At 36.4% G+C, this 72,089-nt stretch overlaps 1 protein-coding gene across 5 annotated transcripts; it reads left to right on the forward strand.

Annotated features, from left to right (window-relative positions):
- The first annotated feature begins 953 nt into the window (after positions 1-953).
- Positions 954-27,253, forward strand: LOC145804325 (uncharacterized). 5 transcript variants are annotated; one of them, XM_082898016.1, is made up of 2 exons: positions 954-1,252; positions 26,623-27,253. In XM_082898016.1, the coding sequence occupies exons 1-2, from the start codon at positions 971-973 to the stop codon at positions 26,635-26,637; spliced, it is 297 nt and encodes a 98-aa protein (XP_082754142.1). In that variant the 5' UTR covers positions 954-970; the 3' UTR covers positions 26,638-27,253. The 5 variants fall into 5 exon arrangements, with proteins under 5 accessions (XP_082754142.1, XP_082754145.1, XP_082754144.1 ...); XM_082898019.1 differs by having other exon boundaries at positions 26,660-27,253; XM_082898018.1 differs by lacking the exon at positions 26,623-27,253 and adding an exon at positions 26,421-26,614.
- Positions 27,254-72,089: the final 44,836 nt, after the last annotated feature.

The raw sequence follows: 72,089 nt of genomic DNA on the forward strand, positions 1-72,089 counted from the left end.
TAGGTATGTTTTCTATTCTTCAATAGTTTTATAAAAAGTTACAATTAAATATGAAACGTTTTAAATGTATATAAATTGAGTTGATATAAAACTAAAAAAGAAGTATTAAAATTTTAAACATTCATAAAATTAAAAAAAAATAGAGTGAAACTTTACCCTATAAATTATATTAGACGCATGTAATGAAACAGAGTAAAACTTTGCCCTAAAAATAGAGCGACACTAATTTCAAAACAAAATGAAACACGTAAGAAGCTTTTTTGTTTTTTTGGGTTCTAATTTGTCCAAATATTTTTGTGTTAAAGTTATGTACGTAAAACAAAGAAAAAAGGTATTTGATTTTAAAAAAATTAATCACCTTATTTGGTTTGAGAATTTTAAATCCACTTTTAAAAATTTGAATTTTTTATTTTCTATACAATTTTTTTAATATTCTATTTATTTATTTTTAGATACACGTAACATAAATAAACCTAAAAAATATAATATTTGTAAAAAAAATCTTTACAAAATTCATTAAATACCAAAAATATAAAAATTCAATACATTTTTTTAATCTTATATATATTTTAAAATATTTTTAATAAATATTTTACTTTTTTAAGTATATCTAATAAAAAAAATTTACTTAAAATATTTTAAAAAACTAACTAAAAAAAAATTGGTCAAAAATTGCAACGAAAACATGAATATTATTGGCAACAATTGATTCATGCAACAACTGATGCCTACATCATTTTTGAATCTTAATTATTGATATGCATGGATTTCATACCTACATCAATGAAATGAAAAAAAAAAAAAAAAAGTTATGGACCTATCCGGCATCTAAAAGAAAGAGGATTAGTGTCTGTCTAGGGTTTTTGGTGCGGCGTCTCTTCTTCGCAAAAGATCTCTCTCAGGCATTGCCGAATCTGCAACAACTGATGCCTCCGAAACCCGTATACAAGCAGAGCCCTCCGCCCAAGACATGGACCTTGAAACCCCAATCGCCGCCACCGAAGAACAACTCCCCGCCGCCGACTCGAAACGTTTCGGGGAAGATTCCGGCGAGGATAGCGGCGGCGCCAAGAAGCTGAAAGTTGAGAAGTCCGCCAAGGAAGACCGATTGGATCAACTGGAAGGAACTGAGGGAGATAAGGAGTCGGATCGGGTCAGCGTTGGACCCAAGAATGTCGGATCCTCTGTGGAGATGTTCGATTACTTCTACAAGTTCCTTCATTATTGGCCCCCCAATGTCAATGTCAACAAGGTAATATACTTCAAATGTACCTATTTTGTTTTTTCTTCATCATATATATGTACTTTTTGTTGTGATTTGCTTTTTTATTTTATTTTTATGAATTGATTATTTACTTTGTGATCTAAATATGATTGATTATCTGCAAGTAATTTGATTTAACCACTGTTTATATGTCTGTCTTGGTGAATTGAAGATATGATAGTGTAGTGAAACCTCTTTTATGAATTTAGTATTGATGATGCGGTCATATATCAGCCGATATAAGACATGATATATTGGTGAATATGTGTATCTGAATTCCAAAATCCCGATACGGATAGGCGAATATTTATTTAAATTTTCTTATATTCTTCTGCTAAGAGATAGTGTAGTGATGTCCCTTGAGTGCTTCTTATGTAAGCTGTTGGTCAGTGGGCTTTAGCAATTCAGGCTTTGTGTCTCATGAGATTGAAGACGGGAGTTGGAATCACCTAATTGATCAGGATGAGATTTGCTTGAAGCAAGTTGGAGATTAGAGGCCTTAGAATTTCATGAATAACCCTTTTGGGAAACTTATTTTGGAATTTAGGGAAGAGTAATATTCTTGTCTGTATTTAACTAAGGCTGTGGTGGGTTTTCATGGACAAAAAGAATATAGAAAATGATTCTTTCGGTTAACTAGGATTTTTATGGATTCAGTGGGATTATGTAACTTTGACATTCTGATGTGGACCTCGTGCGCCTGCGTCTTTTTTTTTCAAAAGAAATTCTTCCCTTTTTTTTTCAAGCTTATTAAGCCAATTTGACCCATCTTTTTGATGCAACACACGGTGTCCTTTACATCAATAACTGAAAGTATGATTACATGATTCTGCGAAGCTGCTATACCCTGCACTATGGTCATCTAGCTTTGGCATGTTAAGTGGTTTATCACCTCAATTTGGTTGTGAAGAAGACATCCTTTTAACCCTTGTATGGTACACGGGGAGAACCCCATAATTATCTATAATTTTCCTCTAATTCTGCCTCCGGTGCTGTCCAGGGATGTAGCCACACTATGGCCAAAGGTGGCCATGGCCCCCCCTGTGTTTGCCATAACCTATGCATATATAGTATATATGTTTAATAAAATATTATTTATTTTGACCAAATAAATATAAAATAAGACATAAGACTAGAATGCAATAACTAATTCCGTAAATTGAAAAGAAAATTGCTAAATAATTAGTACAAATTCAATCATAGATGAATTCTGTTATAAAAAAGAACGCTAAGTTCAATTTTGATAGATGTAATTGAAGGGGAAAAAAAAACTATTTAGTTTTGATTTGTTGATTTTTGCCTTTTTTTTTTTTTAAAAGTATCTTTGTTTATATTAACTATTTGATATATTTTGATACGTTGTTATTTTCAAACTAGAATCTATGAAAACGTAAATGTAGCTGGAGTTGGATATACATATTGTTTGGCCCCCCCTATCTTGAAATCCTGGCTCCGTCCCTCGTGCCGTCATTTATCTTCCTTGTAATATCCTAAGGTTTCCTCTTCTATGTATTTTGCTGATTTTTGTATATATTAGTTTGGTGTAATCCTTTCGCTCCCTGTCCTCTTTTTGGAAGTGTAAACTAAAAGTAGAGTATTAGATTTACAATCATTCCCTCCTCATATCTTTCTTGGAGTGTGGGAGGTCTATGAAATGATACAGGTTCGTTTACATTTGTATGCTGTGGAGGGACCACTGGAGTTATGAATTGTGCTTTATTTACTTGAGTCTCCTCCCCAACCCTTCTTGTTGTCGTTGTTGTTGTTGTCGTCATTGGATCCGTTTGCCCTAGTTCTTCCTGCCATTTTCTGTATGAAGGATATTGTGGTTACACCCTCTGTTTATTTATTTATTTATTTATTATTATTGGTATTGTTATTGTTATTGTTATCGTTATTTATTTATTGATAAAATGCATATAAAACAGTCCTAGTTGAATACAGAAAAAGTACTAGGATTTCATTAATAATAATAAATCATAAAAAGAAAAACAAAAACAAAAACAAGAAAAATTCATTCTAACCCTTCCTATCTCGTTGTGGTACTTTTGCCAACAACCGTAAGTTAGAAACTAGGACTATTACAATTAAGTGCTACAAAATTTGTTGTTGTCCTAGCTTCCACACTTGCCATTTCCTATCCAAGCAAATGGACACAACGTTGACGCACTGTCTCCTCCAACTCCCATGCTTCATCGGGTAGGCCATAACACTCCCAGCGGACAAGGACCATCCACACCCCATTCTGACCCACCATTCGTCTAATCACGTAGGTAGGGATCTCGTGATATGTGGAAGCTCTATAAAAATTTACCAATGGGTCTAGGGTTCGGACAACATGACCGAAAGGAGGTCGGGTACTCCGGATATCCTGGAGTAGAAACGCATCACCCTTGTTGGCGACGTATTGCGGTGGTAAGTTCCATACTCGATAGAAATTGTTGTCCAGATATTCTCTTATTTGAACAGGCCCGATAAACATGTCTCTCCTAGGCGAGCTCCTCCAATAGCACGGCCTAGTTGGGGTAACCCTCACAAATACTGCCTTTCCATATGGCAGGACAGGTGGCACAATCATGTGTCTCAAAGCCGCCTCAGGGCCGTCCTCTATCGAGGATTCTGGATCAGACTCTTCCATTTCTTGATCAAAGTCAGGTTCACCCTCAGCTCCCACTCCGAATTCCTCTTCCAAATCCTCTTCTGGCTCTTCCTCTGGATCCTCTTCCCAGTCAATAGGTTCTTCTAACATCTCGGGTTCTTCCTCCAACCATCCATTTTGATTTTCGTTTGCCATCTACAAAAATCAAAATTCTACTTAGTAACTAAAAATGATTACTATAACCATTAATAAGTTATTTAACAAGCAGGCTTACGGTCCCTCTATGTCACAAGGGTTTTTCAACTAAGGCTCTGATACCATGTTGTGACGTCCCAAAATTTAAGGACATCATATTAAGATTTACAACTTAAAATCAATAATGCCACCAATATTACCAACATCCATTAATTAACAACCCGGAAATTGTAAGTTCTTAAATTACAACTTAGTCGTAGTACATAAAATAACACCAATATATAAAAAAATAAAAATAAAAACTAGAAAATAACACCAAATTGATTAAGATTATGTTTGGTTTATGAATTTGAGGACCGATTTGGATAGATTTTATACACATTTTTTTTTTTTCAAATCTTTTTTCAAATTCATGAACCAAATACAATCTGAAAATAATAACTAAAAAAAAACTATACTGTTTCAGTTTTTTTTTTTTATTTTATTTTTATACTGCTTCAATTTTTTTTTCTTTTCTTTAGATCAAGTAATGCTTCAGTTTAATAAAAACAAACAAGCAAAATTAAGAAGGAAAGCAAGAGAGAAAGGAAAAATCAATTAAAAGAAAGAAATAACTTTCAAATTATTGAAAGAATCTCACACCATGAAAAATATTAATTAAAATTAACTAAAAAATTATGTAGATCCTATTCGATGATTTTCTACTTTTACACCAAGAATAAGTTGATTTAGGTTCCATTTGTTTTGATACAAAATATTTTTCATATAAATCGATTTTACACACAAAAAAATATTTTGTATTTGTTTTTCGACGTTTGGTTCATAATTGAAACGAAAAATTTATATTGCATGAAAAAGTTAGGATACCTATTTGAAAAGTCAAATGCGGTGAAAGAGTTTGATTACATAATTTTTAATGTCAAGAAGTTTTTGAAACTATAATGAAAAACATTTTTACTTATATTTTGTTCACCAAACAATAAAAAATGAATAGAATATTTTTTTTAAAAAGATGTTTTACATCAAAAAAAAAACTTTAATAAAAATAGTTCGTAGTAGTAATGATAATAATAAAAAGTTATATTAAAATTTTCTATTCTTCAATAATTTTATAAAAAGTTACATTTAAATTTGAAACGTTTTAAATGTATATAAATTGAGTTGATATAAAACTAAAAAAGAAGTATTAAAATTTTTAAAACATTCATAAAAAATTTAAACAATAGAGTGATACTTTGCCCTATAAATTATATTAGATGCATGAAATGAAACAGAGTGAAACTTTGCCCCAAAAATAGAGCGAAACTAATTTCAAAACAAAATAAACACATAATTTTTTTTTTTTTTTGGGGGTTGTATTTTGTCCAAATATTTTTGTGTTAAAGTTATGCTGCGTACTGTGCATAAAACAAAGAAAAAAAAAGTTATTTGATTTAAAAAAAATTAATCACCTTATTTGATTTGAGACTTTTGAATCCACTTTTAAAAATTTGAATTTTTTATTTTCTATATTTTTTGTGTTTACAATTTTTTTAATATTCTATTTATTTATTTTTAGATACACCTAACATAAATAAACCTAAAAAATATAATATTTGTAAAAAAAATCTTTACAAAATTCATTAAATACCAAAAATATAAAAATTCAATACATTTTTTTAATCTTATGTATTTTTTAAAATATTTTTTTATAAATATTTTACCTTTTTAAGTATATCTAATAAAAAAAATTTACTTAAAATATTAAAATAACTCACTAAAAATAAAATTGGTCAAAAATTGCAACCAAACCATGAATATTATTTGCAACCATTGGTTCATGCAGGTCATATAAAACCCCAACAATGATTGAGATTTTTTGTTTTTTTTACTCTTCGCAATCATTTTTGAATCTTAATTATTGAAGTAAATTGAAAACGATATATGTATCGAAATATGCATATATCTCCATCAAGGACTTATGAAAAAACATCAAAAAAAAATTGAAAATGATAGTTTCAGAGAGAGAGAGAGAGAGAGAGAGAGGAGCTTACTGGATGAAATTGCTTCTCTATTTCTGTTCGTAGTTAAGTTTCAAATTGTGTAATATATATATATATATATATATATAGAGAGAGAGAGAGAGAGAGAGAGGGAGGATGTTGGTTGGTTGGAGAGGATGTTTGGTTCTATACATGTGACGCCCCAATTTTTTTTTTTTTGGACATCATAATAAGATTTAGGACTTAAAATCAATGTTGCCATCAAACATCACTAATATCCATTAATTAACAACCCAAAAATTTTAAAGTTTTCAAATTACAATTCTAATAAAACTTAAAACTTGGTCTCGGTACACAAAAAGAAATTTAAAACAGCCGCGAAAGAAAAGATAGAGAAATATAGGAAATGGTTTGTGGAATTTGGGGACTCTTCAAGCTAACCAAGGCTGAATGTCACCTTGCACGGCCTCGGTGTTTCCTTCGTTTTCTTCGGTACCTGGCATAAAACGCCAGGGTAACGAGAATGCCAATGAGCGACGAGCTCAGTAATATACCACAACCCGAAAATACCCACCCCGATAATAATACTCATAAATAATAAATATCGTATAATAACAAAATAATAAGCAGCATTTAATAAGCATAACAGAAATGCTAATAGTTAAAATAATAACAATAGATAAATAAATAAAAATGACAAATGGAAATAGTGATTTATCATAAGGAAAATGCATGCTTTTCTTTCTAATTTCTCATAGATTCAGTTTATCAGATAAATTTAAGTAACTCCCCGCGGAGCACTATTTTCACTCAACCGCTAAGCAATGGCCACGGGCAATTCTGACTCCCCCTTGGTCAAATATTCAAATGTTACTTACTGTAACTACCAATGATGCCCACGCACCAGGGTTATGTACCCGAGTCGTGACATCACGGTCTGACCCAAGGGAACGGTCTATGTTGTGACACCCGCACCACCAACCTTATATTGCCTACACCGATAAAAGCCGAAATACCTTCTCGTGCCATGTTAGGGTTCGCAACTCACTTGCGCAAGATTCTAAACCGGGCTCACCCCATCACTCGTAAACTTTAATGCATCTATTCAATTTCGTGTTTCTTTACTTCATCGAATTCACATTTTAATGCATGTGTGAGTTTTAGTTTGAGAACCATAGTGACATAAGGTTTATATAGCACAACACGATCACATATGGCAACCAAAATAAATGTGATAGAGTGTCTTAGGAGTCATCGCAAGATTTCTTACGAATTCGCATACTTCTCCTTTCAGCACTGTATGGTTAAACAAAAAAAATATGAAACCCATACCATACGATGTTCGACCATTATAATATTTAAACTGGTGCTAGTTCATCGAGTTAGGAAAATATTTCGAGAAGAACATCAGGGCTAAAAACGATTTTAAAATGGAGAATATTTTTTTTGAAGAAAATTGGTTTTCTGGACAGTGAGTTTCATTCACTTCCAGCACAGATGTTCTGTGTTTGAAAAATAAAAAGGGTCCTCAAACGGTGTCGAAAAGAGGAATGATCAGAAAGGTTTGCTAAATTTTTGAGTTTAGAACATATTTACAGAAGAGTGTGAAGACTGAAAACCAGTCGAAGATGGTTAAATAATTTTTATAAGAAAACTGGACAGATTCTGTCACATTTTAGAAAAATTGGTGTTTCTCTCTCAATACTTAATAAAAAATTATGAAACCAGCGGCGTTTGAAATATAACTTAAAAATATAACTTTTCCAAGTGGTTGTGCAGAAAAATACTATTTGTAGAGAAAATGGGACCTGTTTGAAGTCGCTGCTTCTGCTGTGTTGTAAGTGATGTTTAGGGAAAATATTTGTTTTGGTAAGAAAATGGTGTCCGATGATTTTATAAAAATTTTACACAGTGTATAACATCTAAATATACTTCCAGTGTACACAGATTTTTAACATCCATCATTTTCAATTTATTAGAGCCCCCTTTTCACCCGATAAAGTGTGAAACAGTGAGAAGAATCTAAGCTTCAAGTAAAGGGAAGCCATTCTCATCTCATTTTACTCTCTTGCAAGATTATTTCAACAATGGAGAATATTGAACACACAAAAACAGTAACTAAGCCATATATCTATGTTTGTAAGTAGGAATATGAAATTATAACATAATGAAACCCTCATCCTATCAGAGTTTTAAACATGCATGGACTATTTTGCTATATATGACTTAACCATGCTTAGTCTTGCATATATAAATTATATAAATTCAGTTAGAGGTATCTAAGGGAGGATAGAGGTGATGTATTCTTACCTTAGTGAAGTAAAAAAAACCCAAGTGTTAGGCCCTTCTTTCCTTCTCTTCTCTCTTGCTTTCTCTCCCTCTCTTCTCTCTTTGTTTTGCTCTTACAAGTGTGTGTAATAAGGCTGAATAGTGCTCCTAATATAGGAGTTTGAGGGCCTAATTTGTTATTATTATTATTTTATTTATTATTATTATTATTATTATTATTTTTATTTTTTATTTTTTACTTTATTTCTCCTTTTTGCTTAGGAACTCTCATCTAATGCTTAGATGGTAGCTTACAGACTGTGCCTGCCGTGGCTGTCTTAGTCAAGGCTTGGAATGCCATTGCATGCTTACTTCTCTTAGGGAGGTTGAGTGTGGACTTGGGAAAAAAATATGCATGCAAGCCAGGTAACCTAGATAAAAAGAAAAGGAAGTGGCAGTCAGCCACTTTCCTTGCAACTTGATCACATTTTTTTTATAGAATTGAATTGAAATTGGTGTCAATACAATATTAATATGTATATATAATTTATTTATTTGTTTACTTATTTAATATTATTATTTTCAACTGGATGGTTTTCTTCCTACTAAATTCTAACTAGCTTATTTACTATCAATTTAATCCATTTAGTTTTTTTTTACAACTGTATTTTGATACAGAATTTTAATCACATCAAGATAAATAATTTGTTTAAAAGAATTTAATATTGATATTAATTATGGTCCTATTAATATTATAATTTAATGGTTTAACAATCACTATTGATTGGCTTAATATTATTATTAATAAACTAATTAGTTGTCTAAAAATTTAGGTTCTTACAACCTATCCCCCTTAAGTAATTTCGTCCTCAAAATTTTAACACGTACCTTTATCTTCAAACAACTGAGGGTAATTGGCTCGTATTGCATCCTCTCTTTCCCAAGTAGACTCCTCCACTCCTCGATGCTGCCACAACACTCGCACCAAGTAGATGACCTTGCCTCTTAAGTTCTTTTCTCGTCGGTCCACAATCCTTATGGGTTTTTCCTCAAAGCTTGCATCTTCATTGAGATCAATTTCCCCCCAATTGATAACATGTGAAGGGTGTGGCTCATATTTCCGTAACATCGAGATGTGAAAAACATTGTGCACTGTTGCGAGCTGTGGTGGTAGTGCTAGACGGTATGCTACCTCTCCTACCTTGCTCAGAATTTCAAAGGGTCCCACATAACAAGGTGCCAGCTTTCCTTTCTTTCCGAATCGCGTAATACCTCGACGAGGTCGAACTTTGAGAAAAACATGATTGCCTACCTCAAAGGTTAAGGGCCGCCTCCTTTTATCCGCATAACTCTTTTGGCGACTTTGGGCTGTGATTAGTCGTTGTTTGATCAGTTATATCTTCTCAGTGGTCTCCTGAACCAGGTCGAGTCCTAGCAAGGTTTCTTCCCCTACTTCTGTCCAACAGACTGGTGATTGACAAGGTCGCCCATAAAGTGCTTCATACGGTGCCATTCCAATACTGGCCTGGAAACTATTGTTGTAAGCGAACTCAACGAGAGGTAAGTGTTTCTCCCAACTTCCATTAAAATCCATAACGCAAGCTCGAAGCATATCCTCCAAGGTTTGTATTGTCCTTTCAGACTGTCCATCTGTTTGTGGGTGAAATGCCGTGCTAAAACATAAGTTCGTTCCCATTGCCTTCTGCAAGCTCTGCCAAAATTGGGAAGTGAATCGAGGGTCACGATCAGACCCGATACTCACTGGTACTCCGTGTAATCTGATCATTTCTTTGATGAACAATCTACTGAGTGAGTCTAACGTATCTGATGACCCGACAGGTAAGAATTGGGCTGTCTTAGTTAGTCGATCTACCACTACCCATACGCCGTCGTGTCTCTGTGGTGATCGAGGCAAACCCGTCACAAAATCCATGGTTATGTGTTCCCATTTCCACTCTGGGATTGGTAAAGGTTGAAGGGTTCCTGCCGGTCTTTGGTGTTCAGCCTTTACTTGTTGACATGTCAGGCACTAAGACACAAACTTGGCTACATCCTTTTTCATTCCGCCTCACCAATATTGGCGTTTTAAGTCTTGATACATCTTAGTACCTCCTGGATGTACTGCGAATACTGAATAGTGAAATTTCTTAAGTACCTTTTCTCTTAGTGAGTCGTCACTCAGCACGAACACTCGACCTTGATATTTCAAACTCCCATCTGTGTGAATTTCCCAACCAGGCATGGTTTCACTAGATTCCATTCGTGCCTTGATGAATGCCACCTCCTGATCGTACTGTTGTGATTCTAATACATCGCTCAAAATTTTAGGCATAGCAATTTGAGCACCAAGGTAAGCCTTTTCATCTTGGACCTCCATTTGTACCCCAAATTCATTGAGCGTTCCAATCATATTCCATTCTCTAAGGGCTAAACTAGCAACAATCCCTCTATTTTTGCGGCTTAAGGCATCTGCTACAACGTTAGCCTTGCCGGGATGATAAGAAAGGGTAAATTGGTAATCCTCGAGGTACTCCATCCAACGTCTTTGACGCATGTTCAGGTCCTTTTGGGTGAACAGATATTTCAAGCTTTTGTGGTCGGTGAATATCTCAAACTTTTCACCATATAAGTAGTGTCTCCAAATTTTAAGTGCATGAACTATGGCTGCTAACTCAAAGTCATGAGTGGGATAATTCTTCTCATGGTTCTTTAATTGCCTTGATCCATATGCCACCAACTTGCCTTTTTGCATCAACACGCACCCTAAACCTTCTTTGGAAGCATCACAATACACATTGTACCCAACGTCACGCTCTGGTACTATGAGAATAGGGGCACTCGTCAATCTTTTCTTAAGTTCTTGGAATGAATTTTCACTAGACTCGTTCCATTCAAACTTAACTCCTTTTTGAGTCAAGCGTGTCATTAGTTTGGCCAATCTTGAGAAGTCCTGAATGAATCTTTGATAGTAACCGGCCAACCCTAAGAAACTACGAATCTCGAATGTGTTCTTAGGTTGCTTCCATTCTGTCACTGCCTCTACTTTAGTTGGGTCCACCGATACTCCCTTTTCAGACACCACGTGACCCAAAAACTTTACTTCCTTCATCCAGAATTCACACTTACTAGCTTTAGCATACAATTGGTTCTCCCTCAAGGTTTGAAGTATTATTCTCAAATGTTGTTCATGGTCTCCTTCAGACTGGGAATACACCAAAATATCATCAATGAAAACTACCACAAATTGATCTAAGTAAGGCGTGAATGTTTTGTTCATTAAGCTCATGAACACACCTGGTGCATTGGTTAGGCCGAACGGCATCACTACGAACTCATAGTGGCCGTAACGGGTTCGAAATGCTGTCTTAGGAATATCTTCTTCCTGAATACGCAACTGGTGATACTCAGATCTGAGGTCTATCTTTGAGAAACACTTTGCCCCTCTAAGCTGATTGAAGAGGTCATCAATCCTAGGTATTGGATACCGATTCTTAATGGTGACTCTATTGGGTTGGCGGTAATCAATGCATAACCTAAGCGTCCCATCTTTCTTCTTAGCGAATAAGGCTGGTGCTCCCCATGGGGACGTGCTTGGCCTTATAAATTCCTTGTCCAACAATTCTTGCAACTGTGTCTTTAGCTCTCTCAGTTTAGCTGGTGCCATACGATGTGGTGCCATTGAGATCGGTGATGTGCCAGGTTGTAGTTCGATGGTAAAGTGTACTTCTCGCTTTGGAGGTAGTCCTTGTAATTCCTCCGGAAATACATCAGTATACTCGCGTATCACACGAGGTAACCCTAGTTCCATACGGTCCTTGTCTTCCAGAACTAAGCTAGCTAACCATCTAGCTAGGTGGTCGTGCCACTTTGATTTCCGAAGTGTCGGTGATAGGGAATCTTGTCTATCCCCCTTAAATTGGAATCGCGTTCCGTCCTGAGAGTAAGCAGTCACCGTCTTTTGATAGCAATCAATGGTGGCTCTATGGGCTGATAACCAGTCCATTCCTAGGATAACGTCAAAGTCTGACATTTCCATAACCCGTAGGTCGCAAGTCAAACGCAAACTGGAGACTCCTAGTTCACATGATTTGCATACAAGATCTACTCGAGTTTGACCTCCTAGCGGTGAGGCTACACTCATAGGCATTTCTAATCGTTCAGGTTCTAATCCCAAAGTTGTAACACATTTAGCAGATATGAAAGAGTGTGATGCTCCAGAATGAAACAAGACTTGTTCACACGAGTTCATAAGGATGAGTATACCTTGGATCACTGAAGGATTTCCAGTGTCTTCTCCTTCTTGGAGTGCAAAGACTCTCCCAGGGGCACCCTGATTTGGCACCCAAGGTTTCCTTGCATTGGCATCTCCTGGCTGTTGAGTTCTCGATTGTCCCACATTCCGATTAGTTGGCGGTTGACCTCTTCTGGATTGGGAATTTTGCACATTTCGTGTTCCCTGGGTTGGAGCGCATTTGTTCCGTTGAACAGCCCCTCCTTGATTGATATAGCCGCCTGACCTTAGAGGGCAGTTGTTCCTGAAGTGACCTTCTTGGCCACACTCATAGCACCTTCTAGTCCTTTCCCCATTACGTTGCTCGGTATTGTACCCTTGCTGTTGTTGTGGCCCCCTAGTATAAGGTACCGAAGTGGCAAGGGTCCTATTGTTCCTTGAGGGTCCTCCGCTTCTTTGCTGATTGGCTGTAGACTGCTGACCTTGAGTCTTTGCAGTGTCCATCTTCTCTCTTTCTAGAGCAAGAGCCCTATCTACTACTTGTGCATAAGTAGATAGCTGCACTGCGACCAGCTTGTCTCGGAGTCCCGAGTTGAGTCCCCACTCAAAGCGCCTTACCTTATCTATTTCATTTGCCACTATAGCTTTGGCATGGCGAGAAAGGGCCTCAAACCGATTGGCATACTGTGTCACAATCATGCCCCCTTGTTTCAATTGGAGGAATTCTTGGATCATCTCTTGCCTCACCGAGTTTGGGAAGTACTTTTCCATAAACAATTCCTCGAACTGTCTCCAAGACAGTTCTGCCACTCGACGACTTTCCTTGATCATCGCCCACCAGAAATCGGCCTCCCCCTCGAAGAGAAATGAGGCGAGGGACACTTGGTCTTGCTCATTCTGAATTTCTAGCGTCTCCAATATTTTCTTTACTTGCCTTATCCATGCCTCCGCCGCGTAGGGATTGGGTTCTCCGTAAAATTTCTGGGGCTTGAGTTTTTGAAATTTCGCTATTAGTTCTGCCTTGTTGTTTTCACGCCTGGGTTGGTTTCTTAGTTCATTAGTAATTGCTCGAACGAAATTCATGACGTCACTGTTGGTGTTGTTGTCGTTGTTGTTGTCATTGAATCCATTTCCCCTAGTTCTTCCTGCCATTTTCTGCATGAAGGATATTAATTGTTTATTATCGGCACGATGTAAGTACTTATTTAATTATTTAATTTATGCGAACAAGTATTCACTAAGTTTAACTAGAACTAAAGCTTTTCATTGCAACAAGGATCGGTTACATGACCAAAAATTACATTTATTACCAAACCAAGGGGATTATTTCACCCCATTCCATAACCACTATTAGACTAGGCTTTTACAATGAAATTCCAACAAAATTGTTTATCCGCCTAGTCTACCCTCTTCAGTCTCTCCTCCCCTCAAACAAAAAGCCATGGGTAGTGCTGATGCATTTGCCAGGCATACTCCCAACTCTCATCATACAGCCCGTAGCACTTCCAACGAACTAGCAGCTTGAGCCCTCCCATTCCCGCATGTTGGCCCAAGATCCTTATAGGGACTTCTTCGTAGGTGAGTGGGTCGAAGAAGTCGACTGTCCCATTCGTGGGTACGAGCTTTTCAGCTGGTGGGGCTGCCAGGAAGATGTCTCGTTGGTGGAAGAAATTAGTGTAATTGTCTTCCAGGGCTGGTGGTAGCGGTCCTACCTCATACATGGCCATTGTCAACTCCCGGATAACTTGCACAGGCCCCAGATATTTGTCATCCCCCCTTCGGTGCTTCCACTCGCAAGGTATTAGGGGTTCTAGCTTAACATACGCCTCTAGCCCTATCGGAAATGCCCCCATCTGCACTACGTCCCCCAAGTCCGCTTCACCTTCCTCGAAGGCATATTCAATTGAGGAGATGGGGTCAGACTCAGTGTCACTTCCTGCCCAACCAAACTCTTCTGGTGGAACGGCGGCCAAGGGTTCCACGACTTCCACTTCCGCGTCTACCTCTGCATCTTCTTCGTCTAGCGGTTCTTCTTCTGGATATTCCTCCGGACCTTCCTCCTCAGGCTCGGACTCCTCTTCATCCATCATCTCCTCTTCCGGATCCTCATCCGGGTCCTCCTCCTCAGTTTCTGCCCCTACTTCTGGGTCTGTTAATAAGGGTTCTTCTTCAGGTTCGGGATCCGAGAGCCAGTCCTCGTTATAAGATGGGCTTGACATCCTACAAGGAGAATACAACGTTGTTACACTCTCAGTATAGTCTTAGGTCATTAAAATATTTAAACTGCTGCTAGTTCATCGAGTTAGGAAAATATTTCGAGAAGAACATCAGGGCTAAAAACGATTTTAAAATGGAGAATATTTTTTTTGAAGAAAATTGGTTTTCTGGACAGTGAGTTTCATTCACTTCCAGCACAGATGTTCTGTGTTTGAAAAATAAAAAGGGTCCTCAAACGGTGTCGAAAAGAGGAATGATCAGAAAGGTTTGCTAAATTTTTGAGTTTAGAACATATTTACAGAAGAGTGTGAAGACTGAAAACCAGTCGAAGATGGTTAAATAATTTTTATAAGAAAACTGGACAGATTCTGTCACATTTTGGAAAAATTGGTGTTTCTCTCTCAATACTTAATAAAAAATTATGAAACCAGCGGCGTTTGAAATATAACTTAAAAATATAACTTTTCCAAGTGGTTGTGCAGAAAAATACTATTTGTAGAGAAAATGGGACCTGTTTGAAGTCGCTGCTTCTGCTGTGTTGTAAGTGATGTTTAGGGAAAATATTTGTTTTGGTAAGAAAATGGTGTCCGATGATTTTATAAAAATTTTACAGTGTATAACATCTAAATATACTTCCAGTATACACAGATTTTTAACATCCATTATTTTCAATTTATTAGAGCCCCCTTTTCACCCGATAAAGTGTGAAACAGTGAGAAGAATCTAAGCTTCAAGTAAAGGGAAGCCATTCTCATCTCATTTTACTCTCTTGCAAGATTATTTCAACAATGGAGAATATTGAACACACAAAAACAGTAACTAAGCCATATATCTATGTTTGTAAGTAGGAATATGAAATTATAACATAATGAAACCCTCATCCTATCAGAGTTTTAAACATGCATGGACTATTTTGCTATATATGACTTAACCATGCTTAGTCTTGCATATATAAATTATATAAATTCAGTTAGAGGTATCTAAGGGAGGATAGAGGTGATGTATTCTTACCTTAGTGAAGTAAAAAAAACCCAAGTGTTAGGCCCTTCTTTCCTTCTCTTCTCTCTTGCTTTCTCTCCCTCTCTTCTCTCTTTGTTTTGCTCTTACAAGTGTGTGTAATAAGGCTGAATAGTGCTCCTAATATAGGAGTTTGAGGGCCTAATTTGTTATTATTATTATTTTATTTATTATTATTATTATTATTATTATTTTTTTTTTTATTTTTTATTTTTTACTTTATTTCTCCTTTTTGCTTAGGAACTCTCATCTAATGCTTAGATGGTAGCTTACAGACTGTGCCTGCCGTGGCTGTCTTAGTCAAGGCTTGGAATGCCATTGCATGCTTACTTCTCTTAGGGAGGTTGAGTGTGGACTTGGGAAAAAAATATGCATGCAAGCCAGGTAACCTAGATAAAAAGAAAAGGAAGTGGCAGTCAGCCACTTTCCTTGCAACTTGATCACATTTTTTTTATAGAATTGAATTGAAATTGGTGTCAATACAATATTAATATGTATATATAATTTATTTATTTGTTTACTTATTTAATATTATTATTTTCAACTGGATGGTTTTCTTCCTACTAAATTCTAACTAGCTTATTTACTATCAATTTAATCCATTTAGTTTTTTTTTTACAACTGTATTTTGATACAGAATTTTAATCACATCAAGATAAATAATTTTGTTTAAAAGAATTTAATATTGATATTAATTATGGTCCTATTAATATTATAATTTAATGGTTTAACAATCACTATTGATTGGCTTAATATTATTATTAATAAACTAATTAGTTGTCTAAACATTTAGGTTCTTACAATATATATAGAACCAAATCATCATCAGGAAAATCTCCAACCTTTTTATGGAAAGCAAGTATTGATTGTGATCTTGCCCAATTAGTGGAGTATTGAAAATTACTATAGAATTAATGACCACGATTGAAAAAAAACTTTAATAAAAATAGTTCTTAGTAGTAATGATAATAATAAAAAGTTATATTAAAATTTTCTATTCTTCAATAATTTTATAAAAAGTTACATTTAAATTTGAAACGTTTTAATTGTATATAAATTGAGTTGATATAAAACTAAAAAAGAAGTATTAAAATTTTTAAAACATTCATAAAAAATTTTAAAAATAGAGTGATACTTTGCCCTATAAATTATATTAGATGCATGAAATGAAATAGAGTGAAACTTTGCCCCAAAAATAGAGCGAAACTAATTTCAAAACAAAATAAACACATAATTTTTTTTTTTTTTTTTGGTGTTGTAATTGGTCCAAATATTTTTGTGTTAAAGTTATGCTGTGTACTGTGCATAAAACAAAGAAAAAGAAAGTTATTTGATTTAAAAAAAATTAATCACCTTATTTGATTTGAGACTTTTGAATCCACTTTTAAAAATTTGAATTTTTTATTTTCTATATTTTTTGTGTTTACAATTTTTTTAATATTCTATTTATTTATTTTTAGATACACCTAACATAAATAAACCTAAAAAATATAATATTTGTAAAAAAAATCTTTACAAAATTCATTAAATACCAAAATATAAAAATTCAACACAATTTTTTAATCTTATGTATTTTTTAAAATATTTTTTTATAAATATTTTACTTTTTAAGTATATCTAATAAAAAAAATTTACTTAAAATATTAAAAAAAACTCACTAAAAAAAAAATTGGTCAAAAATTGCAACCAAACCATGAATATTATTTGCAACAATTGGTTCATGCAGGTCATATAAAACCCCAACAATGATTGAGATTTTTTGTTTTTTTTACTCTTCGCAATCATTTTTGAATCTTAATTATTGAAGGAAATTGAAAACGATATATGAATCGAAATATGCATATATCTCCATCAAGGACTTATGAAAAAACATCAAAAAAAAATTGAAAATGATAGTTTCAGAGAGAGAGAGAGAGAGAGAGAGAGAGAGAGAGAGGAGCTTACTGGATGAAATTGCTTCTCTAGTTCTGTTCGTAGTTAAGTTTCAAATTGTGTAATATATATATATATATATATAGAGAGAGAGAGAGAGAGAGAGAGAGGGAGGATGTTGGTTGGTTGGAGAGGATGTTTGGTTCTATATATATAGAACCAAATCATCATAGGAAAATCTCCAACCTTTTTATGGAAAGCAAGTATTGATTGTGATCTTGCCCAATTAGTGGAGTATTGAAAATTACTATAGAATTAATGACCACGATTGTTTTATGTGATTGATTTTTTGTCTATATTTTTGCTCATTTCTATATTAATAAAACTATGCATACAAAATTGGCAAAATAATTAATCACATAAAATAGTTTTGACCACACATACTCTATGATGGAATTTATCACGAGAGATACAATTTTACATTTTACTTATATTTTATGGGATTGATTATGTGTTTTATGTGATTAAGTTGCTACTTTTACTTTCTAAAATTGACAATCATCAAAAAGGCAGGAAAGAAAGACAAAGATGGAATGGGATTTTGTAAATTGTAGTGATTGTTTTTGATTCCTTTAGAGCTTCTTCAGTTATTGGCTGCAAATGGTGGTCTACATAACATAATATTAAGGGACAATTAGATATCAGAGGATTTCAACAAAAAATATATAAAAAATAATAAATATTATCAATATTAATATTTAAAATTATAATTTTATTATTATTACTATTTTTTTATAATTTTTGAAAATACTCTCTGAATAGTAATTTCACATAATAATAAGAGTTATACTAAGGACTCCAAATTATCTACCAAACTTTTTACTAAATCTCTCACATGGGTATGAGATCCACACACGTGGGTTTGTGTGGGTCCCACACTCATGTGAGAAGTTTGGTAAAAAAATTGATAGATTATTTAGAGTTGATAACATTTTCCTAATATTAATACCCCATTGTTGCAAGATATAATATGTATTTTGTATTAAATTGTACTAGCTTCAAATAAATAATTAATAATCAATTTTAAAATTAAAATTAAACAGTAAAAAACATAAAATTACTTAAATTTTAACTATGTTTATCACAATTTTGCTTTTTTTTTTTTTTTCTTTTTTCTTTTCCCCAACCATTAATGCTATGTTTTAAGTTCTAAATAACAATAACATGAATCATAATGTAATTTGTAAAAATTAAATAAAAATTATGATACATTATAAATTTGCTTTGAGAATTTTGAGGCTTCAGTTTTTGAATTAATCATCCTCCACAATTAACTTGTTTGTCTATATGGTTGTGAAGATCATTATTGAGTGTATGAATCAATTCTTCAATTCTTTGAGAATCCTGAGGCTTCAGTTTTAGGTGCTTAAAGAAATCATAATCCTAAACTTTGTATCTACAACTATGGAAAATCTCTAACCTTTTTATGGAAAGCAAGTATTGATTGTGATCTTGCCCAATTAGTGGAGTATTGAAAATTACTATAGAATTAATGACCACGATTGTTTTATGTGATTGATTTTTTGTCTATATTTTTGCTCATTTCTATATTAATAAAACTATGCATACAAAATTGGCAAAATAATTAATCACATAAAATAGTTATGACCACACATACTCTATGGTGGAATCTATCACGAGAGATACAATTTTACATTTTACTTATATTTTATGGGATTGATTATGTGTTTTATGTGATTAAGTTGCTACTTTTACTTTCTAAAATTGACAATCATCAAAAAGGCAGGAAAGAAAGACAAAGATGGAATGGGATTTTGTAAATTGTAGTGATTGTTTTTGATTCCTTTAGAGCTTCTTCAGTAATTGGCTGCAAATGGTGGTCTACATAACATAACATTAAGGGACAATTAGATATCAGAGGATTTCAACAAAAAATATATAAAAAATAGTAAATATTATCAATATTAATATTTAAAATTATAATTTTATTATTATTACTATTTTTTTATAATTTTTGAAAATACTCTCTGAATAGTAATTTCACATAATAATAAGAGTTATACTAAGGACTTCAAATTATCTACCAACTTTTTTACTAAATCTTTCACATGGGTATGAGATCCACACATGTGGGTTTGTGTGGGTCCCACACCCATGTGAGAAGTTTGGTAAAAAAATTGATAGATTATTTAGAGTTTATAACATTTTCCTAATATTAATACCCCACTGTTGCAAGATATAATATGTATTTTGTATTAAATTGTACTAGCTTCAAATAAATAATTAATAATCAATTTTAAAATTAAAATTAAACAGTAAAAAACATAAAATTACTTAAATTTTAACTATGTTTATCACAATTTTGCTTTTTTTTTTTTTTTTTTCTTTTTTCTTTTCCCCAACCATTAATGCTATGTTTTAAGTTCTAAATAACAATAACATGAATCATAATGTAATTTGTAAAAATTAAATAAAAATTATGATAAATTATAAATTTGCTTTGAGAATCCTGAGACTTCAGTTTTTGAATTAATCATCCTCCACAATTAACTGGTTTGTCTATATGGTTGTGAAGATCATCATTGAGTGTATGAATCAATTCTTCAATTCTTTGAGAATCCTGAGGCTTTAATATTTTATTTTATTTTAATATTTTAATCACCTTGATATTTTTTTGTAATTTATTTATTTTTTTAATATTTTCACTTTTGATTTCCACTTTTATTTATTTATTTTGTATCCAGGGATGTAGCCACACTATGGCCAAAGGTGGCCATGGCCCTCCCGTGTTTGCCATAACCTATGCATATATAGCATATATGTTTAATAAAATATTATTTATTTTGACCAAATAAATATAAAATAAGACATAAGACTAGAAGGCAATAACTAATTCCGTAAATTGAAAAGAAAATTGCTAAATAATTAGTACAAATTCAATCATAGATGAATTCTGTTATAGAAAAGAACGCTAAGTTCAATTTTGATAGATGTAATTGAAGAAAAAAAAAAAAAACTATTTAGTTTTGATTTGTCGATTTTTTGCCCTTTTTTTTTTTTTTAAAGTATCTTTGTTTATATTAACTATTTGATATATTTTGATACGTTGTTATTTTCAAACTAGAATCTATGAAAACGTAAATGTAGCTGGAGTTGGATATACATATTGTTTGGCGCCCCCCCCCCCCCCCCCCCCCCATCTTGAAATCTTGGCTTCGTCCCTCGTGCTGTCATTTATCTCCCTTGTAATCTCCTAAGGTTTCCTCTTCTATGTATTTTGCTGATTTCTGTATATACTATATTGGTGTAATCCTTTTGCTCCCTGTCCTCTTTTTGGAAGGGTAAACTAAAAGTAGAGTCTTGGATTTACAGTCATTCCCTCCTCATATCTTTCTTGGAGTGTGGGAGGTCTATGAAATGATACATGCTCATTTACATTTGTATGTTGTGGAGGGACCACTGGAGTTATGAATTGTGCTTTATTTACCTGAGTCTCCTCCCCAACCCTTCTTGATTGGCTGGGCTTGACGTTAGCCTTCTCAAACAAAGCCAGCAAGTCATCTACCATCACTTGGTTCTCATATGCAGATACGGAGCCAATTGCTTACTGAGTATGCAGTAGAAGAGCCCTTCTTGGATCAGCAGGAGGGCAACTGGATTGGCTAGCTTTGGCTACATTTTGGCTATTTCCTGTCTGGTCACTGAATGGCCATCACCTAGGTTGTCTTGCATTCCCTCAACCTCACCATCCAACTCTTCTCCATCTTCAACCCTTTTCTCAGGGTCTTCAAAAACTTCGTGTTGTTTCTTCCTAGCCATCACTCCAAATTAGACAGGTCCCCACTGGGCGTGCCAAAATATGTTTGCAAAAATCTGGTTTGGGTCAAATCGATAGAGAAACCAAACTTCCACAAACAACAACAGATCAAACAATTGTGGTTGGTGTTCTATGCCTTGACAGTTTCAAGGACTTCTTTGGAGGTTGTAATGTGAAGAAACAAGTGTAAATAAACTGAAATTTGGTTGGAGAACAAGTAAACTTGCCACTTAATTACAAGAATTAAGTTACAAGTTCAAAATGCATAACAATCGACAGAGAAAAACTTGGCCACAGAGGCTGAATTACAAACAAACTACTCCTAAGTACAAAAGCTACTTCTAATTAAGTTATGTTACGCCTAATTCCACATGGGTTGTGAATTTTGTTGAAGGTCCTTTTCTCTTTGAACTTCCACCTTTTATATGACTTTCAATGGCCATGCTGTGCTGCCACATGCCTATTTACCATGCTCCTATAACTACCCATGAACTGCAACTGCTGCAACTGCCTCTGAATTCTCTTTTTTCCTACTGCTGCCATGTACTGCCTCCGCATTCCTCTTTCTTGGGCCACTAACTTTACCTCATTTATTCTTGACCCTCTTCTGAACGTGTTCGACCCTTTGTCGACAGAAAATTTTAAACTTTTGGTGTCAACCCCTCCTTAACAGCTTGCTTACGTATGCGTTGGCAACAAAGATTCTTTGTTTCTTGTCATTTTCTCCTATACTTCTTGCAAATGTTGCCTAAGCTTTTGTCATGCTGATTGTGGATTTCAGTAGTTTGCAGGGCAAACTTTTTACATTCTTCTCTTTTAGTTCATTCCTATTGGAATGAGTATTAGATAATCACCACATAATGAGTTACAGATACCCATGTTTCAAAGGTACTTCAATCCTGCACTTGCCACATTTTTGTGTGCCACTAGAATCCTGTCTCGAGGTCTGGTATGGACAGAAAGTAGAATGAAATTCCTACCCCGAACCTTCCACACCAGCAAAACAAACGTGCCACTAAGGCATCAAATAAGGGGAGAAGATAATGGTAACGACTAAACAATTTTATAGATGCGTCAGATTCCATAATCTATGTAATATAGAATTTACTATTTCCTCTCGGTTCGCTTTCTCACCAAACTACTAATGTCGAATGCAAAGAAGTGATTAATTCAAGCTATTTTTTCTATCCTCAAATGTATTAGATAAACTTTGCACTGCAACTAACTTAGTAATAGTATTGTCCTAAGACAAAGAAAAAAAAAAAAAAAAAAAAAAACTTAGTAATAGTAGGTATAACCTAGATAGCTAATACGCATAAAAGTTAGCCTAGTAAATCATATAGAAGACTTGAATATGGCCATTTAGCATAAATACATACATACATATATTTACACACATAAAACTCATCAAAACCATAACCAAAAAGATTAAATTCACTAAACAAAACATGTTCCACAAACACAGTAAGTACCATTTAAAATTAAATTTTGGAATCTCTTGTCAAATTAAAAAAGAAAAAAAAATCAGTACCAAAGAAGAACATCCAACACTAGAAATCTAATCAATGTTCTTTTATATTTGTGAAGGAACTATAGGTAGAAACCATCATACTTAGAAGCTTGCTCGTAGCTGAAGCACTTGACTGCTGAATTTGGAACAATACGTGCACAATTAGTACCATTGCCTTTAAATAATCCTCTGAAGGCCTCAGTTCTCCATATATATTTCAGGCCTAATGGAATCCATTTTTTAACTAAAATTTGAAGGGGAAAAAAAATCCTGAAAGTAGTTTTAGGAGCAAGTCATCAAACAAGATTACATGTTTCTTAAAAAATAAAAACAAAAAACAAAAATGTTGCCAAACAAGAAATTTAAGGGACACAAAATATTTCTTTGAAGCCGAATCCAATGGATTGGGATGTTGACAAACTTGTCGAGTTGAGTTAGATTGAGATCTGAGTTTATAAAACCTAATTACAATCTAATTGCATAAAACCCGGTTCCTAGCACAAATTGGTTGCAACAAAACCTTTTGAGTTAGGAGAAAATTTACAGTGAATGAGAGAAAGATCACCTAGAGATAGTCTGTCAACAAAACAACAACAGCAAAGAAAAGTTATGGACTTGGAATCAAGGATCATCATCATCAACATCATCACCAACATTATCTTCTTCTTCTTCATCATCATCTTCTTCTTCTTCTTCTTGAAGTAGCATCATCATCATCATCATCATTCTTGAAGTATGCATGCGCAAGCGCATCAAGAGCTGATATTCTTCTAGCTGGATTCAGGCAGAGTATTTCCTGCATGAAACTAGATGGTCTAAGAGAGTGAGAGAAAAAAAAAACAAGAAGAAGAAGAAAGAAGGATCTTTTTAATAGATAGAGATCAGCACATACTCAAGTTACAAATAGAAACATCATTTCATCAACATTAGCAAGATCAGGAGCCATGAAGTGCAATAGAGAATCAAATCAAGTACAACTAATATAATGTAACATTTTTATGGATGCAAAAGTTGGCACATCACCACATAGGGGGGAAGAGGGATAGAAGTTCGAGTATTGACCTCCATAGGCAAACAATTTGGCCTCTGTTGGTACCCAACTTCTAGATGAGGACATTGAGTGTGTTGGATGACAAACCCATAAATCTCTGCAAAGTACTCGACAACATACTTCATTGTGCCTCTTTCATTAACTGGGAATCTAATAAACATGAACAATAAACCAGTCAGACAAGGAACATGCAAAAAGAATCTCAAGACATGTTTGAAGTTGCATAATACAAAGGTAATTTCTTCCATTAAGAATCATAAACTAGACCCTTACCACTTCTATAAATGTAGCTTTTTGCGTCTATTTTTTTTGCGACTAATTGTTTGGCCCTTAAAAAAAAAAAAAAAAAAAAAAATTTATTGCCACAACAAATCAGCCGAAGCAAATTAGGAATAGGAAAAAAGATCACTTCCTTTTACTTGTCATTCATGTGCGCAATTTATTTTTCTTATTTTCTTTTATTTATTTTCCATTTTATTTAAACCCCCGATTATGTAAAACTTGCCTAGACTCTCGTTTCCCAAATCTGATTTCGCTCGATTGTGATTTGGAGAATCCAAGAGAGAGAAGGACAATTGTCTAGACACAGAGGAGAATCCAAGAGATCGTGATCGATCGTGGTTTCTCTGGCTCGCTCTCCTCTCTCTTCACTTCTTATATACAAAGCACATATGAGAATCGAAGAGAGAGAGAAGGAGATCGAGGCCGTATGATTTGGATCTCTTTTGATTTGAATCGATTTTAGGCCTTAGTGATCTGGATAGTCTGATGCAATTGCTTTGCCCTAGTTCGTTAGATGATCTGATTTAATCTAATGTGATGCTATTGTTCTGTTCGCGATTAGAGCTTTGATTTCTGAAATGGAGCAATGACCAAGGGCAATGAATAGGTATGGAGTTCTCTCTCACTTTCTCTGTAATCTCATCTTCTCTCCATTTTTATGGCTTGGGCATTTTTTTTTAATGGATTTTACTAGTTTTTAGGTTTTATTGTTGATTTGAATTCAGTTACTCTATTACATCGAATATTCATTTGAACCTACTCCAAATTGGAAAATTGAATTGCTCTGTATGTATATTGTTCATGTTTGTGAAATCAACTAGTTCCTATTGTCACCATTCAGTCTTCAATTATTGCTGCATTTGGGGAATTTTGTTGTTTTGTGAGTTCAATATATAGCATCTGTGAATTTGCTATTTCATTGATTATCAACAAGTTTGAATTCGTTGAGGCAAGAACTGGCAAATTTGAAATTGGAAGATAAAATGTCTAGTGTTGAAATAAAATAGGACAAATATGAGAAATATATATATATATATATATGTATATGCTCAGTTTCACTAACAAATAACTCTTGCTTCCTGATTACATTGTAAAATAAGATCAAAATCTTGCTGTTACCAATTAATTTTACAAGAAATTTACAAATTTGTGGAAAGGTTAGCAATGATATATAAAAGAAACTAAATAAATGGTAAACAACAGCAAAAAGCCAAATGACAATCAAACTACTTAATGTTTTTATTTATTTTTACTTGCATTTCATTTATCTAGGAACACAACAAGTTAACTCTATTCATTTTTAATTTTTTTTTTTTTTTTACTATAAATAATTAGTCAAACAGTAACTTAGTTTCATTCAGTTGAAGAATAAAAAGAAAATAAACAACGGATTTCTAAGCTCAGACAGGTTGGTCTGATAAGATCTTTTTTTGGAGGATAGGAAAATGTACCCTGCATAGTTTTTATCTGATTTTAAACCCTTTCTGTATGTTTCACAGGAAGTACCTGTAATGTATTATATTATTGTGTAGTGCAGGTTTATGTCCCTTGAAAATACTGCTAGTTATGAGGAGTTCTCATATATGTAGACACAATTTTATTACATGGAATTCTTCATATGTAGACACAATCGTATGTGTAGGCAAGCTTGTCGTCATGTGGTCTTGATAACTTTAACAGTCCATTTGGTAACCTAGGTGAGAAAGAGAAGAATGAAAAGATTATAGGTGCTGGATGCATCTAGTGGGCAACAAGCTTCAAAAGAAGATGAACAGTATGCCACTATTCGAAACAAACATTGAGCAGTCCATAATCTGAATAGTGAGCTTATTGATTCTTTTTTTTTTTTTGAACAGTGAGTTTATTGATTATGTTCTTGATGTTGTGAGGAAAGAGGCTAAGAATTATGATTATGTTAATAATTGCTTGTTGCTTGTAGTGTTTCTTTTTCTTTTCCTTCAAATGGTGTGTATTGAGATCATGAATTAGATATTTAAGTATTAATTCTTATTTTCATTGATATTGCCAACTTACGAAAATCATGTTCAGACGTTAGTGAATATATTGTTAATTCCTTTTTCTTTGGCTTTGCAGGTATGATCAGACGTTAGTGAATATATTGTGCAATATTTGTGTTCTATTAAAAAGGGATGGTGCTATTGTGTTGTTAATATTGTCTGCCTTCCCATTTTACCATGTGTGACACTTCCAGAATATGAATAGCAATTTACTTATCTAGCTTTACATATTCTATCTATGATTTTGGATTATTTATGATCTCTCTGTGCATCCTTAGGTTTGCAGACTTTGAGTTAAAGTTCTAAGTTTTGCAGTAAACATTCAATCGAAATTCAAGCTGAAACCCTAGCATCTTTTGCACACTCATTTGGCCAAACTAGTGTTGCCACCATTTCTTCTACAAGGTAAACTTTACTGCTAAAGTTCAATTTATGTTTATAATCGTGTATAGATGATGAAATATTAAATTCTAGGTTAGTTGTTTGGTGCTTTGGATAGATGATTGATAATAAGGGATTTATGTTACTTGAGCCTCGATTTGTTAAAATTCATACAAAAAACTTTACAAGAATGATGTGGCAATGCTCAGAGAAGAAATTTAAATTTAGTACTATTGGAATTGATCATATAATTCTACATAACTTTCAATTGTAGCTGCTTGCATTATTATTTTCCTATTTCCTTTCCACGAGATTGTGATGCATTCACAGAATATTCCAGCATGCTGATTGATTAATTATATAAAAACCAGAGCCCAACTAGTAGTCACTAACTCACTATGAAACCCAAATGGACTAAGAACTTGTTTGTATGCTCTGTTTGTATGCTCCATGAAAATGGAAATCTGTAGACTAGAATAATCAAGAAAATATAGCCATCATGATGAAGAATGATTAAAATTTGAAACAATGCCTTCAAATAATTTTCTTATGTCTGTAATAATTAGATAATGTTTCAATTTTGTGATTCACTTAAGTGAAAAAAATCTAATTCTGTTATGTTATCTACATTCTGCATGCATTGAGGCCTCGTTTGGGGACTTACTTTTTTAGTCAATTAGCTAAAAAGTTACTAAATTAGCCAAAAAGCCAACAACTCATATCAAAAAGTCAAAGATTCTCTTTTCTCTCTACTTTTTGCACATCTTTTCGTAATTAGCCAAAAAGTCATCCCAAACATACAAGTTTTTTTTACCTACCTTTTTAGCCAAATAGTCAAAAAGTTACTAAATTAGTCTGTTCCCAAACGAGGCCTGAATTGAACACACAATACATTATGTGTGAGATTTGAACATGTTCTAATTGATTGAATTAGAAAAGGCTGCCTTTCTTTAGACCACAACTTGAATTTTTAAGTAATCATCTTAATAGAACCTGAAACTTAAATGAATGTGATCAACCAATGGTGTTAGAGAGTTTAGTCATAAAGTGACACCTATATTTATGAGAAAAAGTTGTGTTTCCAATTTGAGTGTTGATGCCTAATGAATCTTTTAGCCAAAAAAAAAAAAAAAATGGTTTTGTTTGTGGAAGGCTAATGGGTTTAGGATTTAAAATTCAAAAAGGGTGGAAGCAGGTTGTAGGATCAGTTCTATTTTCAAATTGATTAGCTGCTGGATTTTAGATAAAATGTTGCAATAGTTATCTATTTTCAAAACAACCCCTGCTGCTGCGAAATTTTGTCTTTCCGCTTTCCCTCTATTGGTTTGCTTCATTTTCCCTATGGAAATGTTAACTTAAAGCTCCCTCTTCTTAGCCATTCTTGAAGGGTTGCAAAGTGCTGTGGGTTCACTTCTCCATAGAACTTTAACTATCAGCCCCTGTTGTGGGTTCACTTCTCTGAGCAGGAAGTCTTCTTAGTGTGGCTTTTCATCAATTTCCAGTGAGGTGTGTGTGTGTATGTGTATGAGAAGGCAAGTGTTCTCATCTATTTGGAGTGTGATGCAAATCACTTTTGTAATCCTTTGTTATTGCTAAATTCTAAATAGTGAAGTCAAATTTCTTCTTGTTGCTTCCTTCTAGTATTAGCCTATACTAGGATAGAGATTATGTCAATTATGTTCATTTTAAAAGCCTCCTTGCTTTAAAAGGACTGTGTTCCAACATCGTGTTTCCTCTTTCTATCTACTTCTTATATTTCAATTGTTGCTCATTGAGGCCATATTTATATTTCAATTCTTGATAATTTTTATTGTGATTTCTGAGCATCAATATTTTTTTCAACATATGCAAAAATTGCTACATATATAGGTCAATGGTGATATATATAGAATTGTGGACCTTTGATTAATTTCGTTGATATACCTATAGTTGTTGCTATGGATTGCAATTGAATTCCTTTAGATTGTGTTTAGATTTTGCAGTTGTTAATTTTATTATTCGCTAGTGTTTCTATTTGTCTTGATTATTACCTTACATATAGGATTGAGATTTTTCTCTAGTTAATTTATGTGCTGTTTTCTAGTGCATGGTTTCACTAAGTTTTCACCATAACATGAAGGTAGGTGTAGATTCAATTTAATTCATTCAAACTGTAGGTGAACAATTTGATAGTAAAATAGGAAATACTTTCTTTATAATTTTCTTTTACTTGCCTATAATGTGGAGTTCTTTTATTTAGGTGCATTATATACTAGTTGGTGTAGCAAGAAATGTTGCTGAGTGCATGTCAAAGCTCAGAACAAAACCTTACATGATAAGTGTTGTTGGACTTGACATGGCAGGTGAATACTTATGTGAGATGTATGCTGCCCTTAGTTTCATATGTATTTCTCCTAATTGGCTAGTGGGACTGCATTACAACAACATAAGTCTCATAGATTGCTATTATAAGTTTCATAGCAAACAACATGAGTAGTTCATATTTCTCCTAATTGGATGGGAATCTAGTATTAGTGATATCCTGTGAAATTATAAGTCTCATAGATTGCCCATTGCTTAGATTGAAATATATTCGTTTTGTCCTTATTTCTGGGTTAACAAAGATTTTAACCCTTAAAGGGCCTTAACTGTTGTTTTGAGAAACTTCTCGTTTTGATGTATTTAACTGTTCCCTTTTCAGGTTTCTAGTGTTTGAAGACATAGAAAATGGAACCCTGAAGGCGCATCTGAATGGTAACTTTTGGAGCACAAAATTTACATGTTTGCCTAATTTGATTCTGTTATCAAAGTGTGGCTCTTGGCAGATTCTCTTAAGACTCCCTTGAATTGGAGAACAAGGCTACAAATAGTCATTGGCGTGGCAGCTGCACTAGTAAGTTGTAAAGCTGCATTTTGTCGTACTCATATACAAATAAAAAGATGTCAAATCTTTTTTACTCTCTCTTTTTTTTTTTTTTTTTTTTTTTTTTTTTTTTTTTTTTTGCATTGATAAATTCTGTGAGAGGATAACCTGTGGTACATAAATACCATAGCCAAGAAGCGAAGTCACTATAACATCTACTTATAAAGGGAAAGTCTGCTTCCATGGTCCAACATTTGACATAGGGATTCTTACACATTCCTTGGTCTGATAAATCTGAAAGACTAGTTGGAGTACTTTGGGAGCTTAAAATGCTCAATGCACTTATATTGTCGGGCAAATTATGCCCGCGGTCTCTATATTTTGCTTTAATAATTTTTTTTTTTTAGGTGAATAAGACATTAAAGCCTTTAATAATTGAAAGTTAAGAAACTTGACTTAATGGCATGATCCCACTTAAAAAGTTTTCTTGTCCAATAAATTCAATCTTAAATGTGCGCATACTTTTTCTTTATTTACATGTTAGTTGGAGTTATCTGGAACATAATTTACTTTTCTGAATCAAATAATGGGGTAATTATTCGCATCATGTTTCTTGGTCCTTTTGTATGTTATTGAATTGCCCTGCTCTTTGATTTTTCCCTACAAATCTTTAATGTGGATCCTGACGACCTTATGGTGACTGATTTTAACTGGATAGAAATTGTCACCAATTCACATGCACTAAGTAGTTTAGACAGTCATGAATAATTTGCGACCGTTGCTTTGCCGTCGCAAAAAGTATTTGTCACCCCCACATTTGTGACTCTCATTTGCCGTCGCATGGGTCGTCGCAAAAGGTCTTTTGCGACTGTTTTCTTATTATTTGCGACGGTTTATAGCGGTTCCAAAAAGTGCTTTTTTTTAGTATTGTACAATGAAGTCAAACCAGATGTATGACATTTTTTACACATATTTCCTTGGTTTGTGACTTCAACCTTTACTCCTCCTAAAGCTTTCTTCACCTGTTACACAAATAAAGCCAAATTACCCAGATAGATTACTCAAATTTTCAACTTAACTGCATGCAAGCTACATGAAATTGCCTTGATTGAGCCCCATTACCACGAGAAAAAAAAAAAAAAATGTAGAAGATGAGGAACTTTGAAATAGAAACCAACATTGACTAAATAACATTATAATAAGCCGCCTTAAAAATCTAATTGTACATTTTTTGTCATCAAAGGTTGTAGGAGAGTATCCTATGGCTGATGAAGTTCTAATTCCTACTTACAATTTCAAGTACAAGCTCCATCTTTCCCGTACCCAAACAGTCTGCATTGTTCTGACCAGTTCACATGCACTATTTGCTTCTACGCCATCATTCTTCTTCTTCTTCTACATCATCAGCAAGAGAGAGGCTAGCAATATCAACAGCTCCTGCGACCTGCTTTCCATATATCGAAACAACTAAAAATGTAAATCATAGAAAAACACATATATGAAAAGAAGACAAAAAAAAGAGTAAAGAAATCAAGTTGTTAGAATTACTTACCTCCTCACCATCAAAGCCATTTTCACCGTTTGAGTTATTATCAGAGTTGTTGGGGTTCACATCATCATCACTGTTGTAAACAGTTAGTTGAAACTTATTCCGATAAATTCGTATTAACTTCCAACTCAATTCTGGATTCGGTTGATTATTGTCTTGTCCTAATTGATGTTGCTCAATTCCAAGATAAGTAGCCCGATACACTTTCATCAGCCAATTTGTCTTTTTACCTTCATGTCTATCAAAGTGATAGTATGTGACGGACCGAGCTGAGATTGTTGCGACTTGTGCTCCAATTACAACATCATTCATTGACGAGCATTGATGCCACTCATATTGTCCTGGAATATGAATAGCTGGTTCATGCGCAAACAAGAAGTATAAGCTTCCTACCCAGTTATAAATATCAACCATTGCTTGATTCAGGTGTGTAGGGTTCATAGGCAAATCTAGTGAGAAAACCCTAAAGATGGGGTGTTCTCAAGTTCATTGATGTTGATGTTCACAACTCTATTGAAAACGTATGTCGTGTCCACTTGTCCAGTCACTCCCCATCCAAAGTGTATTGTGTGTAACATCCCCAAATCCTTTGTGTTTCGACTTGAATGTCAAAACCTTGATCATCAGCTCTTTGAACATTTTCGATTTGTAATGGTGTCTTCGTATAAATTTTCAAAATTTTCCAACCTTCTGGAATATTTGCATTTGGAACTTGAGGTACTGCCCTAAAGACATCCATATACCAATCAGTTTTTCAAATCTCCATTTGAATATACTTGTCTTTCTCTCCTAGCAGATAATCCCCCTCATAAACTACCCCTAGGTCACGGGTTGTTCCCCTTTTACGCACATCTGCCGTCTATAATTTTGTCCGTCGGGGTTCAAATCTATTTCACCTTGTAGGCAAAAATACAGTGCACTTGCTCTTACGAAAATAGTACACAAGTCTAGGTCCATCTGACATGGATCTATCTGGAACTCATGTGGTGCAATCCTCAAATAGTAGAGATTCGAAAAATAGATTACCAACACCAATGCCATTAACCAACGGGACCAAATAAGTGTGAACCAAATCTCGGTCAGATATGGTAAGACTAAAATTTCGCGATATGTTAGCTAGAACAATCATAACCCGGCCTATCTCCGCATCCATCTACCAAAACAGTTACAAAACATCATAGTTTAGCTTTATTTTCCAAAACTCAGTTGGAAAGTTCTCAACAACGGAAATAACTTTTTGGCTGAGGTCCTCAAAACTAAGCACTTGAAAAAGAACATTGCTGTTCAAGACAAAAAAATTAGAATCACTTTTCAAGTCCAATATGTGGCAATCAATTAGGACATTAAAGGTAATACTCTCTCTCATATCTTTTATAATCATCAACCTATCATATGACTTACACATCATTGGGTCCAGAAAATGGATCTAAAAAGTGGGCTTAGATATCATTTTCCATTTGAAAAATACTGACTTCCTTAACTAGAAGAAGAGAATGAGGGCTTCTCATGTGTAGAGAAGTATGTTGAAAATCAGAAACACCTAAACCACTAAACCACTAAAACACCCACACCATGAATATCTATCTAAGGCCTCGTTTGGCAAGTGCCCCTTTTAGCCAAAAAGCCAAAATGTTACTAAAAAAATCAAAAAGTCAACAACCCATACCAAAAAGTCAAAGATTCCCTTTTCTCTCTACTTTTTGCACATCTTTTCGTAAAAAGCCAAAAAGTCATCCTAAAGATACTAGTTTTTTTTACATCACATTTTAGCTAAAAGGCCAAAAAGTTACTAAAAAAGCCTATTCCCAAATGAGGCTTAAAATGAAATCAACAGCATGTGAGGAAGTTGTCTCAACTTCTCCATTAAGAAAGAAGACGAAAAGAGAAATCAAAGCCACCGGAGGATAATCCAAAGATGTTGTGATCTAGAAATTTTCAATTAGACCAGAATTTTAAGATTATTATTCTTATTTTGTACTAGTGAAAAAGATCATTAAAAATGTTAACTCAATCAAACTTTAATTTTGTACTAGTTACTCGATGTATTCTAAGCATTATACCGAATAAACATGAAGGGAAATACTCTTGAAGAGGAAAACACAAGAACGAGTAACTAGGAATAACACGACTCAAAGAGGTAAAACACGACAAAAGAAGGTGCAATCAGAACACAAGACTCAGAATGACTTCCCTAAGGAGATACTCTTCTACATCGATTAGCGTCTACCATGGGTATCACCATGCTTGTCGGGGGAAAATTGCCATAGGAAAGCCTCTTAACATTGGTTAATCTAGCTCAAGATCTATAGGCTTATAAAGAGGCTGAATAAATTCCATACACATTTTAGTCGAAGCCATAAGAACAATGTGCATGTGATTAATTGATTGCAATATCCCATTTGTTCACACTAAAGTAACTCTACCCAAAATTCTTAATATTAACTTGAAATTATATCCATATGGTATGTAGGATGCTAAGGTGGATGTGTGGCAAGACTAGGCAAGACAGAATTAGGAATGAGTGTATTCGAGATTGAGTAGGAGTAGTATTGATAGAAGATAAGTTGAGAGAGAATCGATTGAGATGGTTTGGTCATATTCAACGGCGACCAACAGAGGCAATAGTGAAGAGATGCGATACTCTAGAAATCCTAGAGTGAGAAGCTCTTAGGCAATCTTAGAAAATTTTTACTTCAAATTGATCAATAGTGTTACAAGACACCACAACACCTATTGTAAAAATATATGTATTATTGATTGATAGATTTATTGTGTTGTGTCCATTACAATTACAAGGATTCCTATTATATAGGAGTGTGTTTGGGAGTAGGTGGAGAGTAGGTGAAGTGGAGGTGGTAGTGGTGTAGTGGGTTAGGTTTAGTGGAGTAGGTGAGGTGGTAGTGGTGGTAGGTTTATGGTAAATTCTAACAGCCCCCCGCAAACTCAAGGAGGATAGAAACGAACCAACTTGAGTTTGAAGAGAGGAACAAAACAAGAAAATACATAAAAATAAAAAAGGATAGGAGACACTGTTTGGTCGTGTCAGACCGTTGGTGAAGACACTGAAAGGTGGTGTCATAACGTTGTAGAGGACACTGTATGGGGGTGTCATAACGTTGTAGAGGACACTGTATGGTGGTGTCATTACGGTGTAGAGGACACTGGATGGCGGTGTCAGACCGATGTAGAAGACAGTTTATGGGGTCATGTCGGACCGTTGTAGCTGACAATGTTGTGACAGTTGTTGTGACAGTTTACGGAGTCTTGCTGGACCCTTGTAGAAACTATCCGGAATCAATGTCGGGACAGTTTACAGAGTCTTGTCGGACCCCTATAGAAACTAACCGGAATCAATGTCGGGACAGTTTACAGAGTCTTGTCGGACCCATGAAGGAGCTAACCGGAATCAATGTCGGGACAGTTTACAGAGTCTTGTCGGACCCCTGAAGGAGCTAACCGGAGTCTATGTCGGGACAGTTTACAGAGTCTTGTCGGACCCTTATAAAGTCGCACCCTCAAAAGGTGTGCCCAATTTTTCAAAAGGCGTGCCATCAAAAGGCGTGCCCAATCCATAAAAAGGTGTGCCGGACATTATGATGGCGAGGCACGTGAGCGCCTTGGCTGGCGCGCCCGTTTGTCGTCTGGCGTCAAGTGGCGCGCGATACGCGTGGCTGCCTCGGCTATTTAACCAAGACGGAGGCTGAGGCTGAGGCTGAGGCTGAGGCTGAGGCTGAGGCAGAGGCAAAAAACCTGCGAAATCCTCTGAAAAACTCTTCGTTGTGCTGAGAGAGAGAGTCTGTAACACTCTGTTGCGAGAGATATTCTGTAACACTCTGTTGCCCAGAAAATGGCCTTGTCTTCCCGGAGTCTGCTCACCCTCTTTCCCGACCTCAACGAGTCAACAAGAGAGAGAACTGGTGCGGTGGCACTGGAACCTCAACCAAGCGCCCCGGAGTTTGCTCCGTTGAACTTTCCGATGCGGTCTGTGGAGCAAAGAATGGCAGTGCAGTCAGATGTGGAGGCCAATCAGTATACTTTGAAGTCATGTGTGGAAACCATGACGGCGGTCACAAACTTGTCGAACCGGCTGCAGAGTAGGACAAATGAGGTGCAGCATTTAAATGCCCAACTAGCTCTGCTCCAACGCATGTATAAGGATGCGCGAGCAGAGATAAGTGTGCTGAAGGCGGAAAATAAGGAACTGAAGCGGAAGGCCACTGTGATGTTCCGATTTGGAGGTCCGCCATATGCTGCAGTGGAGGAGCAGGGAGTAGTGATCGTGCCCAGTGGAGTGGGAAACACGGAGGCAACACCGTCAAGGACCGCCCAGGACGGAGGCAAAAAGAAGAGACCGGCGGCAGAGTAGAGAAGGAATGGCGGGGTGTGGCCGTCTGCAGAAAAGAAAACAAAGCCGTTGTTGTGTGTTTTTTTTTTTTTTTTTTTTTTGTGTGTGTAAAATTGTGATCGGGGTTGATCCCTGAGATGAATAAAATATGGTTTGGTGTAGAAATGTGTGGTTTTGGTTGTTTGTTTGTTTTTTTTTTTTTTTTTTTTTTTTTGAACATTAGATAAAAAATAAAATAATGGTTTGAAAAACCAGTGATGGTGTGTGAATCTGTGAGTTGATATTGCGTATTGGGGTGGTGGAAACAAGTGAGGCCACTCATATTATTAAAATATAGAATATATTAAGAAATTAAAAAAGTGGTATCATTTGGCGGAATAAATATATATATGAAAGTGGCTGTCATGAAGAAAGTGGCTGTCATTAAAAAAGTGGTATTATATATGAAAGTGGCTGTCATTAAAAAAAGTGGCTGTCATGAAGAAAGAGAGAGAGAGAGATAGTGGGTTTAGAATATATTAAGAAGTTGGGTCACATGGGTTGCCTTTTCGATCACTTTTGTTAATGTGGAATTAAATAAGCTTGAAGTGGCACCACTGGTGCTAATGGAGTTTGTTGACCAAATACCGGAACTGCAGGCATGATGGATGCCTGTACTGGGTCCTCAGCCATGCTATCCTCCATGCTCATCTGATCACCATTACCTGAGGCAGCCGTGAAGACAGGAACAGCACTACCAAACATGGGCTGTGCTTGGGAAGAGGCAGTGGCAGTAGAAGCAGCTGAAGTGAACATGAAAATGGAATCCAATGAGCCACTAGTAGGAGTGGATGATCCAAACACCATAGGGGCACTGTTGGTAGCAGCAACAGAAACCGAGGATGCTCCAAAGGAGAACCCAGTTGACGGAGACGCAGAACTAAATGTTGAGTTAAATGAAGGCTTGGTGGGCTGTGGGCTGTGTGACGAAGCCGAATGAGGAAACTGTTGCGGTAACAGGCCCCGGCGAAGCCCGCTAGGGAGACGACCATGATGGAGACGCCGATGATGATGATGGGCCACTGGAGGAACTTCAGGCAGTCCGTGTTGGTAGCTCGGGTGCTGAGCCATATGCCGTCGCCCAGGATGGGGACTGAGAGGAGGAAGGTTAGGAAGTTAGTAGGCCGATCAAGTGGTTGTTGGGAAGAAGAGTTCGTTGCCAATCAGGAGAGGTTGAAGCCCTAAGAGGAGAAGACCGAGGAGGATCGATCCAAGGTCGACGATCTCCGTGGATAAGGATCGACTTTATCTTGAAGAAGTCCAACAACAGAAAGAACCTTATTATGCATCAAAATGGAACAACCAGGCTGTCAGGTCTATGGTCGAGAAACGGCCGGAAATGTTGACGCCGTGGATTGCTCGAGGGCGGTGAAAGACAAGGTTGTGGAGAGTTGGAAGATGCAGGAAAGTGAAGGTATGTGTAGAAAATGCCAGCGGGCAGCGAAAGCAAGGTTGCCGGCCGGCTGCCCGCCGGTGAGAAAACAAAATACGGGCCTAAATCTTACTGCTCTGATACCATGTAAAAATATATGTATTATTGATTGATAGATTTATTGTGTTGTGTCCATTACAATTACAAGGATTCCTATTATATAGGAGTGTGTTTGGGAGTAGGTGGAGAGTAGGTGAAGTGGAGGTGGTAGTGGTGTAGTGGGTTAGGTTTAGTGGAGTAGGTGAGGTGGTAGTGGTGGTAGGTTTATGGTAAATTCTAACACCTATTTATAGTCATAAGTTCCATCGCTAACTAATACTCACAAGCCATGCACATGCTAACTAACTCACCACTAACTAATACTCACATGCCAACTAACACACATGCAAACTAAAGTTGATTACATATTTTGGTTCTTTCTTATTAAAAGCAGCTTCTATAAATTTTGCTTTTTACTATAAAGCAAAAATTATAAGTTAAAAGCATGTTTGGGTTATTGTCTTGTTTCACATTTACTTTTTCTAAAATATCATTTTCAAAAATCATATCTAAAATTTTTAAAAAGGGTTAATATAATCTCTTTTTTAGTAATAAAGTTGAAAAATTAGGAAAAAGAAGTAAAAAGGTTAACAAAGCATAATCTAAAATAATAGAAGACCATTTAAATGTAATTTAGACTATTTGTTATTTGAAAGTCAGATATATTAAAAAAGAGTATAATATTATATGATTGGTTTTAATTGAACTCAAACTAAATTTAATTGGGTTGAATCAGGTGCAAGAAGTAAGAATACGTAATTTAAGGAATCTGGATTAAAAGATGGATAAAGCTTTTCAAAATTCTCGACCTTCTTATGGTTGATGTTTTTCTTCTTGTTATTCTAAGTTTTTTTCTCTCCAATTTATGTGTTCTTGATTTTAACAAGTTTTCTCGTGCCCTTGTGTCCATCTAGTGCTAAAAGGGGGAGATTCAAATATCATGGAACGCCCATATAAGTTAATGGCAACTGCTATGTCACGAGGTCTGACAATGTGCATTGGGAGGAGAAATGACAGATTCAACAGTCTTCGTGACCATATTGCTCATCACATTCTTTCCTTCCTGACAATGAAAGAACTTGTTCGGTTCATGTTCACTTGCAAAAGATGTAGAGAGTTATGCATGACTACTCCATTTTTGACTTTTGATGGGATGAAACCTTAGCCAACGTCTGATCTGTATGAATGCGATAAGTAGGTCCTTGATGCAACATCAAAGGAGAAAGATATGTAACTTATGTATTCGTTGGTGTGTTTTGGGCTACGTGGGTGTAATCTATCGTGTTGTTACATGGTTACATATTGCAGTGCAATGTAATGTGGAAGTGCTTGAGCTCGAACTCCTTGGTTATCCACCATATACCAAGTTTTCATTGCCACTATGCTTATTTTCTTGTGGATCCTTGAGGTCTTTAACATTGAATTTGAACAGTTGCTCTCTTGTATTGCCCTCCGTAGTCGGGTTTACTAATCTCCAATCCTTATCAGTATCATCCGTTAAAATGCTCAACAAGTCTTTTGGTGATTGGATCTCATCCTTGTGCAAATCCCTTAAGGAACTAAGGCTTGAGAGTATTGAAAAGATGAACAGTATCAACATTAATAGTTCATCGCTAGTGTATTTTACATTATTAAATTCGTCTCTTACTGAACTCGACCATCTCAGCATTGCAGGTGAGAAACTTGAAGTCGTGAATTTGGAGTGGAGATTCAATTCCTTTACCGGCAAGTCATTGAAAATTTCTACTCCCAATCTTAAATATTTTACATGGAGGGGGAATCCAACAAACGACAATTGTTTGGGAAATTTGATGAATTTAGAAGGTGCTCAACTTTTTCTTGAACCCAACCTATGAGAACTTACAGATGGCAATTCATGGTATAAGTTGGATCCAAGACCTTACTTTAGATGACCTTACTTTAATTATTGATGACCCTTTTTTTTTAATGCTTTCTGTTAAGTTGTAGTCACAATCTGTGTATTTTCTTTTTTGGGATGTTAAATAAATAGTCTCTGCAATATAATTTCAATTCATAAATGGATTTCTAGAGTAACCACTGCACATAAATTTATTAATTTATTTGACTCCTTTTGCTATTCTCAACTTTTATTTCCTTTAGTTTTGCAGCTACTCTATTATTATTATTATTATTGTCAGATTCTAGTCTAACCTTCAATAGTTTGCATGAATTGATGAATTTTTATTATTCTTGTTGTTTTAGCTCAATTTTTTTTTTTGGTTGTCTCTTTTTCTTTGTTTCTTTCTTTCAAGATGAAAATATTCCTTCACAATTTGTAGGTTTTATATGAGCAAGGTTGCTTGCCTACTTGCTTCAGTAATATATGCAGACTGTGTATGCATGTTAGCAATTTGAAGGATGATCTAGTCCCAGCATTTGTCTCCCTTCTTAGAGGAATGCCTAATTTAAAGATTTTAAGCATAAAATCGTCCCCAAACTCTACTATCACCCATGTAAGTAAAACTGTACTTTGCATGGCTCCGTGTGTGTGTTGTGTGCACACGTGGGCATGCATTTTGCAGAGGGAGCTCAAACATATTTAAGGCTTTGAAGTTAAATTTTAAGTGAGGCCCTTTTGTAAATTTTTACATTGTAATTTTTTTATTTATAATTAAATTTACTAATTTTTTTGTGATCTAAAATTAGTGATTAGGTTTTTATCTTTATGTTTTGATGACCTTTCATTTTCATTTTTCTTGTGACAGTTGATATACTTGAGATTTTATCACTTTCTCTTTTGCCCGTTTATGTCAAGACAATTTTACCTGTGCTTTTACTTTTATCTATTGCATACCTAATGTGGCCTCATTTGGTGCAAATTTACAAAGTGTGATCATAATATTTTTATTTTTATATCAGGAGTTTGTGCCAAATTGTTTGATATTGGGTCGTATGATTTAAGTAAGCTTGAAAAAATTGATTATTGAAAAGCTGGAGTAAGTGCCTTTCATATTATGTTTTTAGATTACTAATTTTATTTAGTTTGCCACAATTTCTACCAAACAGGGCCTATCTATAGTATCCTAAAGCTATAAAAATGGGGCCTCCTCTTATTGGGGCCCTGGGAAAATACCTAAGCTGCCTATTGGTTGAGCCACTACTGGTATTTTGCCTATGACTTCAGGATAGGATGCATGCTGATTGGGACACAAACACACTGTACCTGTAGGATGGTATCCGAGATTGAGTAACAATTTTCATGTATCAAAATCTTGTTGCAGGTTTGTGGATTTGATGCGGGATATTGGGAGTCTCAAAACTTGATATTTATTCATCATCTGCTTGTGGCAGAGATCGAGCTTTTGATGGTAAAAATGATTTGGAGCTAGCATTGTTTTTGCTTAGGCATGCCAAAGAAATAACAAAGATGGCCATCTTTTATTCTCCCCCTTTGCCACAAAATGTGCATGCAAAGTTGCATCATTGTGCTTTGGCTTCTGCTACTACAGTTGTTTTCCAGAAGACATGAAGTCTTTTGGGTGTTTCTCGGAGATTGTTTTTAATTTAGCTTGGACTAAGTTGGACTTAAAGTTGAAGATTAAATTGGCCTTGATTGTAAAATGGGAAAGAATTCATTGTTGTGGGTTAATGAGAGACCCCTTTTGATAATTATTTGATAACTTTTTTATTTTTGGGATGAATTATGTTTTGTATGTGATCTTTGTTATGATTGTAATTCATTGACTTTCATTGTATTATCATATGTTTATCTATCTTATGTCATATTTATCTATATACTGTAAGCGTTGCTTAGAGTTTTCTACAGTAAAAGATGGTTTATTTTTTTTGGCACACATCTACCAAAAATGCCATCCACTTTGTTGTGATAAATGCTCTATCCAAACTAGAAAGACCTTTAATGAAATTTGTCTTGGTAGAGAAAAACTCTTAACTCTACTCTATCACCGGTTAACCTAGTTAGTTTTGTCTTTTTCATTAATCATTTTCACTAGGCTAAGCCTCTGTCTTTTTTTGTTTTAAGAACATAAAAAACATTTATATTAAAAACAACATACAGAAACAAGATTCTAAAGGGTCAAACAAACCAAGCCTTTGCCTTGTTAATTGATCTACTGGTTGGATGATATCTGTTGAAGAACTATGATACTATCATTGCTACGTTGCATTTATTATTTTGTATTATCATTGCATTGATTTAATTGGAAGTATTATCAATATATTTTTTTTCCAGTATTGTGATAATAACAAATCACATAGTAAACAAAGAAAATTGTTATATATAACCAGAATATTTTCCTTAGAACGCTTCACCTTTGGTGTGAAATTGTTATATATAATTAGAACATCAAAATAAATCATAACTAAAAATCACGTCGTCATAACTGAGACATATGGTACGTACTGAAAAATGATTTCCCATTTTCAAAATACAATGATTCATATAAGACTTTTATCACATAATAATAAAGATGAGTAATGAAACAATGGTGAAATAAAAATCTAATGGCAAATAACATTTCTCATTTTTTTAAATATGGTGACTTACCTTGTGCTATAGAAACATAACTTAATTGGAACGTTAATGCTCATCAACATTGCAGAGCATCTCTATTTCAACTCATGATATTGAACCCGCTCATTTTACATTACTACCACAATTCAACCCAACTTTAACACCAATAATTCTAAACTTCAAACTGTCTCCAACTTAACTTATAAAAAATCCTCATAAACATCTAAAGAACATAATTATCTCTAGGAAACAACTTTACATATATAAAAATAAATAACCATTCAAAGAAATTCATACGTCCTGAAAAACAACTGTGGCAGCAAAATCCATAGCGCAATTGTGTATCTTCATACGAATATCTGATGGCAGAGAGGAAGGCAAGTGAAAGAAAATCATATTCTTCAAACTTTTGGCATGCTTAAGCAAAAATAATCCTAGCTCCACTTCATTCATTCCACCATTAGACAACCCTATCTCTGCCATCTCCAGATGATGAATAAATCTCAGGTTTTGAGACTCCCAATATCTTGCATTAAACCCAGATGCCTGCAACAAGATAGGGAAAAAATTTACTAATTTAAAATATCATCCATCTTCAAAAGAGAGAGAAAGGGGTTGTGCAATGAACTATATTACTTATGTTGTTTTTAGCCGAGGGTGTTGATGATTTTATGCTGCGATGAAACCTTAAAGAGGGCTTCACATAGTAGTTGGTAAATAATTTACAACACGTCATGTTGCAATGTATTCTTGTACTGCTTATATGGTGTTAGCCGACAACGGTGGGGAAGATTTTATGCTTAAAGTCTTTAAGTTGGGCATTCCAAAAAGATGAGAGATCACTGCTGGAACTAGGTCATCGTTTAAACTGCTAATGTACATATACAATCTACGTACATGATTTAAACTAGGACATCGGTAACCTTGCTCATACAAAACCTACAACATTATGAAAACAAACTTGTAAGTATTAAGAAAAAGAAAAACAGAAAAATAAGAAAGATTCTTGACCAGTTTCCCTATAGCAAGTGCTAGCTCAGCTCTAAAGATTAAGGAGAAGGCTGTCACTGTACGTAATAATGGAACAAAAAATAAGGGCAAAACTCACTTTATCCCCTTGTGGTTCGAGGCTAGAGCCCGGGACATTTTATCTCAATGTAGTTCAAATATGGGCAAACTCTCCATTGCTGTTTTGGACTGATTTGCAACTGCTAGGTTCTCCCCCCAATTAGTTCTTTTTAGTTTCACCCAACAAAGCAGTTTAGTCAGTCAAGTCCAACTATGCAACGAAGACATGAGGGAAGAAAAAACGTCCTTTCATTAAAGGCTAAAATAGTCTTTTGATTACTAGCTTTAGCAGATGTTAGACTACAAATCAGTCCAAAAGTACATGGGGGGCAATTTGTCTGTATATTTAAACCATAACAAAGTAAAGTGCTCCCGTCTCAAACCATGAATGGGTAAAGTGAATTTTTCCCAAAAAAACAAAAGCACCCTTGATTTGTTTACAGAAAGGGAATAAATATATATATACATAGAGTGACAATAACAGTAGTAAAGCTAAAAATTGTTGACCAGTTGATTCTATTTGTGGACAAATGTACTATAGTGTTGGAGGGGAAAAAAATACAGAACAAATCAATGATATTAGACTTATTTTGACAATTGGCTAAAATAGCCAAAAAGTAACTACAAAAAAGTCCTCTCTACTTTGTCCTTTTGTAAAAAGTCAAAAAAAAAAAAAAAAAAAAAAACTAAAATAGTCAATTCTCGAAACAACCTTACTTTCCCTATGAAAATGGAAAATTAACAAGATTTGGACTTTACATCGCACATAAATAATCCAATATGAGCATAAAGCAAAGTATATTTACCTTAATCATAAGGTCACGTACATCAAGATCTTTAGTTTTGCTAACACCAAGAAGAATCTTATGCAAGTTCTTATCAGTATCTTCCTTGGGTTCAAGAAAAAGTCGAGCAACTTCTAATTGCATCAAGGGTTCCAGACGGTTATCATCTGTTGGATTTCCATTCCACATCCACTATTTAAGATTCGGAGCAAAAATTTTCAAAGACTTGCCCACAGAGGAATTGAATCTCCACTCCACATTTATGACTTGAAATTTCCCACCTACAATTCTAGGATGGCAGAGTTGGGAGGAACAAGATTCCACTAACGTAAAACGCACTAGAGATGGAATTGTGATGCTAACTTTGCATATCTCCTCGATATTCTCAAGCCATAATTCCTCAAGAAAGACACAGTTGGATGAGATCCACTCACCGAAGGACTTGTCCACTTTAACCGATGTTATTGACAAGGATTGGAGACAAGTAAACCCAAGAGAGAATGGCAATCAACGAAAGCAACCATGCAAATTCACCGCTACTGACCTCAAGGATTCCCAACAAAATAAGCAAAGCGGAAAATTACCGCTTTTGCCTTCATAATAATGGAGCTCAAGATCAAGTACTTCAGCATTACACTCCACTGCCACATGAAACCATGTAATGATGCGACAGAGTTTCACACCTACTTCGGACCCAGATCGAATCAAAAGCGACATATTTTCCTCCTTTCACGTTCCACCAGTAACCTATCCAAGAAATCCAGTCTGCCATCTAGAAAAATAGAATATAACCTGAATTTGAGTACATAGAAAGTCAGGAATGGATTGGTCAAATACAATTCTCTACATCTTTTTGATACCAACTTGAATCGGAAGAGATTTGTAAAACAGAGGAAGGAGAAGATGTGGTGCACAACATGGTTGGGTAGATCACTGAATCTACATTTCCTACTCTCATTACAAATTCCTAGAGGTTGTGAAACAACAGCTTCCATTAACTTAAGTGGGCATTCCATAATAATATCTGAATTTCTGTGTTTTATGAGAGAAAATTAGAACAAAAAGGTATATCATCAAAATCAGGAGGACATAAAAACATATTTTCCAAATAAATTAAACAATTATAATTGTAGCACTTGTAATCCTTGGCTATATATAAATCAAATATATATATAGCCAAGGATTTCCTACTCTCAGCCCTAAAATTAACCAAATTAATTAGTGTATTAAAGAAAGCAACTTCACACGAACTTTCGGTCATTATTGTCAGAATGCAAATATATATATATATGAAAACAAGATTGAAGAAATATATATATATATATATATATATATATATATGATGGTGAGATACAACTAAAAATAATAATAATGATATACACAGAAACGAGGAGTAGACAACGACTTGTAATAAAAACAAACCGAAAGCCATCTCCTCAATCAAACCAAACCCATCTTCCAGTTGTGGAGTGTTGCAGAGAGAAGCATTGGATCCGTCGATTATATCATCAACGCCTCTGCATCTATATATACGGAAAAGTTAAATTTTTTTAATTTCTTTAAAATTAGTGACTTTTTTTTTTAATATCAATTATGATTTTATTAAATATTATTACTATGCAATAATTTTTATTTTTATTTCAATATATATATTTTTATTTATTTATAATTTATAGTTATTTTTTTAATTATATATTATTAATTATGACGTTAAGGTTCGACTACTTCCACCTGACGGTTGAACCAATGACCCATCCATCTGAGCCCCTTTTTTTGGTTCGCTCACCAATTTGACCCCTCCCGCTTCACTATCTTTTGGGAGTTTCTTCTATATTTTCACTTCACACAATCTCTAAGTACACTTACACACTACTTTCTTACCACACCACACATGTTTTGATTTATTTGATATTTTCTCAAGTCACACCATCAATTTTTAAAAAATCTTCTGAACTTTCTAACCCTAACCTAAATCCAACCCTAACCCTAACTTCCACCGTCAGTGACTCCACCATCGCCGCCCATCCATATCACCACCATCTTCCCACACTGACACTGCCCATCTCCACCCACTCTCACTCACTCGCGATTTTCTCTCTACGTCGTGCGATGGCAGTGCGACTGGGCTGGAAAAGGGAAGGACGAAGGTTGCAGAGATTGGGGAGGGTGGATGTAGGGACGGGACCAGAAATGTTGTTTAGGGTTGGCCAAGGTGTGTGTATAAAAAGATTTGACTTAGTTATGGTATATGACTAATTAAAAACAATTTTTTATACAAACATTGTGAAAACATAATTTCACATGGATGAAATTAAATAAATCTAGCAAGTCCTTTTTTTTATTTTAAAATTAAAAATAGTTAAAAATCATCTCATTATATATTATAAAATACTGATAAAATAAAAAATTAGTGAGTGATTTTATAAAATAGGTATCATCTCATTATATATTTTATAAATAATCTCGTTATATATTATAAATAATCATGAAATATAGGGGTAATATTTGAATTTTCCAAAACTTGGGAGGGGTTGTGGCCACTGCCTGTCCCTATACTGTTCTGCCCCTGGGTGGATGGGACCAGAGAAAGGTTGAGAGAGATGACGGGGCTAAAGAGGTGATGGTGGTGGCTGAGGCTATGAGGATATTAGTCCCAATCCAAAGTTAATTTTGAATGATGGAAGCATTTCAAAATATTGACATGTCATTAGAGTTGGAAGAATGGGAAATGATAATATATAGATTTATAAATATACATTGGATATTGTTGGCTACATATTTTGTATAAGCCAATTACAATTCAACACGTGGCAGAATAAGGGCAATACGGGAGGACTATTCAAGTCTTCAATCGTGACCGTACACGTGGCAGTTAGCATTGGTTCTTATGAGATCTGCATAGCATTGGATCAGCAAAGAGATGCAAAGTGATGTGGTTCCAACGGTTACCCACATTCAAATTCAAAATTAGGAGGGAAGCCTAACTACAAGTGATGGCATAGTCGAGCTAACTATAAGGCAACATGATCAGTGATCATGGAGGAACGATTCGACGGTTAGAAGTGCAGTTCGATGGTCATCCTTGAGAAGTATAAATAGCAGAGAAGGCCCTAGAAAAAGCCCCCAGACTCAGATCCAAAAAACCAGTTTATTCTACTTTATTTCCTTTCCAGTTTTACATTTCCTGTTCTTTACATTTCTGTACTTTAATTCCTGCACTGCACTTCGTTCATAGGAGTAGTTTCAAGTAGATTGTTGCTGTAAACCTCTACGAGGCTGAATTGGATCATTGTAAGTTTTTCATTTTAATGAAATGCTTCAATTGTTCTTCATTTGATTATTGTTTACTTAATTCTTCTAAATCAAGCCACCAGTGAAAGTCCTCTTCATTGAGGCTGAAAGAACTAAAACAGAATCGTCTGATAATTGGTTGGCAATTAATTTTTTGTAAGGACTGATTGATTCTTGCTGGCACGCTCACAATTACAATAATAACCTTCGAAAGCCAAAAAGCCAACATATATTTTTGGCACGCCCGGTGGGACTAATTGAAATGGCTAGACGTAGGAGACAAGGAGAAAATGAATGCTTGGAAGAAGGCATTTATGGAGAGGTAGAAATACCTAATCCAGAGGATAATGTGATAACACATCCTGTGGAGACACCTATTTTATTAGAATCTATGGTCGAACAGACCAGCACTGCGGAACAAGTACCAGATGTTCATAATGTTGGACGAGGCCAGGGAATTGGACTATCCACTGTTCCATCTACTCAGCCAATGAATCCATGGGGTGGCCTAGTAGATGCCATGGGACAACAGTTAATGAATACAATGGAAAGGTGGGCAACATCTTTTTTGGATCGAATGAATACCCACCAACCAACAAACACAAGACACATGGAGGAAATTTCAAATGTCCCTCAGCAAAGATTGGCTAGAGATAAACAGCCTATGCAAATTAATGGACATTCTAATGGTCAAAATAGCAATCAAAACTATGGAAGACCATCACCTCAATCTTGGTATGAGCCTCTTTCGAGGCCTATAGGAAGTCAAAATGCCTCATTACTTAACAGTGAACCATGCAAACTGGTGGATCTGGCTTAGTACAAGAAAATGGCATAAGGATAGTTCCAAATCCCATATTCGAAGCCATACCTGGCACAAGGGGGTTCACTAACCCTTTATTCGAATTTATACCCGGGGGGTTGGAAGGTTTTCCTACAACTGGAAGAGACACAACACCTGTGCCAGCACCTTTCGCAGGATAGGCTCAAAGAGGTCATCCATACCCTCAACAGCAGCCGGCACCACAGGGACAACCAGTCCCAAATATACCACCCTATGGACCAAGAGGACTCCAAGCACAAGGTTGTCCACCAAATCTTGTGTTTGTTCCTCCAGTAGTGGTTCAACAGGCACAAAATATGGTCCCTAGGGACCAAATTGCTGACATTGTTAGAGAGATATGTGGACCAATGGCTCGAGGGGTTCAGACTCCTGTCTACAGGAAACCATATCCAGAATGGGTAGATAGGGTACATGAATACCCAAGAGGTTTCAGGATACCAGATTTTGCCATTTTTTATGAGAATGGGAACCAGTCAATGGTAGAACATATTGCTAGATTCGCGGCTCAGTGCGGTGAATTTACCAATAATGACTATATGAAGTTAAGATTATTTCCAAATTCTCTAACTGGAGGAGCATTTGTGTGGTATATCCAAACTTGGCAACAAATAGAAGAGGCATTTCATGCCCAATTCTTCCAAACAGAACCAGAGGTTTCCATGGCAGACTTGGCAAGATTGAATCAAAGGCCTGATGAGAAGGCTACTCAGTTTATTGCCAGATTTAAAAGAGCACGAAATAAATATAGGATCATCTTACCAGAGCCTGAATTTGTGAGATTGGCTCAAAATGGTCTAGAGTTTAGGCTTCGAAAGAAGTTTGACTCAATTGAGTTTAGAGACTTAGTGGAATTAACCTATAAGGTGTCTAGGTATGAAACATTACTGGAAGAAGAATAAGATCGGAGTAATGCATCATACAAGACATATTATAGAGATCCTAATTATGAGATTGATGTAGCAGAGATTGTAGGGAAAGAACCTGTGATCTGTGAAGCATTAATTCATAAAGACACAACGATTGACCAGCAGTTTAAAAAGAAAACCTTCATAGGAAATACTCTTTTGATTTAACAAAGGCAGATGATATTTTTTATCGTTTGCTTACTGCAAATTTCCTGAAGTTACCAAAAGGAGTCAAAATTTCATCTCCAGAGGAACTTAAAGGAAAAGTGTATTGTAAATGGCATAATTCTTGGTTTTACTCAACTAAAAACTGCATTGTTTTTCGAGATAGGATCCAAGAGCAGATTCGAAAAGGGAGTTTAAAATTCCCAGCTAAAGCAGAAAAGGCCATGGGGATTGATACTAACCCATTTCTAGAAATTGAAGAAGTGCCAGCCAATGTTATCATGCCAAACTTCCAAAACTTATCCTTGAAAGAATTAGAAGAAGTCAATGTGCAGATGCATGTTGCCAGCCAGACAACTGTCAAGAAAGACACTGGAAATCTACCAGCTATTGGACAAGGTTTCTCAGACCAGAGGGAGGACTTTGATAAAGAGGCACTGGATGATGATTCTTTGGAGGCAGCTGTTATGCAAAGAGTGTGTCCCAGATGCAGGCTGAGTTACAAGTGGTTGAAAAGACTTCCAATTGATGGGAAGCAATACTACAGGGATGTGCAAAGGCGTCCTAAACCAACTAGTGCTTATAACAAAAGGCCATATCCAACTAGCATTAAGCAGTAGCCATTAATGGCTAAGCCAACAGCTGCTAGAATGCATTCTAAAGGCAAGAGGCCTTTATATGAATCCAGACCACCTAATTATTACAGAAAGGAGGCCGGAGAAGGGTTTAGTTTATGAGATCAAAGTCAGAGATTGGCCTCCTAGACCAACCTCACGTAGGATGGAAAGTGGCTACCTTCATCAAAGGCCTGAGTCAGGCTCGAGGCAGGGAGTCAAGGCCAAGCAGTGGCCTTCACAGCCAGCTTTGAAGGAAGAAAGGAACAGTTTGACAGTTGGGTCAGTAGGTTCGTAGGTATATGGAGTTCTAGTTTGGTTTGTCCTGGAGAACAAACCTAAGGAGATGTCTACCCAAAGAAATGCGGTTGGGAACCTAGGTAGGATGGTCAAACCTCCTTTGGTGGCTCCAAACAATTGGGTATTACTTAAGCACCCGAAAATAAAAGAACCAAATATGGTTCCAGTGATTTCTAGGTCCCAAAGAAGGAAGATCCAACGAAGGTACACTCAGTACCAGAAGGATCTGAAGGAAGATGGAGAAAGTTCTTCATTGGTTCAGCCAAAGAACTAGGCAGAGGGAGGAGGAGATTCAAATCTAGACCATTGTCTGAAATCAACTCTCCCAGACAAAAGGAGTTATAGCAGGGAGTAGTTGGCCAAAGTTCATTTCGAGCTAAAGGCCAAGGAAAGATCCAGTTTGGTAGGATTGGAAAAAGCTCTGATGGAAAGTGATAGTGAGATAGAAGATGAGGTCATCCCAAGCCAAAGGAAAAGGGTCGTTGAGGAAGAAATGTTTGAAGCCTTCATGGTTGAACAGACATTTTTGGTCGAAAAACCAACGGAAACAGACTATTCGAAGGAAGTTGTTAACACAGAAGTGCCAGAATGCAGCATGGAAGACGCTTCTATAGTAATTGAACAAGTTGACCAAGAGGGAAAGCAGGTACAACCAATTGTCCAATTTGGCTCGTTCCCTCCGGTGTCAGTGAATATGGTACTTATATTACTGCAGGAGTTTCAAGCTGAAGATGAAAACCAAGGTCAGGAGGTTGACCCAATTCCAGTCTCCAGTGAAGACTCACTAGTAAGTACGGTGCAAGACGAATCCGAAGCAGCCACACCAATGGAAACTGAAGATGGGAGTGAGGAAGAGATAAGTATTAACCTCTCATACCTTTTTGAGTATCCCACGGCGTCTATGACACAGCATGTCAAACCCTTGTATATCAAGGCCTTCTTCAATGGAATACCGATGAATCGGGTGCTGGTGGATAACGGGGCAGCAGTAAACCTGCTTTCAAAATCTTCGTTGAAGAAATTAGGAAAGAAGAACTCCAGACTAATCCCAACCAGTACAGCCATTGCTGGTTTTACGGGAGACAAACAGATGGCCCAAGGTATTCTGCCCATCAACCTGAGTGTTGGAACCAGGGACTGCATGACAACATTCTTCGTTATCGATAACAATGCTAAGTATAGTGCTTTACTTAGAAGAGATTGGATTCACACCAACAAATGTGTGCCTTTCTCTTTACTTCAGAAAATCATGATGGCCTTGTGCAATGGAGAAACGGAGGAGATCAATGCAGATCCTTAACCCTTCATAGCTTGTGCAGATTTCGCAGAGGCCAAATTATATGTTGAAGGAGTGGCACCACTCAGTATAATGAGAAAGCCTGATGGGTCAGCCGATGTGACGGCTGATGAAGAATTTGCACATCTAAAGCACTTGGTCCAGGAGAGTGCTGATGAAGAGTTTGTCGTTAAGGATGACAATGATGCCTGGTTGTAGGCAAAGAGATGAAGCCCAAGAAGCCAAGTCTTTGGCTTTAATTAAGTTCTCAATATTGGATGTAAAATCAATAATCCAGAAAGTGCAGAAGCAAGAGAAAGAAGCCATGACGATAGGTCGTAGGAAGGAACAGCAACAGGTCAGATTTTTGGCCTTAGATAAATATTGTGCTTTGGACATTGAAACAAAAGTCCAGGAGATACAAGAGGAAGAAGCCTTGTGGACAGATTTTGTCTATGAGGAGGAGAGTAAAGATGTTGAATCAAAGAACCTGAGATCAGAACAAAGCAAGCAAATTGCTTCGAAGTCAGAAGGAATTAAAGAAGGAGCATCAGTAAGTTCTCAGATGCAAGACCCCTTGGAAGAAGTAAATTTAGGGAAAGGTTCTACACAACAGCCCACCTATATAAGTGCTTGGTTGAATACTCTTGATAGGGACCAGTTATTGGTTGTTTTGAAGGAATATAAAGATTGTTTTGCATGGTCTTATAATGAACTACCAGGATTGGATAGGTCATTAGTGGAACATAGGCTTCCTATGAGGCCTAATTTCCAGCCATACAAGCAAAAATCAAGAAGAATGAGTCTAAAAGTGATTCAGAAAGTTAAAGAGGAAATTCTTAGGCGCCTCAAGGCAGGTTTTAGTAGGACAGCCAGGTACGTTGAATGGCTATCTAATATTGTGCCTGTAGTTAAAAAGAATGGTAAAATGAGGGTATGCATCAATTTCAAAAACTTGAATCTAGCAACCCCAAAAGATGAGTATCCTATGCCTATAGTAGATTTGTTGGTAGATAGCTCAGCAGGGCATCAAATTTTATCAATGATGGTGTAGACGTGCCCGAATGTCCCGAGATAATCCCATTTTGTTCATTAGGCTCACTACAGTTCGGACTCAAATTTCATGGTTCTGAATCTAATCTCGCAAAGTGCAATGCAAGACCGATAAATCACCAAAGAGTCCAAATCCGACAAATCATTTTGAAAAACTGATTTTAGAAGGAAGTGCCAAACATGGATTGCTTTGCCAGATACAGAGTCGCCACCTAAATATTTTATTTTGGGAAATTTAAGAAATCCTGACTCGTGCCTAAGGCCACATGTTCGTCATCACCAAAGTTGCCTTGGCTCGAGAACTTGGGTACGAGAGGGGAAGGTCATGAAATGAGCACCCCCGCTCGCCCGATCAAAGATCGGCCTTTACTAACATGATATCTTGTTTTTGAAAAACGCATGTGTTCTTATTCCGGTTTATTAGCCTAGAATTACTATGTGATGCGCACAACACACAAGTATAGACTAAATCGCCTAAGTTGGAACAAAACATCTCGTGTTTGTTTGTTTGAAAATGGTTTGAAGGTGCTACTCGCAAGTGGGCTAAGACGTGGATTTGCCACCCTCAGGTGGGCTTAGGAAAACATGATTTTGTCACTCCGCAAAGTGGGCTTAAAACTTGTATTTCGATGAATTGTTCCACTTTGAGTAATTAGACCTTCACCCACAGGCATTCAGGCAGTTATATCACATAAGCAGTTAGCCTCATGGCAAGCATGCTATCATGGCAGCACTCACACTCATGCATGGATGCTAAAGCATAAACATTTACCGAGTACTCCGAGCCAAAATAGAAACTAGTTAGAAATCAATGCATGATCCTAGCTATGTCAAGAATGCCTAATGCAACACATACAAAATGCAACTAAGATAGGCTCGGCTATTCTAAAATGTCATGTGAAATGCAATTTGATACATGTATTCAAACAGGAATTGAGATACAATGCAGTTAGCATGATGTGCCGAGCCCGGTGCATGCAAGACAGATGAATGGATGCAAACATGTGAGCATAAGGATGCTAATTGAAACATGCCCTAAAACTAACCATCGTAAGCTGGTAAATAAAAGGGAGAAAGAAATGGGGGTTGGAAGACATGCATCACACACACGCACACTTATTTACAACAGTTGTGCCCTCTCGACGGAGGGTCCGAATGAATAATACAGAACCAACTAACTAATCTAATTAAACTAGTTATTACACAACAAAATGAATAACAAGCTACAGCTAATTATTACACAACTCTAACTAATTAACAAATTAACTAAGTTAGCAATTGAATAAGCATGTAAACTATATGAAATAGGCTGTCTCAACTCTGCCTTGGATGACGAAGGATGCGTGCCCAGTCACCTCGTGCGAAAATCCATCGCGATGCCCCGATTTGCCTCTGTTTGCAACTGGTCTCAGGACACTGCAAAATGCTCTAGAAGGTTGAAACTCCATCATGAGAATCTGTAGGAGGGCTGCCGACCAGTTGTTGGCACTGGAGACCACCTGCCGACCACTTTTTATGCTGAAAACCAAAAAAAGTGGTCGGCCAACCACTTTATCTGGTCGGCCGACCAGTTTTTGCTGCTGGTTTCTGGTTTGCTGCAACAGAGAGCAAGAAAGGGGCATGGCAAAGTATTTGCAACACATGTATACACAATCACCCTCCCTATCATTATGTAAGCTCAAGGGAGTATGATTCTCGACCCTCGGGCCACCAATCATGCATCTCGATGCATGATGGCCAAGGAGCCCAAGTTGCATAACTCAATATGAAATGAATGCACACACGAACACATAAAGCCTAAAACTCCGTCATGTATAGTCAAGAGTGTCAGCAACCGAGAATTGAGACATGTTTCATCACTTCGAGTATGAAACGCCCCTCATTTCCCGTGTTTGGACTAACTCCTATTCCAAACACAATGCAACAAATAACATGTCATGTCATACACAATGCGGCTCAAGCATGCGAACATACAATGCAATGAAACAAGTATGTGAACAAGATGCAAAGGGACAATCATGAAAACATGCAACTAACATACTAGCATACACAATGCTATGAACTACATGGCATACACAATGCTCATGACAACTAGTATACACAATGCACATGGTAACTAGCATACGCTAGGCAATGGACATGGCATGCACAAATGCAATAATCAATCATGCAATAACATGGCATTCTCAATGCTATGAACCACATGGCATAGTCAATGCACAATGGGCTTAAACCAAAATGAATAGGCCTCAGCCATGTCCAAATCAGTGGCCATATATGCTAAGATAGAAACTCAAAATGCTATACAAACATGCATGCACATCGACCCAAACTTAAGGCTCAAAACACAACTCTCCAAAAGCATTGAAAGGATGTAACATGGGGTACAATGGCATATGTTCCAGCACTGAAATGACATGCGAAATGACTTAGAATCATGCCAACAACCTATGTAATGCATGTTGAAAGGCTCAAGCGTCAAAGCTAGTGAAGTGCATTACACTAGAGGCATTCAAGACAATGTCCAAATGGCCAAACCAACCTCAAATAGACCTTATGTAGGCCAAAATAGTAGCAAAGATGGGTTGAGATGATGGCTTGAAAGGCACGAAAATGAGGCTCATGCAATGGCTCACAAATAGGGCGTAAAGGCACAACCCTTAAGAGCACTTAAGGAGTGGAAAATATGGAAGTATAACAGCCATACATGCTCTGAAATATTATTCTCAATGATGCCAAAACATGCAAATACCTCAAGTTAAGCATGCAAGAGACCTCAAAACTCAAAGCTAGTTAAGGCTATTACACTACAAGCATGCATGACAAGCATCATTCGACCAAGAAGCCTCAAAACAGAGCTAGAACAGCCCAAAATATAAACAAAATCATGCTAGAGCATAACCAAAATATGCTAGAATAATGAGCCAAAACATCATGCAAACAAAGCTAGTAAATAAGATTTACAGTACAAGCATATGGAGCATGCAAGAGGCTACCAAACTAGCCAAAAATAGAGTCATGACATGTCAAATGATGGCCAAAAATCTACTGAAATGGAGCCAATACATGCTAGAAAGACATGCTACTTTGATGAGCCACAAATGGGAATACACTACACATACAAGAAGCAAACACAAGATGACCAAACCAGCCATAGACAGAGCTAAGGCAGGCCCTAAAAGTCACAAAAAAGTGTCTGAACCAAGCCTTGAAAGTATGAAGATGCATGCTCCTTTGATAGGCCAATAATGCAAGCAAACAAAATAAGAAGAGAGTGGATCACCCCCCTCTGATTTGAGGCCTCAAAATGACATACCTACCACTAAAAATCTACTGGATTTCAGTGGCTAAAAGGCCAAGCAAATACCAACCCAAAGGCCTTAAGGCATGGCACAAAACAAGACTAAACAAGGCATGCAAGAGGGTAGAAGGCCTTCAACACAAAAAGGGCCTTAAACAAACATGCTAAGGACTGAAAAATAGAGATTTTTGTAGTTCAATGTTAAGCCAAGAGAAGCATGCAAATATGGCTAAGAGTGTAATCAAAATAGAGCTTAAAAAGGGAAAAAGAGGGTTACCCTTGAAACACTGCAAAACCAGCAGATTTCCAGAGCCAAAACCAACTTTTGAGCTCCCACTAGGCCCTCCAGCAACTTAGCAACAAGGTAAGAGTGTTTGGCTAGGAGGTTGTGTGCACAAATGTGAAGCAATGCACAAATATAGAGAGAGAAGAGAGGAATATAGAGAGAGTATAAGCCTATGCTCTCAGCAAAATTCAAAACCTCTGCCATGGAGAGGGAGAGCCTCTCTTATAGAAAAAAAAAGGTTCAAGATTATTGGAGAAGCTAAAACTTGGATGCAATCCCTCCATACACGTGTATGGAAGATACAATCTGTGCCCTCCAGCTGGTACATCTGGCATCCACACAGTCTGCCAAAATAGGGGGAAGGCTGCCGCCAGCCACTTGCAGTGGTCGGTCGACCATCGCAAGTGGTCTCCCAAGAAAGAAAGTTGTCGGCAGGGGAAAATGGTGGTCTCCACACTGAAAGCAAGCTAATGGTGTGGTGGGAGACCAGAAAAGGTGGCCCAAAGACCAAGAAAACCAGTTTCCCGACCAGAAAATTGGCTGGTGAGAAGAAAAGTGGTCTCCAAGGGGAAAAACTGGTCTCCCACCCTCGTACCACCTTCCAAACAAGGAATACAAGATTTGTACCAAAAACAAATCAAAACGGATGCAAGACGAGAGTTCGGGAGGCAAAGCGCGCAGCTGGGAGCCTCAAAAACTAGCTGTCGAGCACCAAAAATGGTACACGACCACAAAAGTGGTCTCCCGAACCAGTGTCCCTCTAGGGAGAGGAAGCAAGGTGTGGTTCAAAAACCAAGCCAAACGGAGAACGTTAAGCAGTCCCGAGACAAGGCGCACGGCCGAAGGCTCTAAAAATCGAAAACTAGTCTCCAAATGGAAAAAGTGGCCTACGACCACGAAAAGTAGTCTACGACCATAAAGAGATGGTCTACAAGACCTCTCCCTCCGTCCAGGAAGGGAAACAAGGCTTGGTCCGCAAACCGAGCTGAAGCACAAAGAGTTCGGAGACCTGGAGGCAAGGCTCTCAGCCAAAACTCTAAAGCTCGAAACGAGCACAACACACACTATTACCGAGTGCTCAATCAATGACGTCTTAGTCTTAAGGTCGGTCAAAAATGGAGTGTCTACAGATGGATGGACATTCTGGTTATAACCAAATCTGCATTGCAGAGGAAAATGTCCACAAGACAACATTCAGATGTCCTGGGAATATTGGTACCTTCGAATGGGTTAAATTGCCATTTGGCCTGAAGAATGTTGGGGCTACATATCAGAGGGCTATGAATACTATCTTTCATGACCTTATTGGGGGGTATTTAGAGTGTTATATTGATGACATTGTAGTGAAATCCTAGTCCATGGAGGAACATTTGTTTCACTTAGAAGCAGCTTTCGAAAGAATGAGAAAGTTTAAGTTGAAACTCAATCATCTTAAATGTGCTTTTGGCGTATCATCTGGAAACTTCTTGGGCTATGTAGTACACAAGAAAGGAATACAAATTGACCAGAATAAAGCCAAAGCCATCATTGAAGCCAGACCTCCATCAAGTAAGAAAGAATTACAAAAGTTCCTTGGACAGGTTAATTTTCTTCGAATATTCATTTCTAATACTGCAGGAAAAACTAAAGTATTTTCTTCCTTGTTAAGGCTAAAAGATGAAGAGGAGTTTGTGTGGATAGCAGGGCATCAAACTGTTTTCGAAGGAATCAAAGCCTACTTGGCCAACTCTCCAGTGCTGATGCCACCAAAGGGTGATAAGCCCTTGAAGTTGTACATAGCTGTAGCAGAAGATTCATTGGGAGCTTTCTTAGCCCAAGACAATAAAGAAGGCAAGGAACAAGCTGTTTATTACCTTAGTAGGTTTCTAAATTCTTGTGAATGTAAATATTCAGCTGTAGAAAAGCTGTGCCTTACATTGTATTTTGCTGCAATGAAATTAAGATATTATCTTTTGCCTACAACTGTCTTGGTAATTGCAATCACAGATTTGGTTAAGTATATGTTATCTAGACCCATGTTGAGGGAAAGAATTGGCAAATGGATACTCGCTTTGTCAGAATTTCATCTAGAATATGTTCCCCAAAAGGCAGTAAAAGGACAAGTTTTAGCTAATTTTTTGGCAGACCATCCATGTCAAACAGAAAGCCAAGAGATAATGGAACTTGGTATGGCTAGTGTTGAACCATGGCAAATGTGGTTCGATGGATCAAAAGCCAATGGTTTAACTGGAATTGGTATAGTAATCAAGTCACCACAAGGAGTAGAAACCACGCATGGTTTCAGAGTGGATGAAATTACTTGTTCCAATAATCAAGCTGAATATGAAGCCCTAATAATGGGACTGGAAATACTTATTGGATTACAAGCTCATGCAGTTGACATATTTGGAGATTCTCAATTGGTAGTTAACCAGGTGAAAAGGATTTTCAAATGTCAAAGTATAAGCATGTTGCCATACTATGTTGTTGCATTACATCTGCTTTCTCAATTGTAACTCATGTCCCAAGATTCTTGAATAACAAAGCTAATGATGTAGCTCAGAAAGCTTCGAATTTCAAGAGAAGTGATAATATTGGAAGAGATATAAGCCAGACAACATATTAGAAAGTAATACTACCCTTGAATAAAAGGAATGTGGTTCTGGAAGTCAATCATAATGACTTACAAGAGCAAGATTGGAGGCATCCAATAATGCAGTATCTGACTGGCCCAACTTCGAAAGCCAGTAGAAAAATTAAATTGCAGTCTATGCAATACACAATGTATGGTAATTCTCTCTACAAAAGAGGGGGAGATGGGTTATTGTTGGAATGTTTAGGTCCAAAAGAAGCATTGACAGCTATAGCTGAGGTTCATGAAGGCATTTGTGATGCTCATCAGTATGGTGTGAAGATAAGATGGTTGCTTCGAAGGCATTCATACTATTGGCCAACTATCCTTAAAGACTGCATAGAGTATGCAAGAGGTTGCCAGGCATGCCAAAAGCATGGCACAATAAGGCACGTGCCCATAACTGACCTGCATGCAGTTGTGAAGCCTTGGCCATTTAGAGGATGGGCTATGGACATGATGGGAAAAATACACCCACCCCCTTCGAAGCATCATTGTTTCATCTTAGTGGCCACTGATTACTTCACTAAGTGGGTCGAAGTTAAGCCATACAAGGCTGTAGACCAGATTGAAGTCATTGGATTCATTAAGGATTTAATCCATAGATTTGGCATTCCACAGACTATAACTGTTGATAATGAGACTGTATTGGATGGGAAAATGGTGAAGTCTTTTGTGGCAGAATTTGGAATTAGCCTTGTTAATTCCACCCCCTATTATGCATAAGCCAATGGTCAAGCTGAATCATCCAATAAGTCTTTAAAAAAAGGAATACAAAAAGTTATGGAAGAGAATCCAAGGGATTGGCATAACTTATTATTGGATGTTTTGTGGGCTTATAGAACTTCTCCAAGGTCAAGCACAGGAGTCACTCCTTGTGCCTTAGTATATGGGCATGATACAGTGTTACCTGTAGAAATTAATGTTAAGTCCTTGAGGGTAAGATGCCAAGACCAATTAGATCTTGAGCAATACCATCAGAGTATGTGCCTGGAGTTAGAAAGTATAGATGAAGCTAGAATTTTGGCATTAAATAGCATGCTTTTCCAAAAGAAGAAAGCAACCAAAAACTATAATAAGAAAGTCAAACACATTGGCTTTGATGAAGGTGATTTGCTATGGAAGACAATATTCCCAATAGGGATTAAAAGCCATAATTTTGGTAAATGGTCACCTAACTGGGAAGGACCATATCAAGTTCATAGAGTCCTGCCTTTTGGAGCTTACCATTTGAGAAATTTGAATGGATACATACATCCCAAAAAGATTAATGGCAGATATTTGAAGCCTTATTTTCCAACCATATGGGAAACATAAGGAATACAATAAATACTAAGTACAAGAACATAAGAATACTCAAATGATAAATAAGAATTTGTTTTTCATAAAGAGTTGAATACATTTTGCCATAAATTGGCCCAAAAGTCAGTACAATGCCTCAGTTGTTCTTTTACAATGGATGTTCTATTCTTAAATGATGAAAACAACTGGATGGCTGTGGTCATTTCCTGCTTTCGGTCGGCCAGTCCTTGATTGGTAATCTGCAACTTGGTGTCAGTTTGGATTAAGGCCTGGTTAACTGCGGATAGCTCCTCCTCAAGTTGAGCTTTCTTCTCCAGTAGTTGAGTTCGAAAGTGGGAGACAGAGGAATGTTGTTCTTTTAGCTCTGATACTTCAGTATGTACTGTGGAAACAAAGCTCTAGTCTCTAACCAATTTCTCCTCTGCAGCCTTGGCAGCATGGCAAATGTTGATGTAAAAGTCAATAGTGGCTGCTGCCTGAGATAAATGACTTGAGACAGTCATGCCGGATTGCTCAACGATTTTGCAGCACTGAAGGAAGCCATTTCTTATTATAGGCCTCTGTAAGGCCTCAAAAGGGATCCTCGAAAAAGATGTCAACAACTCAAGATAGCTGTCCAAGTCTATCAAAGGCGAAGAAGTCTTACTACTGGTGGAAGAGCTCTAAAAAATTTCTAGCAAGGAATCAGCCAGAACTAATGGCTTAGTCTCATCACTAGCTATTGGAGAGGTGGAAGGTATGTCGAAGAGACTAGCTAGTCTAGCTTCGAAGATGCCTACCTCATCCATGGACATGAAGGGTACAGAAAGAGCTTTGATGGAAGGCATAAAGGACTGCATAGGGATAGGAGAAATGAGTGGAGCATCTTCAGCAGTTTCTATAGTTCTAGCCACCAGTAGGTCAAGAGAAGAGGGGCTGGAACTAGGCAGAGATAATAGACTATGAGTTGGAGAGCTACCAGCACCCTCTATAGGGGAATCAACTACCATTAGAGATGGAGCAGTAGCTGGAATTCCCTTAGGATGAGGAGGAAAAGTAAGGCTCGAAAGAGAATTAAATTGAGATAAATCAAAAGTCAAATGAAGGAGATATGGAGTTAAGCCAGAAGGGAAAGGAGCAGGAATACTTGGCCTCAAGGAGGGTACAGAGAATGTAGGCCTAGAAAGTGGGAGTATTAACTGAATAGACTTCACATTTTGCAATTGATCAACTTCAAACGAAACTGAGGGAGTCATTAATAGAAGAATAGGCTTAGTAGTTGTTGCTGCAAAAGAAGAAGTACAAAGTAATGTCAAGTCTCAATACCAAGAATTTGACAAGAAAAGAATAGAGGTATGAAAGAAATTACTTGTTTCAGAAGTGATAGCAATGATGGGAGAGCTACGAAGGGAATAGTGCTCAGCAATGTGTTGCCTTCTCGCAGTTTCCCTTTGGATTGCATCAGCAGCAGCAGCTTCATCTCTTAATAGTTGCTGCTGCCGCCTCTTCTCAGCTCTTTGAAAAACAATGATTTCTCTGGAATGTTCCTCCTCTACTGCTTTGGCAGCCGCCTCATGAGTGGGGTCTTAGACCAAATCAGAAGGAGAGACAGTCATCTTCTTTCTCTTTCTTCTCGGTAATGGTATTTCCTGCTCTTTCTCAATCTCTCTCTCTTCAATCTGGGATTCAGGCTCTTCAAAAGTAAGTTCCTTTTCCACTGCTTTGGCAGCTGTCTCATGAGTAGGGTCTTCGACCAAATCAGATGGAGAGACAGCTACCTTTTTTCTCTTTGTTCTCTGTAATGGTATTTCTTGCTCTTTCTCAATCTCTTTCTCTTCAGTCTGAGATTCAGATTCTTCAGGAGTGAGTATTAGCTTCCTTTTCTTTTTCTGCTGTTGTTTGTCTTTGAGAGCAGCTAGAGTTTCAGCTCTTTTAGGAGATTCTTCTTGTGGAGACCCTGCACCAAGAGGTATGAGTGTAAAAGAAACAAACAAAAGAGTCTAAAAGAAAAGGAACCTGAAAATACTTACCCTTTTTCGAAGTAGCTCTGGTAACTCTAGCTGGAGGAGGTGAGGCTACAGGAACAGTTTGGGCAGCTGTGGAAAGAGAGGGTCTCTAGGCGTAAGATGGACATTCGAGAGGCTGCAAAGTGGAACGGGAATCCCCTGAGTAAACCCAAATTGTTTGGCAAACTGAGAAGGGCAGTATACCTCAAATATACACTTATGAGCTCGAGGGTTTAAAGTACCAATGAACAGCTCCCTCGATAACAAAATAGAAGCCCACATATCTTTGTGTGGTGGGGTGGAGCACTCTTTATCAGCCAAGAATGTTTGCAGCCAAGCAGGTCCTTTGTTGGCCTCAAAGGGGCAGAAGAAGGAGGCAGATGGAGAAATAGGAAGTTGATGAAAAAAGGTGAGGTAATAGGCAAAGGAGGCAAGATAAAGAACAATTCTAGCATATTTCTCCCCATAAGTGCTAGGATCCTGAACAAGGAATTTTAAGCATTTGAGATGCAAATCAGTAAAGTAAGCAAAGAGCCAGAGTTGGAGCACCCAAAGGGGACCTCCTTGGTTGATGTCAAGAGGTTTCTCACAAAATTGGGAGCAAGCTCTATAAACATGGCCTAAGAGATATGGGGCCAAGGCTATGCGTTTCTTCAAAACAAGGGCCTTCGCAAGTGGGGCGAATTCAGGCATAATCCGTTGAGATGATGTACAAAAGAGAAATTTACACAACCAGTATAAAATAAAGGAAAAGAGTTCTCTATCTCTCACGGGGCCTACCCTTTTGTTTTCAGCCTTTACAAAGTCACTGGAGGAGGAATTTAAGGGTGGAAGGGAAAACTTAACAGAAAGGTCCGGGTAGCTGGGTGTAAAAGGAGTACCAAGGCGGGGAAGCCCTAGGAGATGGCAGATATCAAAAACGGTGGGGGCCATCATGCCACACCGAAACTGAAAAAAATTAAAAGCTATGTTCCAAAAGCAAAGAGCAGCAGGAATCAAAAAAGGGTCTTCAGGAATGATAAACCTGGAAAGACGAAGGGCATCAAGAATACAGAGCTCTTGCAGGTCACCTTTTCTTATAGGCACAACTCTATCATACCATTCCTCCCACTCAGCTCTTAATGTCGGCTAGCAACGGTAAGGACGGGTCATTCTCCAATTTCCCCAGTCGAGCCACTTTTCATAGAGAAGAAAGTGGTTCTCCAAGCGAGGGTATAAAGCTGGAAGTTGAGTGGGAGCTTCTCGAAAGATGGGACCTAGGACGTATTCTTGTTTATCGTTATGGCGAGGAACAAAGAGGCGCCCGTCTATGGCGCTTGACCCATCAGCTGTAAGTTTGGCGATCTCTTCCTTTATATATCTCTTCAAAGCCATTGTTGGGCTTATACGATCACCAGTTGGTACTTTCAGAGAAGAAGAATCCATTGGTGGCAAGTAGCAAGGAAGAGAGGGTTAATAGAGGGGAAGGGTTTGTGTGTTGAACAAACGAGTGATTTCAGAATACGAAGTAAAAGGGTTCTAAAAACCTTTGTGTCTGGAAAATATATCATGTAATTCATAGAGAAGTACTAGAAGTACAGATACGAAGAGTTTCCTTCAATATTGATACTTTTGGAGGGAAAAACACATCCCAGATGTCGTTGTCAGCTTCGAAATAAAACATTTGGCTTCGAAGCCAGTTTTAGCACCAAAATGAAATGACAAGCGACTTCGAATGTCAAAAGCCTGCTTCGAAGCACATTCCATACCTAAGGATGTAAAAATGTTCAAGTATTTGTTTACTTCGAAGGGGTTTAAAGACCTGTTTTAGGTTTCTTAGTGAGAGTAGTATCCTTCAAAGCAAAACTTGAGATCCCTTAAGGATGGGAATTGTTGTTCGAAGTATAATAAATTATTTGGCTTCGAAGCCAATTTTTGGTGCCAAAATGAAATGACAAACGGCTTCGAACGTCGAAAGCTTACTTCAAAGCACATTCCATGCCTCGTGGTGAAGGAATGTTTTGATATTTGTTTACGTCAAAGGATTAAGAGCCTATTTTCTGGTTTCTTAGTAAGAATAAATCCTTCAAAGCAATGGAAATTGTTGTTCGAAATATCAAAACCAATAGTTGGTTTGGCAATATATAGAAGAGTTTGTTTTTTCGAATTTAAACAATGTAGCCCTTGAGAGGGGCTTCGATACTTTGGAAATTATGGACAGTTGTTCGAAGAGTGGTCAATTTAAAACTGATTGATCGTACTAACCATGGCCATATGTTGGATATGATTAAAACAAGCTTTAAGGGGCAAGATTGTCAAATTCGAAACACTGATTCTAAATGGAAATCAGTAAAAATTGTCAACTGTATTCCATAAATTGGAAAAGTTCATGTTGGTTTTTCAGTGTTTCATTTAAGACGATTGAATCCAGATTCGAAGGATAAGATTATTGAGTTCGAAGCCCTAAATTTGCTTGTAAAGACAAATGGAGATAAAATCAAACCATGCCAAACAAGGAGAAAAGTCTTAATTGTATTAAAAAACAAAAGCAATTACATTGAAGGACCCTCTTTGGGTACAAATTCAAGTTCATAAAAGTAAAGAATAGAATAAATAACAAGATCATGGAATTTAGTCGAACTATGGTCAATAAATTTCTGTTCATTTTTTATTCTATCCTCTATTTCCTCCAGGATTGGCTGTTGAAGTTGATGTGCTTTCACTTGATAAAAGAGCTCTTCAGCCTTCATTTCCAACGCTGTTTCTTTTAATCCTTGTTCCAGCTCATCCATATCCAAGTCATCCTAGTACGCAGAGTCTTTATTCTTGAAGTCATCATATTCTTCGATGAGGTTCTCTGCTTCGTACTGGTCATGAACTCGAAGGGATGAAACTTGGTCCAAAGATTGGGTGGTGGCTACAGAAGTTCGATGCCAATGAAGAAGCAATGGAAGTTGGTCCAAAAACATGTGAAGCTTTGCTTGGGCGAGGAGATTGAGGACGTGACCCCGAGTCATGATATCACAAGCCCATCGAAGGTTCTTGAGAGGAACATCGTCTTCAAGAACATTGAAAGGCAAATGAGAAAAGGCAGCAAGCAAAAGTTGGGCTTGCTTTCGCTGAGTTGGAGTAGGGGAAGGTGGAGGCTTATAAGGAGGAAAGACCTTTTCTGCATAAAGGGTAAGCCTCAGTCTCTCTGTCCAGTAGGGATTTTGCGGAGGAGGAAGTATAGAAGCTTCCATTTCGAGAGGAGGAGGAAGGGCATTAATATAATCGAGCTAGTCAGAAGAGCAAAGCCTCGCCTTCTGGGCTAGGAATGATGGGTTATACCCTTGTGCCTGTTCTGGGCGTCGGGTAGCTTGTACTATCTTTGTAGGCATGGAGGATGTGTACCATGCTACAAGCAGATTATCCTCTAAACTGCGGCGACGGTCGATGGGCACGTAAGGATAAACCACCGAACTTCGAGCATCTGAAGGGAATTCTAGAGGATCAGAAAACTCGACAAAGTGGTGATTAACTCGCTCCCTTAACTCACATGCCTTAGGTTCTGACCAGTTTCCCCAATTGGAAGCCCTAGAAGAAGAAGAAGCCACAGTCTTATCCTATGCAGAAGATTGTGAATTAGAAAAAGAATGTCCCATGTCCATATTTGCAAATTTCTGAATCAAAGGATTAAGGACAATGTGTTCGTAGTCCAAGGGTTGATAATTTGCAAAGTTTCCATGACTTGAATATAGAAAGGTGGGTAAAGGTGGCTAATCAATGCATGAAGGTTCTTTCGAGAAAGAACATCATCATCAGATGACTCTTCGTATACTCGATCAATAGAAGAGAGAACTGATTTGGCCATAAAGATGTATTAGTCTGTTTGAATACTAAGGTGGTGGGGATGTTCAAAAGATTAAGAGAGAATTTAATGCAAATGATGAATGGCGGTTGCATTTCTAAAAGAATGCAAAACCTATACACGTTCTAAGATGCGGATAAAAGACCTTGATCCACTAATATCACCAAGTATTGGGTATATTAGTGCGGGGGGTAATGTTGGCTACATATTTTGTATAAGCCAATTACAATTCAACACGTGACAGAATAAGGGCAATACGGGAAGACTATTCAAGTCTTCGATCGTGACCGTACACGTGGCAGTTAGCATTGGTTCTTATGAGATCTGCGTAGCATTGGATCAGCAAAGAGATGCAAAGTGATGTGGTTCCAAAGATTACCCACATTCAAATTCAAAATTAGGAGGGAAGCCTAACTGCATGTGATGGCATAGTGGAGCTAACTATAAGGCAACATGATCAGCGATCATGGAGGAATGATTCGACGGTTAGAAGTGCAGTTCGATGGTCATCCTTGAGAAGTATAAATAGCAGAGAAGGCCCCAGAAAAAGCCCCCAGACTCAGATCCAAAAAATCAGTTTATTCTACTTTATTTCCTTTCCAGTTTTACATTTCCTGTTCTTTATATTTCTGTACTTTAATTCCTGCACTGCACTTCGTTCATAGGAGTAGTTTCAAGTAGATTGTTACTGTAAACCTCTACGAGGCTGAATTGGATCATTGTAAGTTTTTCATTTTAATGAAATGCTTCAATTGTTCTTCATTTGATTATTGTTTACTTAATTCTCCTAAATCAAGCCACCAGTGAAAGTCCTCTTCATTGAGGCTGAAAGAACTAAAACAGAATCATCTGATAATTGGTTGGCAATTAATTTTCTGTAAGGACTGATTGATCCTTGCTGGTACGCTCACAATTACAATAATAACCTTCGAAAGCCAAAAAGTCAACAGATATATTAACGGGAATTTCACAATTTCAATACGAATTCGGTTCCATGATATCACCCACCACACCATCATAATCAAGCACGTAGTAGACAAGTAATTGAAGGGCATATATGAACGCACTTCTTGAATTTTTTTATTAAAAAAAAAATGCTCTGTCCCTCTTTTAAATAATATAGGAAATTCATTGGAAATTATGCAAATTAATTTTTTTTGAGGCAAGCCAAAAAAATAGAAATCACTACACAACATAAAACACAACCAGATGAATCATAAACTATGTAGTGGTTAGAAAGCAATTTTGTGTATGTATTAATGCTAATGATCCTAAAAAGTGAGCTTTAACAACTAATATACAAAAATTCAAAAACCCACATCTAAAGCAACCAAATTGTAACGTTCCAACACCAACTTAGTAACCATAACACCTAATCATCACACTTTGATGTTCACATTCCAATTCCTAATACTGAATTATTAATTAAAGTAACAGAAATCACGATTCAAAACATGAAACACAACCAGATGAATCATAAATTGTGTATTGGCTTAAAAGCAATCCTGTGTTCGTATTAATGCTAATGATCCTAAAGAGTGAGCTTTAACAACTAATATACAAAATCCAAAAAATCCACATCTAAACCAACCAAATTGTAACAGTCTAACACCTACTTAGTAACAATAACACTTAATCATCACACAGTGTTTTTCACATTCCAATTGCCAATAATGAATTGTTAATTAAAGTAAGCAGAACATATTGTGGGCATGAATAATAAAGGAGATCATATAGAATGATGAGAAAATTACCATGAAAAAAGACAAAATGAAGAGAATATGTGCTTGTTAGTGTACAGGTCAACGTGAAGATGATATAAAATTTTTGGAACTGCTTTAGAAGCCACTGATTATGGTAAAAGGAACACAAAAACCAAAGAAAACCCAAGATTTTAACATGAAAGCATAGTGAGAATTTAGGGTTTTTGTGGTCCCTGGAAGATTGGGAGTTGTATGAATTTTGGGTTGGGTTTATTTTGAAACATACATGAGAAGCACGCGGAGAAGACATATATAGATTATTAATTTATGGATTTGGTTGGTATGTCAGTACATGATGAGAGTGTTTAGAGAGAGAGAGAGAGAGAGAGAGAGACAGACAGACAGACAGCAAACTGACCTGAAATTCACGATAGGGCTGTAGCTTTATGTCGTTGATACACTGATGGAACACCCACCCACCAAATGAAAACAATCTGCATGACACTCTACAATATTGTATACCCAGCTATACGTATTCCTTACCAACCTAAACCCTAATCGTATTCTTTTTCATGACCATCCCAAACCCATGTATTCATCTTCAATGAAAAACATTCGAAACTACCTAATCAGTTAACATTTTGTTCGGTGGTTTCAAATGTGTTCGGTGTTCCAAATAAGTTAACGTTGCAAATAGTCCTATTACAAACTCCGAGTTTCTACATTTGTGGTCGTTTTCACCATTCGTTGATGCTTATAGAATAATGGAGGACGATGACAATAACTCTGATGAGGTTGGTGTTGCATTGGTAAGTTTATTTATCTTGCATTTAATCATTTTCAGTTCAGTACTGGTTTGCCGACTGTTAAAGTTCTGTTCAGTAATACAGTGCTGAACAAAAACATTTAGCTCAGTAATACAGTGTAGAACATAAACATTTTGTTCAGCACTGGAATGCCGAACGGTTCCATTTTGTAGGATTTTTTTCCCCTTTTTTTTTTCCTGAGGGTTTTCTCGTAAAACCCCCCGTATCGAGGGTTTTACCTCAAAATAAAACAAAAAAAATTTAGGGAAAACTTCACTTTATCCCCTTGTGATTTGGGCCGGGTGTGGATTACCTCCCTGACATTCGAAAATCACCACATAACCCCACCGTGGTTTGTGGACTAAAACGCACACCAATTTCTGTTAACATAATGTGTAAATTTGCCTTTATGCCCCCATTTTCTTCCTCTTCTCTCTTTTAAACCTGCAAATATACATACATATATATATATACACACACACACCTATTTTCTTTCTTCTTCCTTCCATGCTACCAAAATTTCATAAATGATTTTAATTTATTTAAAATTTTAGAATAAAAACATTTTTAATTACTGAATTAAATAAATTTTCATAAACAAAAAAAATAAGTGAAAGATTCATCAACTATCATATGCATTGAGAAATATATAAATTCGTCATAATACTATTTTGTTTTTGTAGCTCTTTGTAATTTTAATAAAATTTAATTTTTAAAATTGTTTTTATCGTAATTTAAAATTACAGAAAATGATGCAATTTATGCTATATTCATTTCGATCCAATTGTTATTTATGATTTGTTTAATATAGCATTAATAATTTTTATAATTAAAATTTTTAATTTTAATTAAGTTAAAAATTGTTGTTAATATTAAATGATGAAGATAAATTTGGGATCAAATATACTATTATTGAGCAATGAACACTTTAGAAATATTTTATGACAAATAGGACGTAATTATTCTTAGGTTGTTTAGTGTTGATATATATGGACGGTTTTTTTTTTTTTTTTTTGTATATAATTGATGAACTACATATAGGTTTTTGTGGATCAGAGAGAAAGATATGAAATTTTCACTGAAAGACTAAATCAGCCAAGTGACAGGACCAAAGAAAGTAGAAGAACTATGCTGGAGACAAAAGAGTTTGGTGTCTCCATCATTCAAGATTTGCATCAGCAATGAGTGTTTGCTTGGTTGTGTTGTGTTGCAAATGTGCCTGGTCAAGCTTAGTGTGTAGTTTGCATGGTCGTAACATGGATTCAGTATACTAGATTATGTGTTATTCATGGTCGATCACATTTTTGTGTGAGTTATTTTGCCCAGTTGCAGGACGTCTCAATTTATTTTATAATTTGAATTTGAAAGTTTAGCTCAGCCAATCGAGAATTCCAGATTTTGCTCAGTTAAACCAAGATTCGAATACAAAAAATTCCAGAAATGTATTTTTGGGGCATTTTGAGGTAGTATTTTCATGAAATATGATGTTCGACAGTCCTTATACACCTTTTTACTAATTCATAATGAAATATAATCAGAGAAAAGTTGTGTAATGAATATGGAGATTCAAAGAATATTATATGAACATAATATAAGGACTAACATGGACAATAATTTTTTTTTAAAAATGCACCTTTTAGAGCAAAAGATCGTCGTCAGTCAACTCCGACCACTCGTTTCATAGGATAGTCCTTCGAAATGGATGAAATAGAGATGAAACCTGAGTTTGGAGGTTAGGGTTTTCTGGGAAAAGCTTATGAAACAGTAGGAAGGTGAAAAGGTATACACATGTATATATAACAGGTTGTTTTGGGAAAGCAAGCTAGAAACATTATAATATTTTCCATGTAGAAAATTGATAAATAAATAAGTGCCAAATCAGTTGAGGAGAAAGGAATAGCCTTTTTGGTGTACCATTAACTAAAAATTGGCAAGCAAGATCAATTCCAATGGTAAGTAGATCCTTGTTTTTTGATAAAAGTGTGGTAACCACTTCGATTTTTGCATCCGGTTTTACTCATTACCAATCAACGGCTAGATTATCTCCTTATCCGAATCTAATGGCTGGAATTGTTTTTGGTGTATGGTGCAACCATAGAAAAATCCTATATTAACAGATTACCAGAGGAATCATCCTGATTTTAGAATATTGGATGAGTTCTAGCTAAATCAAACATGGTAGGCCCAAGAATGTGAAAGGTGTGACCTTTTGCTCCCCAAGACTTTACAAGAATGACTAGCTTTCGGATTGACTAAACCGGTGAAAAACATTGTATTTATTCTTGTTTGTTCCCATTCTAAATAAATGAAAGTAAAATGATATATTTTTAATATTTGAAAGCACAAACTTTTAAAAGATGTGTGAAATTAGAAGAGAGAGAGAGAGAGAGAGAGAGAAAGAGAGAGAGAGAGAGAGAGAGAGAGAGAGAGAGAGAGAGAGAATGAAAATCAAAACAAAACAAGAAAACAAAAGAGTGTAGTTTAGAAATAAGTTTCCCCAAGATGCAAACCTTCAAAGATGATGTTAATTCCTCTATGATTTAAGTAACCAAGCTATATTTTTTCATCCTTGGATTTCACAAGCCCTTCACAAGGCAAGAACATGAGGTAAAAACAAACTTAGAAAAGTGCAATTAAATATTTTGATCAAAAGCCTCCCTGTAAAGTCGTCTACCCTGTCCTACATACACTACCATATAACATGTAATGTCATTTTAGAATCAAAATTTGCAGGCACCAAGTGTCATGCCCCAAATTTTTAATTACACGAAAACATTACCAAAGTCTTAATTTAGGTCTAATTTTTATTTTTTATTTTATTTTATTTTATATCTATTACCTTTGAGTAATAGAAATACAATCATGCAAGTTCTCTCTCTCTCTCTCTCTCTCTCTCTCTCTCTCTCAATGAATACAATAATAACTATAATACATGCCAAGCTTCTGCTGCGAAGCTACAAATAAATAAATACAAATACAAAAATCCATTTTCTTTACATCTACCATGAAGTTATACAGAGAGACTTAAGGACTCCATAACTCGTCAATCAAAGAATCCACACTTTCTTCCTGTAAAAAGATAAAACAACAAGGGGTGAGCACTAATGCCCAATAGAAATCTCATAGTTCTGAATCAATAGCTAATACACAGATAGAAATGATCGTGCATGCAGAGTGATACCATATAGTAGGGTGACATTTTATAATTTCAAAATATCATAAGTAAGGTACATTTTTCTCAAAAACTATTTAAATGCTTTTAAGAAAAACCTTCAGCCATTAAAATTTATCCCTTAACCTTAGAAAACCATAGATCCTTGTGAAACAAGCACATTTGAGAAACAACATCATTTAAAAATTATTAACCAATTCCCAAAATATTTCTCATTTAATTTTCATTTTAATATTCCTCTCTTTCTTTCATTCTCCCTTTCTACTCATTATGTTTATTTAGAACTCCATAACTTTAAGTTCAAGTTCCCTCTTTGGTTTATGAGCAATTCTCCTATACTCAATTCACATCGTTATTTACACTCTCAAATTTCAATTCAAGATAATACAAGATCAATAAACCCCCTTTCAGTTCAGTCTTTCATTTATTTACAGAACAACACTCATAAGTTACCATTATTGTCACAACTAATTCATTAAGTTCACCATCACCAATCCATAATCCCCTTACCCATTTTTAGGTTATATTCTTTACAAACAATGTCTATGCGCATTTCCTCTTTATACCAAATTACACATCAATTTACAATTTCACAAATTCATCACAAGTCACAAATAACATCATCAACTCAAAACACTTCTCAACACACATCTCAACATAATCCACCTTTTGCCGACTTACTACGGCGGGATAGCGGGCACCCAATTCATAATACTTTCCACCTTTTGCTGGCTACTATACGGCGGGAAGTGAACTCCCAAAAACCATTTTCTCAAAAGCCATTTTCTTCCAAAAACCATATTTCTCCAAAAATCATTTTTCAACTTTTTAAAACCATCCCCCATATTTGCCGGCTACTATACGGTGGGACGTGGGCACCCAAAACATTTTCGAAAACCATCCGTTTTTCCAGTTTTGCCGGCTATTATACGGAAGGACTGTGTGGACACCCAAAAATTATTTTTCCACTTTTGCCGGTTACTATACGGTGGGATTGTGTGGACACCCAAAAATTATTTTTCCCACATTCGTTCGGCGATAAGCCTAGATAGGGCAATTGGGCACCTTTAATTCACAACCACCCCCACATTTGCCGGCTACGATACGGCAGGACGTAAGCCCCCAAAAACATTTTCAACTCCCCGCGCGGGTACCAACACAACACCACCCAACACAACTCAACGCAAACTCAACACAACCCAACACAACTCAACTCAACACAACTCAACAAAACCTAACACAACTCAACATGATTCAACACAATTCAACATAATCCACACAATTCAACATGATCAACACAATTCAACATGATTCAACACAATTCATT

This window comes from Camellia sinensis, chromosome 12 (genome assembly GCF_055761805.1).
Source record: "Camellia sinensis isolate YWXY chromosome 12, ASM5576180v1, whole genome shotgun sequence".
In the NCBI taxonomy this organism is placed as follows: Eukaryota; Viridiplantae; Streptophyta; class Magnoliopsida; order Ericales; family Theaceae; genus Camellia; species Camellia sinensis.

Bases quoted from the DNA above. Each gene is read 5' to 3' on its own strand.
- LOC145804325 (XM_082898015.1), top strand. From the start codon at position 971: ATGGACCTTGAAACCCCAATCGCCGCCACCGAAGAACAACTCCCCGCC. The intron at 1,253-26,023 runs GTAATATACTTC...TTGGTAACCTAG, and splicing joins CCAATGTCAATGTCAACAAG to GTGAGAAAGAGAAGAATGAA.